Source organism: Myotis myotis, unplaced genomic scaffold (assembly GCF_014108235.1).
Source record: "Myotis myotis isolate mMyoMyo1 unplaced genomic scaffold, mMyoMyo1.p scaffold_m19_p_9, whole genome shotgun sequence".
NCBI classification, from domain to species: Eukaryota; Metazoa; Chordata; class Mammalia; order Chiroptera; family Vespertilionidae; genus Myotis; species Myotis myotis.
Genome location: NW_023416401.1, coordinates 16,257,933 through 16,330,021, shown reverse-complemented (window position 1 = coordinate 16,330,021; position 72,089 = coordinate 16,257,933).

The following is a 72,089-nucleotide window of genomic DNA, read 5'->3' as shown; positions in this document are numbered from 1 at the left end:
ACTTCTGAGGCAACAATACATTCCATTGTTAGTTTCATGTTTAAATACGTTTTAATAAAATCTTCATCTTTTTACATTCTACCCAGGTTTCTACACCTTCCTTCTGATGTAAAACAGAGTAAAGATTTCCATGAGTTGAGGCAGAATAAAAAATGGCTAATCTTCAGAATCATACTGTCATGAGCTGGATCTGGGTTCTACCACTTATCTATTATAAGCATGTTATATAAACAACTTTCTGACTCCCCACTTCAATTTGTTGTTGATTGATGGGTTTTCATATACAAGTTGGTGATAAAATATCAAGTTCAGAGGATCACAAGAGGTTGAGAAGTATGTGATAAGTTCTACAAAATGCATCAAAGTTCAGTTTACTAAGAAGTAAATGCTTCTTGCCAGCTGATGTTGCTCAGTGGTTGAGCATTAACTTATGAACCAGAAGGTCAGTTTGATCCCCTGTCAGGGCATACACCAGGGTTGTGGGCTCAATCACCAGTGTGGAGCATGCAGGAGGCAGCCAGCCAATGGATGATTCTCATCATTGATGTTTCTATCTCTCCCTCTCCTTTCCTTTCTGAAATCAATAAAGATATATTTTTTAGAAAGAAGTAAATGTGTCTTGATTCACTACCTCCCTGAGCTGACATCAAAGATTTCTGGCAGAAATGATCTGACATTTGGGAATCTCAGCTAAATGAATGATCATGTGTTTGTTTGCTTGTTTATTGTTCCTGAATTATATAATTAGCTACTTTTCTCTACTATTAAAATTCAAACTACTTAAATACAGAAACTATATATATAATACTAGAGGCCTGATGCATGAAATTCATGCAAGGGGCTTGGCCCTTGCAGCCCCAGCTCCCTTGGCCAGCCCTCGCAGCCCCAGCTTCATCCAGAACAGGGGTCCTCAAACTTTTTAAACAGGGGGCCAGTTCACCATCCCTCAGACCGTTGGAGGGCCAGACTATAGTTTAAAATAAAAACTATGAACAAATTCCTATGCACTCTGCACATATCTTATTTTGAAGTAAAAAAAAAAAACAAAATGGGAACAAATACAATATTTGTATTTGCATGTGGCCCACGGGCCGTAGTTTGAGGACCCCTGATCCTGAAGGTCATCTGGAAGGTCATTTGGCTGTGAGGTCTAATTAGCATATTAGCTCTTTATTATATAGGATTAATTTTCAAGCCTATTAGCAAAAAAAAACCAAAAACAAAAAACAAAAACAAAAAAAAATACACAACAAAAAACAAAAACAAAACAAACCAGTGTAGTGCAAATAATCAATGTTGAATCAATATTTATTGATGGAAATAGTGATAGGGATGATGAAGAGAAAAGTGCTTGAATTTTTTCAGCATAGGATAACAGGAGATAGCATATCTCAACTGCTAATAGATTTTTAAACTGTGTTTCTACCAACAGTGCCAAACAATGTGGTTACTTATTGTGACTGTTAAAAAAATATTTGCTAAATTGATCATGATAGAAAGAGTCAGAGAGATAAGAAAAGAAAGAATCATTCATGCTGTGGGTATTTTGTTTCTTAGGGGTATTTTCATTGCTTTGGATAGTTGCTTTTCAAAGGCAAAGCAACATTCAGTTCCCAAATTTTGTCAGATACTGAAGGAGATGTAAACAACTTAACTTTCGTTTACTTCAGAAGATTAAATAGGCACAGTGTTAGAATATTCATAGAGAAACTATGATAGATAAATTGTCAAAGAGACTTCAAAAACCACTCAATGATTAAAAAAAGATAAATATATAGCCTTATCTTCTGATGTGAAGACTCTTGTAAATTCACTTTTAATATATGTGACTAAAATCTTATTTCCTTATCCTAGTTTTTAAATTACAGGAAGGCAAACTTTTCTATAGAGGGCTTGTAAACCAGGGGACAGAGAATGGAAATTAAGTCAAAACTAATGATGTATGTGGGGGGAGAGATATGGGAAGCAAGATGGGGGTTTAAGGAAGGATAGTGAGCAAAAAACAGCCTCTCTTTCATGGGACAATTTGCATTGTCCTGTGTAGTTGTAATGAGTAGAATTCAGTTGCAAAATTCTTACTAGTCTGCAGTAGTCAAATAAAAACCAAAAACTGAAATCTAAGCATTTGTTAATGTCCAGGTACATGGAATTGCCTGGGGAGAGGGTTGTAAAAACTAGAAGGTTTAAGGGCCTTATTTGGATGTTTGACCTAAAGTAGACAAGCCAAGGACAACAGAGCTAACTAAAAATGAAAGGGTTAAAAATATCTCAACACATGTTGGTCCAGTGTCATTATATTCAGAGCCAATTTTAACTTTCTAAAGTGAGCAATTTAAGGAGCAGTTTAAGTGCAAAAATGATATTTTTCCCCTTCACAAAGTCTCTAAGCTGCAAAATTGAACATTTCTATGAAAATCACATTTTTCAGCATAGTGATGCAGTTGTGAAGGACAGGGCAATTGAGTGCACTGGGAAAAGTTAATGTGTTCTACTGACACGGCACTCTGAGGCCAAGTAGATCAAACTATTTACCCCCAAATTTAGTAACTCCTTTCTATAGACAGAGGGAAATTTCCTACCATGAGGAAGTTTTAGGATGCACAAGTGACCACCATGTCCTAATATGAGCTATTGTACATTTGGGGAAGAAATGCCTTTACCCTATCTTCACCTCTTAATCTAAACCAGTGATTCCCAATGTGGGGCAAATGCTCCTCAGGGGGGCAATTTGGTTTTTAAAGGGGGTAATTTGAGAATGAGTTATTAACAATGGTTTGGTTTTTTTGCATTTCTTATGGTTCTAGGGGCCTCATATATAGTATATAAATATATATTGTGATACATTTATGCATTTCAATTCTCTATTCTATGTTTTGAAACTTTATTTGCTATTTTTCATATCACTTAATATTATTACATTATTATTTTTAATAAATTCTTAGTGATTTCTTCCTCAGTACTTTAACTGTCCATTTATTCTTTTATTTTTATTTTTCATGATGCCATGTTCTTTGTAAGTTTATTTAGACCAAGTTAATGGCCTTTTAGGCTCCCTTCACATGAATAGTTCACTTTTTGAATAATAACAATTATATATCTGGAGTGGGGGGGCATCAGGATTTTAGAGATGCTTATGTAGGGCATGGCCAATAAAGGTTGGGAACCACTGATCTAAACCAAAGACCAGCTCACAGAGAATTTAGCTGCTCTGCACATGTAGGCAAAATAGTAGGATAAATTTTTTTTAATTAGTCTGACCTAATTGAGTCTTAGTAATCTGTCATTTAATGTTGACCTTCTCTTTTATACTTTCTTTATTGAATCTGATCTCCTTCCTTCTTTCATCTCCATTCAACCTATGGACAACCATTTTAATGCCCTAGCTCAGGATAGAAAGTTCTGATGCATTCAGCAAACGTTTAATGTATTATTATGGAGTACAAGGCAAAATATGGGGGAGCAGGACACAGAGTTTGCTTTTTAGGAGTTCCTCTTCTATTAATAACTAAAAGCGTTTATTGTCTGTAACATAATGTTTGCCCTTAATCATGTACTATATTTTCACATTAACAGTTTAAAGAAAGCAGACTTCATACATTTTATAAAGGAAATTGTATTGTGTGGTACTTTTTATTTTATTTTCCCATGAGATATAATAAAAAGTTTTAATTATATTCTGCTTAATTACCAAACCAGATTTTTAAATATCTTTTAATTTTTTTCTATATTAAACACTTGGATTAAGAAATCAAAAATGGAGTCTTTTTATGATGGTATAAAAAGTTTCCATATACAACAAATGCCAATTAAGGCTAGCTTATTTATTCTTTTTTTTAAATCCTCACCAGAAAAATAAAGGGAGAGAGAGAGAAACAAAGAGAAACATCAATGAGAGAGAAAAACATTGTTCGGTTGCCGCCTGTTTGCACCCTGGCCAGGAATAAAACCCTCAACCTTTATTTAGTGTATAGGATGATTCTCCAACCTACTGAACCACCTGGCCAGGGTTATTTATTCTTTCTTATATCAAAAATAATCCTCAGATAAAATGAAGCTTTAGAAAAAATGTGGGCCGATCTCTCCAGGGTAAAGCTTCAGGATGGAGAGAAGAATACGTGTAAAATACCATCTCAGAGATTTTAAAGTAAAATGAAATCGTATATTTTAATGAAAATACAAATATTAGGATAAATGGGTGAAATTTTAATTAAATGGTGCTTTTTAAAAACATGTTTTTCTAGTAAACATTAAGATGTGGCATATAAGACAAAAATGGATAATTTATTGCTTAATGTTGATGACACATTGTTTCATCAGGAGAGAGTAACATTACAGAGCTGGTCTATGAGCTACACCTTATAGCAACTTGTATTTCTGCCAGAAATTTTTGATGTCAGCTCAGAGATGTAGTGAATCAAGAAAAATTTACCTCTTTTTAATTTTTTTTATGTTTTACATATATTTTTATTGATTTCAGAGAGTAAAGGAGAGGGAGAGCGAGATAGAAACATCATTGATGAGATAGAATCAGAGACTGGCTGGCTGCCTCCTGCAGACCACACACTGGGGATCGAGCCCACAACCTAGGCATGTGCCCTGACTTGGAATGGAACTGTGACTTCCTGGTTCACAGGTTGATGCTCAACCACTGAGCAACACCGACCGGGCAAGAAGCATTTACTAATTAAACTTAACTTTTTTGTATTTTTAACTGAATGATGCCAGTGACCTTAGTAAAACCTTGACTTTTAGATATTTCCATCACCAAAACAAAAGTTATGGAAGATGATTAGTTATAGCCTAATATCCATTCTCTACTTAATGTATAACATTAACAACAGTGTTTTAGCCAGGCAGATGGCTATCCAACTGATATCATTTCCCAGCCTACTTTGCTGCAAGTTATGGCCATGTGACCAAGTTTTAGCAAATGAGATTAGGAGAAGTGATGTGTGTCACTTTTAGGTCTTGCCCTGAAAAAAAAAACAATGGCTGTGTGAGCTTCTGATTCCCCTTTCCTACCAGCTTCCCCCAAATTGTGGGAAACAGAGAACTTCCCCCATGTACAGAAAATACTTGTTAACCAAGACAGCATTTCTGCCAGCCCTGGACTTCTGGAATAAAACTTGATTACTATGCAATAGAGAAATAAACTTGTTTCAGACACTATTCCTATCTTCTTTTCCTTTCTTTCTTTTCTTCCTCACAAACCTTGGCTAGTAACCAAACTAACACCAACAGTTCATTCGCTTAATTTATCAGTTAATGTAATACAATAGAGATGCTCAAGTGTGCTAATAAGAGTACATTGTTATTCACTAAAGACTGAATGATAAATACACCTGCATATGGCACACAGGTACTGTACTATATCATACATTGAGTAGTAATATAATTGTATTTGAAAGTAAATAAAGTTAGTAAGGACTAACTAAACAAACATCAAAAAAGAAAAATCCAGAGGTCATGTGGAAGAGACTAGGATTATGCTAATAAAATTGACACCATTATCAAAAGCTCTGAGCTGTTTTGAGAAGTAATTTAGGCCATGAAAATGGTTGAAGAAAGCTTATGAATTGTGACTAGATGCTATTGTTCACTGTTTCTCATTGAATGGATAACAACAGTGTCTTCTTACCTTCTGCTGAGTCAGGAATCAGGTGGTATACTCCTACCTACTGTGGTCATCTTTAAAACTGGTGAGACTTTGGAAACATGATGTCTTTGAAATACCAGGTGGGGGTGGAGGATTGGGTTGGAGAAGCAGCAGATGGTCAAGAAAGATTGGCAGAAACTAAGCAGAGCCAGGTATCATCTCAGACCCCTGGAAGGTTAGGCCTGTTTAGATTATAAGTAGAAGTTAATCTGTTTGTCATATCTGTTGTCAGAATTTCTGTGGGAAGTCCAAAGAATGACTCTAAAATATTCTGTAGGAGAATAAACATCTAGCTTTTTGAAGCAGTTGAAAAAAGATAACACATTGTGATAGACAATGTAACGGTTCCACTTAGTTTTCTTTGGAAAAGAAACCATGGACATACTTGCACAAGAGGCTGTGAATATTTACTACTGTAAGTACTGAATTATGTTTGACCCTGAACAAATGCATGACAAAGTAGACATTTTCTGTGTCACCTTGGATGCAATATGTGGTAATGGCACCATCTCTGACCTGGCCATAATGAACAGCAGGTTTCTCCCGCAGCCTTCTCACCTCCTTCTGATTTTGACTAATATCTGTGGGCTCAGGGCCCATGAGCAGCTTTTGACTCAACTCACATGCCAACTTATTCAGAGCCATGGATCTAGTAATTCCACATAGATGAAATTAGATCCCAAGGATGAGCCTATATTCTTCCCCACTATATTAATACAAATATTCTCAAGTCCCCAAAAGGGTGTTTTCAATTAATTCAATTCCATAAAAAAATGTGTTTCTCAAAAAACTTAAAATATAGGACAGTGGGGAGTTATGATAGATAAATAACAATTTTATAAATATGATGTTCTTGTGTATATGGTATTCTATTTTAAAATATATTTTTATATTTTAAATGTGTTTTTAGGAAAGAGAATAATTAAACAAGAGAGAGCTTGGGGAAATTTTTTGACAATTGATTTTAACTGCTAAAGCCTCATTCATTGAAAACTTGGCTTATCTCTCATCAATGTCCTCAAACTTTTCAGTCACACAATCTATAACTTTTCTCTGTTCTGTGTATTTCTACAACAAACTCCTAGAAACTACTGACAGTTTTTGCACAGGACTATAGATATTTCTGTACTATTGTGTCCTCTCCTAGTACATTTAAGTATCATAATAAACGGAATCAAATATTCATTTTCTGTACATTTCACATACCTCCTTTCTCAGGTTGATACAATAAATAATGATAATTGTCTATCTAAATCTGCTTTCCCCTTCTTCCATAGTAACAGAGGTGAAGGCGGAACACTATAACTTGATATGGGGTTCTGATTCCTAGCCTCTCTTTTAGCTAGGTTTGCCCATGTGACAAAACTCTTATCAATAAAATTTCTATCGAGTTCATTTCCTTTAGATGACTTTTCATGTCCTGAATTTTCTTTCCCCCTGTGTTAGTAGTAGGTATGCCAATGAGGACATTGACTATGTTTAAGACACTAGAATTCCCATCATCTTGGGTCTCTCCTGGAGTTGAGTCACTGACATCCTGAAATCCTCAGCTTGGAGGTTAGGTTAGAGGAAAATAAACTTCTCTTTCCTATCAGCAATTTTGAGGTTTTTCTGTTAAAGTACTTTATCTAATGTATAATAAATACCTGTGGTTTGACTGGCTGGATAGATATTTTCATAGATGGATCCATGAACTAAAGTAGTTAGATTATGCCTAAAGGAACAAAAGGAAATGCTGAGTTTCCAGGGGGGCTTAAAAGGAACAGACAGACTCAGTACTAAATGATAAGAAGTAGGCTTATCAAACAGAATGAAAGAAGACAGTCTGAGCTAAAATATGGCTATCTTGATAAAATGCAAGAAATTAATCCACAGCTATTGAATTCTTCAAAATAGCATTATCCCACATGTAAAACAAACACCATTGCTCTAACCAGTTTGGCTCAGTGGATAAAGCGTCAGCCTGCGGATGCAAAAGTCCCAGGTTTGATTCTGGTCAAAGGCATGTACCTTGGTTGGGGGCACATAACCAGTGGGGTGTGTGCAGGAGGCAGCTGATTGATGTTTCTCTCTCATCGATGTTTCTAACTCTCTATCCCTCTCCCTTCCACTCTGGAAAAAATTAATAAAATATATTTAAAAAAACAACAACACCATGACAAAGGATATCTTATATAATAAAGAGGTGATATGCAAAATGACCCTCACTCTATCATGCCATCACAAGATGGCTAAGCCCACAGTGGAGGCAGGGTTCCCGTAACACAAGATGGCTGCACCCAAAGTGAAGGCGGGGTTCCCATAGAGCCATAATGAGTGATCAGGGACCTGAGGGTGTGTGGCACCAGGCCAGGGCAGGGACCTGAGTCTGCCCACTGCCTGATGGGACTTGAAAGGGGACTTCACAGGGGACTTCAGGTCATGCTCCCTGCCCAGCGGGGCTTTACAGGGGTGCGGCCAGCCGGGTCTGGATCTCGCCCAATGGGGGTGGGGCCGGCCAGATCTGGGTCTCACGCAATTTCGAGGTGCACACAGGTGGGTGGGGACTTGACTCTGGGTCCAATGGTGTGCCCCAGACTTTGACAGGAGAAAGATTTTCATATACATTTTACTAATTTTCTTTCATTTCTGATACTTCTATTATAGAGAAAGGGCAAATAGCAATATTAAAATAGTTCCTCTAATTCTCTTTTAATGTGCACAAATTTTGTGCACCAGGTCATGATATATATATATATATATATATATATATATATATATATATATATATATCTCCTGAAATTTCTCACTCATTAAGGTAAAGTCAATTTTTTGGTACTAAACCTAGATCCGTGGTCAGCAAACTGCGGTTCGCGAGCCACATATGACTTTTTGGCCCCTTGAGTGTGGCTCTTCCTAACCCTAATTAAGTTAATAACAATGTACCTACCTATATAGTTTAAGTTTAAAAAATTTGGCTTTCAAAAGAAATTTCAATCATTGTACTGTTGATATTTGGCTCTGTTGACTAATGAGTTTGCTGACCACTGACCTATATGACTCAAGTCTATGCTCATGATGCTAATTATATAATATTGTTGAATAAATAATGGGCCAGGACAAAGAACTCATTTTATGAAAACAAATCAAACACTTATGGTGTTAAAATAATAAACAAAAGGAAGAATAAAACTTATTTTCAGGTTGAGAAATTTTTACTGAAGTTTTGATTATATTATGAGTTAGAGTACAATTCAGGCAGGTAAGGAGATGGAAGGGGAGTTTTTGGATGATGTCCAAAGTTTTTGAAATAGAAGAGATACAATGGCTAACTGGTAAGGGAAGATTAGTGTGATTAACAGAAGACAAAGAATAGCAGGCAATGAAAATGGCAAGATGTTCAGAGGGCAGAGTTTGAATGATGGTTAAACTAAATTACATTTTACATTGAAAGCACATAACCATAACCATCTATATGTAGGTGCTAAAATCACTCTACATATGGATGGTGTTCATTGGAATTTTCTGTTTGTTTTTTCTATCCCTTTAAAAATATTACATTATTATTCACTAATGGGTTGATTTCCAAATATTTAAAATACTCTTTTAAATTGTGGTGAAAATTTGTAATTTCATTCTAAGAACAATGGAGATTAAGTGACGGTTGTACTGTGGGGTTGGAGTGAGAATTTGGCAGAATCAGATTTATTTTTAAAATAACCTCTCTATCTACACTGTCAGAATGAATTGGATGCAATCAATAAGAGATGCAGAAGGAACAATTTCAGATGTTTTGACAAGAGATGATGGTGGCCTGTAATAGGATGGAAGCTGAGATGACTCATGTGAAAGGATAAATGAGACAAAAAATAAAGTAAAAAGATAATTAAACTACTGGGCTATGTTTCAAATATTTCCTTGAAAGGCCTCTCTGTACCATATGGGTGAAAATAATAATATGTTTTTGCATGCATTCATTTATCCATTGATACATTCATTCTTTCTGTCAACAATGGCCAATCACTTCAAGGAATTAAGAGTTGAGGAGTGCAGATATACACTGAAACACTTGCTTGTGAATGAACATGATAATAGTAGATAAGACCCTTGCATTACACAAAAAGAGAGCACAATGGATAAAGAATGCTACATTTAAATATATAGCATATTCAAAATATATATATATATACTAGAGGCCCGGTGCACAAAAATTTGTACACTCAGGGGGGAAGGAGGGTTCCCTCAGCCCGGTTTGTGCCCTCTCGCAGTCTGGGACCCCGCGGGAGATAACGACCTGCTGGCTTAGGCCTGCTCCCGGGTGGCAGAGGGCAGGCCCAATCCCTAGGTGCAGCACCTGGTCAGGCTCAGAGCAGGGCGGATTGGGAGGTTGCTATGCTACCCTCAGTCACGCTCAGGGTAGGGCCGATTGGGGGGTTGGGGCACTGCCCCGTCACACTCAAGGCAGGGTTGATGGGGAGATTGCGGCACCAACCCCTGTCATGCACAGAGCAGGGCCAATCAGGGGGTTGGGGCGCTGCCCCCTGTCAGGCACAGAGCAGGGCCCATCAGGGGGTTGGTGAGCTCCCCCTGTCACGCACAGAGCAGGGCCGATCAGGTGGTTGAGGAGCTCTCCCCTGTCACTCACAGAGTAGGGCCCATAGGGGAGTTGGGGCACCGCCCCCTGTCACACACAGAGCAGGGTGGATCAGGGGGTTGGGGCACCGCCACTGTCACACTCAGGGCAGGGCTGATGGGGAGGTTATGGCTCTGCCCCATCACACACAGAGCAGGGCCCGTGGGGTGGGGGTGGGGCACTGCCCTCTATCACCCACAGAGCAGGGCCGATCAGGGGATTGGGGTGCCACCACTCTCACACTCAGGGCAGGGCCTATGGGGAGGTTATGGCTCTACCCCGCCACACACAAAGCAGGGCCGATCAGGGGGTTGGGGCACTGCCCCCTGTCACACACAGAGCCACAGGGCGATCAGGGGGTTGGGGAGCTCCCCTCTATCAGGCACAGAACAGGGCTGATCAGGGGGTTTGGACGCCTTCCCCTGTCACAAACAGAGCAGGGTGGATAGGGAGGTTGTGGCCCCACCCCCTGTCACACACAGAGTTGCAGGGCAATCAGGGGGTTTGGGCGCTGCCCCCTGTCACACTAATCCTGGTGCCGGGAGGCCTCGCGGCTCCGCTGATCCCAGTGCTGGGAGGCATATTACCCTTTTACTATATAGGATAGAGGCCTGGTGCACAGGTGGGTGCCAGCTGGTTTGCCCTTAAGGGTGTCCTGGATCAGGGTGGGGGACCCCACTGGGTGCCTGGCCAGCCTGGGTGAGGGTATGATGGCTGTTTGCAGCTGGTCACACACCCTTCCGGGTGGGGGTCCCCACTGGGGTGCCTGGCCAGTCTGGGTGAGGGGCTGAGGGCTGTTTTCAGGCTGGCGGGTGACTGAAGCTCCCAATCGCTCCTTTTTTTCTTTTTTTTTTATTCTGGGCCAGCTTTAGCTTTGAGGCTTGGCTCCAGCTCTTAGGCCTCCACTGCTGGAAGCAGGTTTCTGGTCTTTGTTTACCTTCTGTATTTGAAACAATGTTGTGATCCTGCTTGCTGAAGCCCAGCGGACTAAAGCAGGTTTCTGGGGTTTTGTTTAGCTTCTATATTTGTAACATAGTTGCTTAGAGTTGCAGCTCAGAGGCCTGCAGAGGCAGGCGGGGAACGTTGGAGTCCTCCGTCACTGAAGCAAGCAAGCCTCATATTAGTTTCAAGCTGCCTGGCTGCCGGCCGCCATCTTGGCTGATAGTTAATTTGCATATTGCCTTGATTAGCCTATGGGAAGGGTAGCGGTCGTACGCTAATTACCATGTTTCTCTTTTATTAGATAGGATATTTCAGAGAAGAAGGTAGAGGGAAAAAGAGATAGAAACATCAGTGATGAGAAAGAATCCTTGATCAACTGCCTCCTGCAGGATTGGGGATCCAGCCTGCAACCCAGGCATATGCCCTGACCGGAATCAAACTGTGATCTCCTGGTTCATAGTTCACCCTCAACCACTGAACCACTGTGGCCAGGCAAGAATACTACATTTTTAAATTGTGGATATGAGTCAAGTGGCTTATTTCTTTGCAATCCCTCAATTGTAGCCTTTGGAATACCAGCATTTAAGAAGTATGAAAGAAAGAGAACCCATAAAAAGCAATACACTATTGATTAGGAATATTAATAAAAATAAAAATAAAAATGTGGCCTAAGAGTTCTAAAGAGTTCCAGAATGGGAGATTATTGTGTAAATACTTTTGGGAAAGTAAGTATGTACACCATATGCCATTCAGGAAAATTCTCTCCTTAAATATGTGGCTAGTTCCTAATGAAAACAAGTATCTAAGCTTTTAAATTAATCTATTTAACATGATTTGGATGACTTTTTTTTTTCTTTTCCATCTCTTTAACCTGCACCAGTATTCCTTTTTTTAAAAAACTTTGATTCCATTTTCAGTTTTATCTATGCTCTGTGGAGTGGATGATAGATTTTCTTTCTCATATTTGAACCACAGAGGCTCTTAAGCACACATTCCATTGGTTCTCCAGCTCTTCCTCTAACCATCCAAAAAACCATCTTTCTCTGCCTTGTACCAGTACCTACAATCATATCTTGACAAGGCCTTCTCTGAGGAAAAAGAAGCAGAATCTTCAGAGTGCAACACACATTATCTACTTATATAAAAACCATGGGTGGTGTTCATCACGTCCAGAAGAACCACTGCGACCAAGCCAAAGGAAGTCAGTTCTGCAGGGGTTGTCTTGGCTATGGCTACGCCCTCCCCTGAGCTGTTTCCTGTAAGGGCGGGGTTTGAGACAGGAACCCACCCTCGGAGAATGGAGGCAGGTCTTTCTAAAGTGTGCCGCGTTACAGCATGGCCAGGGTGAAACTGAGTGGGGGCTGCTGAAAGGCTTAGAAAAGACAGACAAGCGAATGAATGCCGGGTCTCGGTGGGACTCTGCTTCTCTGAGAGACAGCGACCACGCCCACAGCCGTGTCTTTATTTTATAGCAGATGCTACTAGGCAAAGTAAGGGTGTGACCAAGATGTTTACAACATTCTCCTGTGTTTCAATCCTACTCAACTACATGCACCTGAACTCTATCAAGCCTACATCACTCAGGCACTTGGGGCCACGTGTTCAGACCATAGGTTCAAGCTTACAACTACAGCTATTGGCTATAATTCTGCTGGGCGGGCTCTGCCCTCCAAGCTGGGACTTGCACATGACAATGAGAGGACTGTGCCCTCTCATCAGTCCAAGGCTTGAACCTGTCCAAAACACTGTAGTGGCACCCCACAATAAAGTTTTGATTCTGTTTCTTTGTTACTAATGTTGTGGCCCCACCCCATAACAAAGAAACAATTTCCAGAGGATGAGGCCCAGGAATCAGGATTTTAAAAAGATTCCCAGGTGATTGTAATGTGCAGCCAAGGTTGAGGACCACTGCTATAGATAATATTAAAAATATATCTAATCATGCAATTCTTTGTCCAAAAAATGAGCAAGTTCAAAAATTAAATGAAGAAAATTTGGATATACTCGATGAAGATTTTCACACATATTTGAGTGATGATCCCATTGATTCCACAGATGATGCTGAAAAGGAAAATTTTCCCATCGAATTTCTTAATAGTATTACTCCTTCAGGAATGCCGTGTCATAAATTAAAATTGAAAGTGGGTGCAATCATCATGCTATTAAGAAATCTCAAAAGTAAATGGGGTCTTTGTAATGGTACCAGATTTATTATCAAAAGATTATGACCTAACATTATCAAAGCTGAAGTATTAACAGTATCTGCAGAGGGAGAGGATGTTCTGATTCCAAGAATTAATTTGTCCCCATCTGACACTGGCCTCCCATTTAAATTGATTCGACGATGGTTTCCCATGATGCCAGCATTTGTGATGACTGTTAATCAATCACAAGGATAAACTCTAGACAGAGTAGGCATATTCCTACCTGAACCCATTTTTGCACATTGTCAGTTATATGTTGCTTTCTCTCAAGTTTGAAGTGAAGGGACCAAGGCCGCTGAAACCTCCACTCCCCCTCCTTAACTAAATCTTCTAGCAAATACAAGGTTGAGAGGAAAGCCTTCCCCCCTCCTGTGTTCCAACTGACCTTCCCCGTAAACCCTGGTGCTCAGGTCTAGTCACAGCAAAGTTATGTTATCTCCTCCCGGGGTCGGATAATGCAAGACAGACCACCCGAGTCCCCCTCCCCAGAGAAGTGAGTCAACTATGAAAACAAGCCTAAGAGATAAGCTATATGTTAACTGATAACCCGGATTCCTGCTGTCCTTGGGAAATAAGTCGACTACAAACATAGGCTGTCCTTGTGAGAAATGAATTATGAGTTGATTGTTAGACTAAATTCCTGCTTTCCCGGCCACCTGCGTGTGGTTTTTGCCTTTATAAGCTCATGCTTTGCCCTTGCTCAGGACTCCAGTCAGCCAGCACTTCCCTCGGGTTGCTGCCTGGCTGCGAGTCCCTGCGCCGCGCTTGTAATAAAAGAAACCTCTTGCTCTTGCATCAAGTTCTGGTCTCCGCGCTTGATTTGGGGCCGTCGCCTCTTCCGTCGGATACACCGGGGGTCCTTAGGACCCTACAGAAGAGCATGTGATGTTACAGTTAAAGTTCTAAGTACTTCATCACAAGGGAAATTAGTCAAGCACTCTGAAAGTGTTTTCACTCTTAATGTGGTGTACAGGGAGATATTAGAATAAGTTTAATCACTTTATCAGTCATTGTTTGCATCACTGTTGTTTTCATATCATGTTTTTGTTGTTTTCATATCATGTTTTTGTCATTTTTATATCATGCCTCTGTTGTTGTTATATCCTTTTGTTACTGTTTATTTATTAATAAACTTATATATGATTTTCATATACATTTTACTAATTTCCTTTCTTCTCTCACACATCTATTATACAGAAAGGGCAAATAGCAATATTAAAATATCTCTGCTAATTAATTCCCTTTTTTAAAATATATTTTATTGATTTTTTCCAAAGAGGAAGGGAGAGGGATAGAGAGTTAGAAACATCAATGAGAGAGAAACATTGATCAGCTGCCTCCTGCACACTCCCCACTGGGAATGTGCCCACAACCAAGGTACATGCCCTTGACCGGAATCGAACCTGGTACCCTTGAGTCCGCAGGCCGATGCTCTATCCACTGAGCAAAACTGGTTAGGGCAATTAATTCCCTTTTAATGTGCACAAATTTTGTGCACCGGGCTACTAGTGTCACCATAATAGAGCACCCAAAGTGCATTCACAGAGAGGAGCGAGTATGTGAGGAAGAGGCAGAGTCAATGACTGAAGACGATTAATGAATTCAAGATTTAAGTCATTGCACACTAACAAAATTAAATGGGGAATGATTTAGTCCTGAACATTCTTGGTGTCTCTTTAATTTCTGTTGTTCTGCCTTCCTTATGCTCTAGCCTTTCATACTCAGAACAATTCCTCTATGATCCAGGTTTATATGGTAATTCTTCTACTACATGAATTCATGTTTCACTGTTTTGAAACTTGGGAGGATGCTCTCTGAAGTCCTCCCTAGCTAAGAAGGTCTTTCAGGGTCAGGTCCACCTTTACCTCTCAGGAAATCTCCTACAATCCTTTTCGACCATCATTGAGCTATCCTTTCTTAGAATAACTACTACATAAATCACAACATAGTATTTAATCCACAACTTCACAAATTGTCTACAGGTTCATTGTTTTTGCTAATAATGTAATATATATATATATATATATATATATATATATATATATATATATATATATATATATATATATATATTAATCTTCAAATAGGTTTGTTATCGTTCTGGGGTAGAGGGGATAGAGAGGAGAAATGAATGAATATGGAAGCTTAATTGAATTATTTTTACTAATAAAAAAGTGGGATTAAACCCAGAATGACTTATATAATATCACAAAACAATTTTAGAATTGGGTCAAAGCCCTGAACTCGTTTCTCCAGAGTGCCCAGGAGACTGCTAAACACATGATTAAACTCTCAATGTGTAACTATTCTGTTTTATTGTGTTTGGGGTTTTTTTTGGATGTAATAGGTCCAAAATAGTCAGACCGGTGTGGCTCAGTGATTGAGAATCAATCTATGAACCAGGAGGTCACAGTTTGATTCCCAGTCAGGGCATATGCCTGGTTTTCAGGCTCCTTCCCCAGAGTTGGGTGCGCAAGAAACAGTCAATCAATGATTCTCTCTCATCATTGATGTTTCTATCTCTCTCCAAAATCAATAAAATTATTTTTTAAAAAATAGGTCCAAAATAAAAATCATTTGCTTGTTTATTTTCCATGTGGCTTGGACATCTTGGCCTAAAGACATGGCATGAGAGATGACTGACTTGGGATGTGGGCACTGACCTTTGAGAGGAGAGTGGCTCTGAACCTCTGCCTGCCTAGTTCCCTCGTCATATAGTTGTTAGGCATGAAGCTTTAGCTGTGTGTGTGTGTGTGTGTGTGTGTGTGTGTGTGTGTGTGTGTGTGTCCTTTCTGTGTCTCTGCTCTGGTGCTCAGCAGGAAGCTACACTTCCTCCACTCTCACTGTTTTGTGGATTGATTATTCAGTTCCTTGAAATGCATTAACACCACTTCTTTCATTATTTATTAATACTATTGTTACAAATAGTGTTATTATTTGACTTGCTCTCAGGGAGATTTCAAGTTCTGGAGTCATAGCACACAAGTTTCTGTCTGCATATCCACTTGCCAGAATAATCCATATGCCTCCTTTTCTGAAAACTCCCAATAGGAATGTTGGAAACCTTACAAACTTTGATTGAGCTGCCCCAGGTCAAATTGAACATCTGGGAAAGCACTTCCTCATCAGCTGCAGTTGTGCATCCTTAAATACCCTAGTGACCAAGTTCTAGGAGGAGGATTGGTGTGGGGTTTCATTTTATGCAAAATGTATGGATATATTTAAACATTTCATTATATGGTCAAATTACACTGTCTCTACATGGGCACATAATAAAGTAAAATTTGGCAAATATCTTGTTCATGCCATCAAGTCAACAGCCAAAGGCAAATATCTAGCTTAGGAAAAAAGAGTTTTAGAAGAAAGAATGGGAGAAGAGTCAAACCTAAACAAATTTGATAAATATAATACCTACGTGTCAAATATAGATACTGAAATTATTTTACTTTTTTAAAATAGGATACTATATCATATTAAGTTCAGTGGCCTCATTTATATCTCCCACAATGCTATATATATTTCAAATAAATAAAATGCATATGATAAATTCTTTCATATTATTTCAATTACTCATCTGCTATGCTGTCCATACATTCCCAGTTAGAGGAGGGGAAACAGCCACCTGAAGACTAAAATCAGCTTTGTCTAAATCTTATATAAACAGATGGTTTAGATCTTATGAAAAGTGTCTTGTTTGAACCATCAGCATTATTAGCTCAGAAGGAAGGAAGAAAAGAAGGAAGGAAGGAAGGAAGGAAGGAAGGAAGGAAGGAAGGAAGGAAGGAAGGGAGGGAGGGAGGGAGGGAGGGAGGGAGGGAGGGAGGGAGGGAGGAAATGAATTATAAATGTAGGTGCCCTTGTTGTCCTTATGGGGACTGCTTAATGACATCTGCAAAAGCCACCCACTCAGTGTCCTTCTTCTCCATCCTTTTATCTCACCTCCCCCTTCTATTACTTGCCAGTTAAGTCCTATTAAGCTTTCCTTCCTTTCTGAAAAACTGTCTGTTTTTAGGCTCAGAATTCCATACAGGCAGCTGAAAAAGCAGATAAGAACCATGAAATAAAGAATACTGTGGGTATCAAGAGGGTTGAATTAATTACACAGCCCATCTCAAGGGTCCCCTATTATGTCTCTGAGGTTAAGAGTTGAATGAGCAATATAGATATCCAGAATCAATGGTTTTGCATTTAGATATGACACACTTGTTCTTCCTGCCTATCCATTTTTTAAGTAATATGTACGTGGAAATATACTGATCTTGTCCTAAATTAACGATGCAATAGTAAATCTGTCTGCTGCTAAGGCATCACCTATGTGTCAGGAAGGATTGATTTACAAAGAACCAAGTAAAATGCAATCTTCACAGCTCAAGGGAAGAGGAATATGATTATCATTTTCAAACATTTGAAAGGATTAAAGACCGGTGATGGGTGAATCTCATGGGGCCAGAGTTGGATGCTTACTCAGAAAACTTTGGAAACACATCTCAGAGTCTACAGAAATTGGTGGAAATCTGTTAAAGATGTGCTTACGACATTTTCTCTACTGTTTGTTTCCAGCCAGTCCGGAAGGCCCTGCCTTAAGGTCTTGACATTGAAGCATTAACACAATTCCTCCTAGGGAGTAGAAGAGGGTATGATAATTACAAGTGGCGGTGGCCTGCAGCAAAACTGTAAAATGGGTGAAGTTTCCTTTGGCAATTCTCCCCCTGCACTCCTCAGCTATTCTAACATCTACCAAGTTCGTAGCTTATAAAGGGACTTTGATGAATACACCTTCCAACTGCATTTGCATTTTAATGGGAGACTCTAGGAGACACAGGTAACAAAAGACTCAAAGAAATAAATATATAATATTAAGAAGCAGTAAGTACTGGAATTATTCATTTATTCATTTATTTATTTTTGCCTTGAGCCTTTCCTAAATCCCTCCATCACTCCCCTGATCCCTACATTGTTTTGCATGTTGGTCTGGACCACAATTCCTCTCCAGCCACTTGTCAGTTTTCTGAAACTGACATGTTCTGTTATCATTAAACTTTTCATATGCTGCCCAGCACCTGCAATGCTCTTCCTTTGTGATTCTCTGGGGATTTGCTCAGGTGAGAAGACACTTCCTCTTGGAAGACACCCTGGATCCTCCAAGCCTAGGAAGAGTAGTTGCAATGGGTTTCACAAACATTTCTCTTCCACCTGCCTCACTCACAGGGTAACCTTAAACTTGTATCACCTGTTAAGCTTTGTTTATGTTTCCTATGCTCACTTGAGGCAGGAATACTGCTCCCTTCCCATTTTTTTCTCTCAAGGCCTTACATAGTATCATATATAAAGCAGGTTACTCAGTATTCATTGCATATAGTAAAAAATACCCGTCTACCTGCCCCCTACTCAATGTTACGAAAGCTTGCCGATACTTTCATACTCTGAGGGAGCATATGTGATTTTGATACCACTGTAATGAACCCAGTTATTAATAACTGGAAAGAAGCAAAGGAAAAGCCAAATATTATAGGCATGCCCAGTAATGTCTGAGTGGCATTGGGAATAGGACATTCATTGGCCAGAATAGGCATGGCCGCTGCAAGCTTGGGAAGATTTCAGATATTTAAAATTCTAAACAAAGGAGTTCTCTCTCTCTCTCTCTCTCTCTCTCTCTCTCTCTCTCTCTCTCTCTCTCTCTCTCTCTCTCTCTCTTCCATGTGTGCTGTGCTCCTGTCTCTGGTTGCACGGGGCATGCTCCCCTGCATTCACTCACATGGCTCACAGCCACGTGGCCACGTGGACCCAACACACAATGGACTGATGGACTGGAACCAGCCTGATACTACCCAGGACCCAACTGCGCCCTGGATAAAAAGCTCTAGCCCAGTGATGGCGAACCTTTTGAGCTCGGTGTGTCAGCATTTTGAAAAACCCTAACTTAACTCTGGTGCCGTGTCACATATAGAATTTTTTTGATATTTGCAACCATAGTAAAACAAAGACTTATATTTTTGATATTTATTTTATATATTTAAATGCCATTTAACAAAGAAAAATCAACCGAGAAAATGAGTTTGTGTGTCATAGGTTCGCCATCACTGCTCTAGACACTGGCTCTGCTTCCTGTTCTGCTGAATCCCCAGCTGCACCTCTTCCAGGACTGGATTTAGGAAGATGGGACTTAGCAAACCCAGAGATGTAATTCCACACAAATAAAAATCATGCATCCTTTTGTAAGAGTCTTAGAAAATTATTTTTCTCAAGGTATTGTAAGCACTGACCCCCAGCACCCAGTGGGGAAAGGAGCCCCCACTTCCACTGGCGGATACCCCACTTTTACCAATAACTATTTTAGGTAAAGGTTTTAATGGAAACATTCTCTTTAACCCTCCTAAACTGTAAATATTGTAGGCAATTAAAACAGAGAGAACAAATTTGAATGAGGTAGGATGAAAATAGAGAAATAAATGTCAATTTTGTGTAGTTCTAAAAAGTCTTACTCATGGAAATCTCTCAGACTGTGAAATCGTGTTTTCAATGAAGACGTGAGGACATCAGTTCCTTTGGACAATTACACACTTGATTGGCCAAGACATTAAAGAGCATCACTCAGATACTAATGCTGCAGTAGGAAACCTAGGATCCAACACTCAATGCTGGAAATTGGGAATTAGGTGACCTGAGCTCCTTTCTTGTCTTTAGAAAATGGTTGTCCTGCCTCATTTTGCTTTCTGCCTAAAGTTTAGTCAGACACTAATATCTACAATTCCATGCCAATTAACCATAAAATTCCTATTATAGCCCTTGAAAATCTCAACATTTCTTAAAGTTTTATTTATACATGAAGGATAAGAGCCATTAATTACACAATGGCATACAACATATCCAAAAAATAGATTTTAAAAAATGTGTGATTTGTGACCAAAAATATCTTTTTCTAAGAGGCCACAACCTAATATAAATTCTAAATAGTTCATCTTTTGGCACTTTATATAATAGCACTGAGACTAATTTCCTCTTCTACAAAATCAGGATATTAATGTCTACTTCCCAGAATTATTGTGAAGGTTAGTGATAATAATTATCAAGTGTTTGGCATTTATAAACATATTTTAGTGCTCTTGTGATAGTGTTTATTATTCCATAATGCTCATGATTTCATATATTTTATTATACTAATAAAGGGATTCGTCCCTGTTATTTTGAAAGCAGCATTTATTTGACTTAGATCTATTTGGAGGTATTTAAGCGACATAAAATCATTTATTCCAATATATAATACATATTTTGTTCCAGTTACTATATTGATTGGTACCAGGAAGTAATAGTTATCTTTTAAAAACATGGGTATTTGTAAGAAAGAGACACATATCTGCCCAGTGTTACAAAGTGTGTAATAAACAATTCAAAGCAGTATTACTGTGTCAAGAGTCAAGGGAAGAGGTCACTGGACATGGAACTTCCATGAGTATCATGAAACTAGGAATAGCAATACAGGAATTCAGCCCACAGACTCTTGTTGCAGAGGCAAAATAGTAATTATATGATGGTTGGTGTGTTATGTGAGAGGAGGGAGGAAGGAAGCAGCAGAGAAGAAACCTCCCATATTCCTTAGTATCAAAGGAACAAATATTGCTGAAAACTGTGCTTGCCTTCTAAGGGAGAGGCAAGAATGCTCTCTAGGATAGATGACTCTTTGTTTAGATAAGTCCCTTGATTGACTGATTTGATTACAAAAGGGAAAAATCCAAGGGCAGTCTGTTGTTTTGAAATATGGATTTCTAGTATATGATATAAATTATTTTCTGTGCTTTACTGTGATATAATCGCTTCATTGTGACTTCCCAAAATTTTAATAAGATCCGTGACACACATATATCAAATATCAAGAAATAAAATCTACTCTTCAGTTTATTCTTAGGTAGCTTCTAGTTCTATGGATGGCTGATAGATAATTCAATAAGCTTAAGTCTGCTCAGACAGAAAATAAGAATGATAATGTAAGTATTATTTCACAAAGGTCTGAGGGCAATCAGGACAGTTTATCTATAAAAATTACTAATGTAAAATGACATATAAATACAAAATAAAAATGCATATACATGTTCTTTTCTGTAAAGTAAGTTTCCCAACTCTTTATTCACTAGGCTATGTCTCCAGGCCTTACTAGATGTTTTTTCCTCCCAAATCTGAGATTTGTTGAGTTGTGAAAGAAAAGAAAAAGCTTCAATTACCTACTCATTGTTATTGATTTACTTAATCACATTTTGAAGTAGGATCTAGTTGATTTGAAATTGGCTTCAAATTGCTGGGGTGGAACATGGGTCCTAGAGAAATCTAAAATGAATCACAGACAAATATGTCCCACCACTCAGATAAATAGAACCAGATTAGATATATCTGAGGCTTGAACCAGAAACATATTACCTGCTTCCAGGTTGTTTGAACACTGCTTCAACTCAGTTGATTGTAATTGCAACTAAAAGCTCCTTGATTTAAGGAGGCCAAAAGCTGAAAGGCTGTTGGGAAAGTGTTGATGAAATCACATCCTTTGATCTTCTTGTCTTATAGCTTTCCTCTCCGAATTGTTTCCACCTTGTCTTGGGCTTATAAAACTAGCCCATTAATATTTTACTATGTGCATCTAGTTCATTTATACTGAAGGATCTTAAAATAACAACTCTAAAGTGCAGTTATACCTCGACCTTACCAGTTCATCTCTATTGGTTCTAGGTGCATTCCAAAGTGATTCGGATAACAGATGAATGCTCTCACCTACTCTATAATTTGGGAATTATTTACCACTGACAAGAATATCTTGTAATTTCAAATCTCTGGCAAACTGTTTATTTATGTTTTATATTTTATTTATTTTATTCTTTGGAAAATATTTACTGTGCACTTACCAGGCACCTGGTATGATGCTCATGATAAAGATAAAGAGAATAGAACCCTTTACTTAAAGCTCTCATTTAATGAGGAGGGAATTCCAAGGAAAAGATTATACTAGTAGATAATACACTGTGCTACAATAGAGATAAGTCTGGGATGCTACCAAAATATAGAGGAAAGCAGGTCTGCTCTCACTGAGTGTGTCTGAGAGTTCCCCAAGAGGAGGCCACTCTAGTGAAGCAGTGAAGGATAAACAGAACTTGCTATTGAGTCCCTAACATTAACCTTCACAAAGTCCCTTTCGTAACCCTGCACCAGAGGGATTATGTAGAAACATACAGCAACTACACAATGCCAGTATCAGGCAATTTCTCCTGGCTGCACATCTTGTCTTCTACTTTGTCTCTGCCAAGAAAGATGGGACAATAAATGCCTTCTGCCTAGGGGGAGGTGACAGTTGAGATTGGAGAAATACAGTGGAAGATCAAGGGCAAGAAGGATGGGAAGCTGTAGAGTAGAAAGGGGAGATGCTGAAAACAGGCTGTTTCAACTTTACAAGTATGTGTAAAACTGGTCCTTTCTAGGTCATGATCCATAAGGCCTTAGAATTCATTCTTTCAAAAATTGTTTTGGGTCTTGGTATTTTAGATGCAATATAATAGTATGACAATCAATGTTCAGAGTGGAAACATCATGGATTCTGATCCTTAGCTCCAACCTTACAACTTGAACCTCTAGTTTCAGATTCCTACTGTCTAAAAGGAAGATAACAAATTCTGACTACTTCACAATTTAAATAAAAATCACAGGAATGCATGGGTATATGCAAGTTTTATAAACTATAACATAATAAAATATATTGTTATTATATTATTATTTATATTATTATAGCATTACTAAAATTTGTAAAATGGATAGATTTCTGACATTACCTGTCAGAATTACTCAGTCTGGCTAGTCACTTTCTAGATCAGGCACTTTATTTCTTTCCTTAAAAAATATTTTTTATTGCTTTCAGAGTTGAAGAGAGAGAGAGAAAGAGAGAGAAACATCAATGATGAGATAGAATCATTGATCAGCTGCCTCCTGCATGCCCCACTCCAGGGATTGAGCCTACAACCCAGGCATATTCCCTGACCAGGAGTCAAACAGTGACCTCCAGGTTCATAGGTCAATGCACAATCTCTGAGCCATGCCAGCCAGGCTAGATCAGGCAATTTTATTCAAAATCAGCTCTCTTTGCTAGAGGGCAAGAATAAAGCTTCTCTAATTAACAATGAATGAATCCTGTGGGAGCATCTCTCTGGCTTCAAGAGGTATATTGGAATATCATACTGAGACCAAAAGAAAAAAAAATCAGCCAAGCGGAAAATAAAGGGAAAAAAAACGAAATTATAAAAGTATACCAGAGTCCCATTTTTAATAACTTTAGTAATTCTTGTTTTGAGTATCAATTTGGTGCTTAGTAAATGTCATCTTATTTTTGGGAATGTGTACTACTGTCCTTCTCATCTTAATTTTAATCCCCTTGAGGGTAAAATGCTTGCTTGCATCTTTTTCATTATAGATTTGTGCACATAGTAAGGACCCAATAAAATTTTGTAACTGCAACTGATGATAGTCAAGAATTTATGAAAATTAGAAATTACCTTCAAAGGCAATAATGTCCAAGGAAGTACAACATATTGAATGTATATTATTTGGAGAAAGTACTGTTTTGCTTGAGTCTACACCAATGACAGAAATCATAAAATCCCCCTGCCATTCTGCTGATAGACTTATGAAAACAAGTGGAAAGCAGCTGATCACTGGCATCTGTTAACTGGCATTGATATTTTAATGTGTAGAGCAGCTGTCAAGCAATTCCACTTTCTTCTACTTTTTCTTTTCAGAATTAATTAGTACTGTGAGACACTCAAATAGTGACGTACTTGCCAAGCAAAACTTGGAGGTCAGCTCCTCAGAGAACAACACAGGAGATCCACCCTTCCACAACCCATCTTCGTCTAGCCCATCTCTATTGGCCCCACTGGCTTCATTGGCATCAGCTTTCCTTGGGATTGGAATGAAGATGATGTTTTGAGATAAAATAAAAAAATAAGATGGATAAGGTTAAACAAGGACTGAGAACCTTAGTGATAGAAATGGCAGCATGGCCTTGCATAGCATGAGTCGTGAGCTAACTCATGTGAACTAATATAAAATTATGTGGCCCCAGCTATCAAACAGTCCCAGTGCCTGTTTTATTCAGGTTTGCAGAAAAAAATCAAGTTAAATATGATGGATTTAAAAAATGAGAATGCTTTCTATATGTAAAGTGTTATATATACAGATAAAATATTAATCAAATACATCAAATCACTGCTATATGTGTTTGTGTATATTAAATGTGTATCCAGAATAAAGGAAGATATGTGCAAGAGAGTAACTTGAAATCACCATGTAGCAAAATATTAATCATAAACTATCAACTTGGAGTTCTCTCTTAATCAAGATAGCCTTAACATCCTCCCCTCAGTGTGAGTGAACTTGAGACAGGAGGTCCTCACTTTCCTAAAGCATTTACTTTAGAAAATTTGCAAGTTTAAATTCTTTCTCTGTCCTTTGAGATACAAATCCTCCAAAACCAAGAAATGTCTTTCTCAAGGATCTGCAATGAAATGCAATCATTGAATGAGATAGCATTTTCTAACTCCCAGTCAAGGTGGGAGGATGGGATCCTCACTTCAATAAAGAACAGTTGTCAAACACCCATGACCTAATTACACTGACCAATCCTTCTGGACCTTTCTATTAGCTCATTCCACCATTTAAAAAACCTCTCCCATATCTGTCCAATATTATCAACACCATTTATTGAATAGACTATTATTACCCCATTTTATGCTTGTGCCTCCTTTGTCAAGTATTAATTGACCATAAAGGTGTAGGTTTATTTCTGGGCTCTATTCTGTTTACTATGTTCATTATAGCATTACAATAGCCAAGGTTTGGAAGCCAAGTGCCCATAAATAGATGAGTGGATAAAAAAGCTGTGGTACATTTACACAATGGAATACTATGCAGCTGTAAAAAGGACATCTTATTCTTTGCTACAGCATGGATGGACCTGGAGAGCATTATACTGAGTGAAATAAGCCAGTCAGAGAAAGAGAGGTACCATATGATTTCACTCATATGTTCTAATGAACAAATGAACTAACATGCAAAATAGAAACAAACTCAGGGATAGATAATAGTCTGACAGCTGCCCGGTAGAGGGGGTGGCTGTGGCAGCCAGGGGCAGGGATTGAGCAAAAAAGAAAATAAAAAAGAAAGAACTCATGGATATGGATAATAGTGTGATGATTGCTTAGGGAAAGTATAGGTGGGAGGTAGAGGAGGATACATGGTGGGTAAATTGTGATGGATGGAGATCTGGCTTGGGATGGTGAACACACAATGCAGTATACAGATGATATGTTGTAGAATTGTGCACCTGAAACCTATATAATTTTTTAACCAGTTTCAAGCCAATAAATTTAATAAAAAGAAAACAAATAGCCTCTTCCTTTTCTTTTAGTGAATTGAGTTTAATCTCTCTCCCCTATTTACTTAGACTTAAGTAAAGCCTGTTTAACGCAATCGGATTTATTTTCTTTTAAAGGGTATGCAGGGTGATAAAAGGACTGATGATATGAAGATTATATTTGAGGGAAAGACCTGCCAATTATTTCTACCCAATAAAGGAATAAACTCAGTATACTCTCACAGTTCCAAGGGCAAAGTTAAGGTTTGAGATTCTTGGCCCCTAGTCTTTTTCCAGTCAATGATCAATCACCCCTAAAATGGCCTAAATGCTCAAAGTGATCAGTTTTGGCTTAGCTCACATTGTCAGGGTCATATCTTGAGAACTGGTAAATTTGAAAAGGTATTTTTTGATGCTGTTTCACTCCCCTTTTTATTTACTAATCCTTGAATTGTCCCTACCAAAATATCCTTGTCTCTAGTGTGCAGCTCTCTCCCATCCCCAACTTTTCATAGCCAAGTTGGAGATAATACTTTCTGTCTTCTGAATCAATAATTCTTTTATATATCCTGTTTTCTTGGATTTACTCTAGCTCTGTGTCAATGTTATAAGCCTTCCTAAAATTTAAATGACTATAAATGGCTTAATGTTCCATTACTTCTAGGTAAAGTATTTGCATTTTTACAGAGACATTTTAGAAATAATACCCGAAGGAATGATTCTTTCATATCAGCATGGTGGTTTAGGGGATATGCATACATTTGGGCAGAGAGATTACCTGTCACCCCTCAATCATACCAGCAGACAGGTGCTTACTCAATCCTTTCCTGTGGCTAATCCTACAGGGCATTTAAGTCCCATTCAAAAATCCATTCAGAACACAGCCTTGAATCTCTCTTTGCTATATTCTTCTCTGGCTCTCTCTGGGGTAAATAAATGATTCTGTTTTTTTTTTCCATAGGCAGTTACCTATGGAGCAGTGGGGATAGGGGAAGAAACAGGCTTGAGATTTGCTATATGAAACATCAAAATAGCCATACTTTACATTTGTAAACTAAAGACAAAATAAGTTTAAAATGGAAAAGTTTGATAATTTTGTTGAGGTAAAGTGACATTATTTCAACCTGCATAGCCAGGGCAGTGAATTTATATATCAGATCAGATGGTAAAATACATTAAAGGTAACCTCTTTTGATCAGCTGTATTGAAACAAATGATAAGCCTACCTTTAGACCCAGACAACAGGAGGCTAATGTCCTGCACACCACAGACAAATGGTCAAACATGGAAAAGGATTTTAAACAGAGAAAGTTCAACTTTATATTCCTTGAATATTGTAGATGTGGTCAAGTTTTTACAAAGCCTGACAGGCAAGTCTCACTAAAAGTATATTTTCTTGGAGCACTCACAAGGTTTAAGACACATGGCCTGTGAGAAACATGAGTAACCACTGTGTTCTTGGCAGTATACTGGATGGGGGACAATTTCGCCTTCAAGAAACAAGTCTGCATTTAAACTTGATGGGAGATAAAGGTCATAAGTGGAGGGTTATTGGCTACACGGTAGTAAAATGTCTCTCATATTTTCTTGTCTCTCAGCCTTCTTCTGGTCATGGTGAATCTGAAGAAGAGGAGGATATAACAAAGAGGAAATCATTTAAAATATACACTATTGGAGTTTATATGTGAAAAATGAAGACACACATCAGTTCCTCTCTGTAGCAGAAGGCACTTTTTTAAAAAAAAATGATTTTTATTGATTTTTAGAGAGAGAGGAAGAGAAAGGAAGAGAGAGAGAAACATTGATAAGCTGCCTCATGTCCCCTACAGGAAATTGAGCCCACAACCCAGCCGTGACCAGAAATCTAACCAGCAATCTTTCATTACATTGGATGACACCCAACTGAGTTTGGAGAGCAGAATTACTATAACAAACTCCGACTTGAGTTTGAACCAGATCATCTGAACGCATATAAGTCTGGGCCAACAGCCAAGTCCTAAGCTGCCAGCCAAAGGGAAGCAACCCACAGGTGCAAGTGATAACAATGACCAAGTACCTCTGAGAACATTGCCAAATATTTTGATTTGGACTTTGAGGGCTAATCTCAGAAGACCACAAGCTAATCTAATAAGTGCAGATGAAGTGAGACACCTCTACAAGAAGGATAAAAGTAAAATTAAGAACAGTGACACTTGCTATTCACCATCCTGCAAATGAGCGATGCTGACAGCTCATGTGTCTGGCTTGGTGGCACTTCATTATCCAGGGCCTTGCTATCTTGAGCTAGTTCAGCAGTCTTCCTTGCAATACATGGAACCTCTGGACACCAAGGCTTTAGTGACCAGAAACCACCACTCTGCAAGTAGCCTGGACCAGAGGATATTTGAGACTCTTGGATTTTTGGTTTGTTAACCTTCAATTCTTGTGTGTGTGTGTTCTGATGTGTTTGTATTTAGATTAAACCTGCAAGTAATAAAATCTAAGTTGACAGCAGAGTCATCTGTGTTGGCTCCATGTTGTTACTTGCTGTCGGGAGCCTAGAGGGCCAAGGGACCACCTAGGGGCCTAGCCTCAGTCAGGCACCCCTGACATCATCTGGGGTTCATGACTTTGAGTGACTTATATGAAAGACTATACTCACAGCCAGATTGCTCATGATATTGAGCCACACTGGTCTGAGTGCATAAAGCACTCTTGGTAGGAGAAGGGCATTTCTCTTCAATAGCCTTATAAAACCCTCTGGAATAGGAAGGAAAACACAGTGGCAATTTTTTAGTGGAAAATAAGATGGATTGGACAGAGATCAGGTTCTTTGGTAGAGAAACCTCCAGCTATGGCAAGAAAATTCCACCAGTTATTGTGGTAGCTTCTAGGGCACATGACCTCACCATTAGGAAAATAGTTGTTCTTTAAGAAAATGTTTTACAAACTCCTGGACAGCTAGCCTATGGGTCTAGTTACAGCTCCTTTGAACTTGATAAATAGGGATAAAGGGGCTCGTGTGCAAACCAGAGAGCTGTTTTCCTGGAAAGAGGGTGTGTGAGAGAGCAGATGAAGCTACCAAGTTACGACGACATTGCTACTACGAAAAAATGTTCATGCCACCTATGCTGGCTTGGCTAGAAATGATTCTTCCATTCTATACAGTTGAAGGAACTGAGTGTGCATACAGAGAAGCATGCTGAGACATATAATTATCTGAATAGTTTTAGTGATGTTTTATTAGAAAAGATTGATTTATCATATTATCCCTAAGGGTAAAAGTATCCCAATGAAAATTTACAGATGTATAAAACTGATAGATTTAGCCTTTCTACTTCCAAAAGTGTTGAAAGTCCAAATAAGAAAATAACTAAGAACATATTTGAACTAGAAGTTGCTCAAGAACAAATCCAAAAAGTGGATATCATTTATCCATTATTCTCTGCTAGACTACTTCACCAGAACCGTAGCCAACAAATAAATACCAAGTCCATTCTGAAGGAGAATATCATAAAAAATAAAATAAGTTTGGTACTTTTATAGAAGTATTAGAATCAGAAACAAATATAAAATAGCAGGACAAACTATATATATAGATAGATAGATAGATAGATAGATAGATAGATAGATAGATGATAGATAGATAGATAGATAGATAGATAGATAGATAGATAGATATACAGTTTTCCTCTTCCTCTTTCTCTTTCTCCTCTTCCTCTATCTTTTTCTACTCCTTTTTCTTCTTTAATGTAATGTCAGGAGAAGAATATCACTCATTTAAAGGGTAAGATGAGAGTTATAGTATGGTTTTACTGTTCATAATTTCATAATCATAATGAACATGAAATAAGCCTATATTAGATACCTAGATGCATAATTGAATAAATCAATTATTTTTATGGGATATTAAAGATATCCTAAATATATGTGCAATCAAATTAAGTATCCAGCCATCTGTTAGGGAATATAACTCCACATTCTAAAAACAATTAATTATATGTCCAAATATATAATTAAATATAGGCACAGAAAGCCACAAAGGGAAGTTCACCTTGACATGCATTCACTGATATATTTGACCAATTTTGAAGACTGCTTTTCCCTTTATTTTCTGGCCAAGATATTTTAGCAAACTAAGTTCATGAAAGGAAGAATTTTAACCTTTGTCTTAAGTACTAAGGATTTTTTCCTTCTGTTAGTGACCTTTCAACTTAATTTCCAATTTATAACACAATTTTACTGAACAACCTATGGTCTATAGGATGCATAATAAACATTATTATAAGTTTTATCTGCCTTGTAGAGAAAAGAAATATTTTAGCTGCCCAATGAGAAAGAACAACCCCCTTATAATCTATTCTTATACCATCTTAAAAGATTGAAATCTTTAAATATTGTATTTAAAAAGAAATTATTTGAGCCTGGCCAGTGTTGCTCAGTGAATAGAGTGCTGGCCCACACACTGAAGGGTCTCAGGTTTGATTCCCAATCAAGTGCATGTACCTCAGTTGCAGATTTGATCCTCACATGGATGTGTCTCCCTCACATAAATGTTTCTCTCTCTCTATTTGTCTTTCTTTCCCCTTCCCTGTCTCCCTTCCACTCTCTTTAAAATTCAATGGGAAAAAATATCTTCAAGTGAGGATTAACAACAAAAAAAGGAAAAGAAAAAAAAAGAGAAAGCATTTGAAAGCTTAGGAAACATACTGATTATATATTCAAGAATAGGAAGTCATGGCCACATGGGCAATAAAAGTTTATTTTATTAATATTCAGGGATAAAAATACAGCCACTATTTTGACTAATTAACTTGGAAAACTAGCCACAGAGTTGATCAGTTATTCTCACATGAAGTCATATGAAACATCGTTTTTCTTCCTGGTTAACACAAAAAGAAGAGATATTTTCACAAGTTGTTCTAAACATGAATCCACATTTTGTCCCAGAGACAATCATTTCCAAAAAACAACTAGTTCTAATTCTTTGTAAGAGTATTTCCATCATTGTGCAGCATTGATAAAATATGAAATAATTTTCTATTTATTTGGATTCTGTAAATTCCAGAAAACATTTACTTTGGGGTGCGGAAAACAACTTTGAGAAAGCACCGGTAGATGTAAGAGGGACAAAAATAAGTAAAAGGTCCCCCTGCATTCCTGCAATATTAATAGTAGTCATCCTGCTTAATTGCAGAAACAGGTCATCTCTGTTACTTCTGGACATCCCTTTAGAAAATGTGATTATATATATATATATATATATACACACACACACACACATACATACATACACACAGAGTGGCCAGATTATTATGACCACCTGACGTTTGTAGGCAAATTAGCTGTAATTTCATGCTGAAGTTGCTAGAGGGCCAGACCATTATAAATAGGGAAGCAGGTTGTTTACGACAGTAGAAGTGATTTTTTTCTGAAGATATGGGTAAACAACGCAATTTCACAGCCTTTGAATGTGGGATATACAGTATATATATAATATGTATGTATGTGTGTGTGTGTATATATATATATATATATATATATATATATAGTAACCTCCAAGCGTTCATTAATAACGGAACTCCTAATAAACTTCCAAGCATTCATTAATAACGGAACTCCTAATAAACTTTATTTTGAAGGGCTGGTGTTAGCTAATGATGTACTTCCTATATTCTTCAATCTCAGCCCCACTACTTTAAAATGTAAGTCCTCAACACAATCATGTCAGAAAAGGGAAAACACACAATCAACTATCTGTGACCCTCAGGATTTGAAAATGTCACAATTGCTGAGTTGCTGGTTTTAACTGCCCTTCACTTGTTCACTGCCTCTCCCACACCACCCTAGCCCCCTAAATGTATGGGTACTTGGTGTCACTTAGCTTCTGATTTTTTTTTTGTCTCTGCAATTTCTAAGCCTAATGAGGCTGAGCTGAGTTAATAATGGATGTAATAAGTAATGACTCATTGTTTTGGGGCCTGTGTCTGTGTATGCCTCAGAATGGGAGCCAAGACTCTGATGCTATTTGTTCTGCTATGTCACTTGCCACCAAGCAATGCTACTCATCAATAAAAGGCAAGATGACGGATGAGTTCATTTAATGGAATTCCTCTGAGTGAGCTACAGCCCAACTCCTCCGTAGGTCTGCTACCATGCTCTCTCCCTCCTCCTCCCCCTCTTGTGGCTCTTTTTTCCCTTCCTCCTAAATCCAAGACAGTTGGAAAGCACGCTTGGCCGAGAGGGCCACCATTTGTGCCAGCAGCTCCTTCTGCTCTTAACAACTGCTATCCTAAATCAAATCAGTAGCTCTGTGCCTGGAGATTAAATCCGAGCCACCCGATAGCGGTGGCACCCTGTGGCATCTGTCCACATGTACTCCCTGCCTGGGTTCATTTCTTGATTTTCTCAGAGGATGGGTTGTGGTGTAAGAGGAGGTTCATGTCCTGGGAGGTCAAGGTTTAAGTGTTCTATTTTGGTCTTTTGCAAGTTGGAAACCTAAACCAGGCTGCCCTCTGGGAAACACTATGGCGTAGTCTTTCTGCTGCTCATGTCGACCCTGGGTTTGCATAGCCCCGCTAGCTAAAGTATGCTGCTTCCTCCCATGATCTGGCTTTCACCCCCAGTGAGATCCACATTGATGACACCTTGCCAATAACAGGCAGACTTTTTCAGGCTGCAGGAATGGTGATGACATTTGGGAACCTGCATATCCTAAAACTGCAGAGTGTAAATAAATCAGACATCCAAAGAAACACAACAAGTGTTGATGTGAACACACTTTTTAAATGTCATTTATTTATGGAGAATAAAGTGCAAAAATACATGAAATAAAATATAACGCCTTGTAGGTTTAAGGAAACTGAGTTGAAACAGAAGAGCGGTTAACATATTTGAACAAGAGTTGGGATGATAGAATATAGCCTCAAGATTTCTTATTATGCAGAAGTGACAAAGTAGAAAATAGAATGACCGGAAGTTGCAGATTGCAAGGTTTATGGATGATAAGTAAAAAAGAGTATGACTAGATTGGGGGAAACACTGCTTAATGTTCTCTTTATTTCTATAATTGAAATGGAGAAATTCCATTCACAAGCTGATTGGAACATCGCTGACAAATAGCTAACAAAGCGTCGTCCGGGTTTAATATATATCTTGTCAAATTTAAACAAGTAGAGCCGAGATTGCAGGCATAAGAAGGTTTACAGTTTTGAGTACACAAAACACATAGTTTATCCTTGTATCATTTTTTAATTTTTGTATTATGTTCCATTACAAACAACTGAAAACCTACTTTTGCCCACCCCTGTATGTGTATTCATATTTAAATCTGAGGCATGGATATTTCAGGAATGAGAAATTTCTCTAAGTTACCCCAGAAACTCAGAAACTCTGCATGGCTTTGACTGTGGACTTTCCCAAGCCTCCACTGGGAATGGATAGATCTAATACGCCCTCCCCCTAGCTAACATTCTTTATTTCATATAAAGCAAAACACGTTGATTCTCTTGATGCTGACATTATATTTCATATTCAGGCCCTTGCAGAGTTGGTTGAATCTATTCACAATTAAAGTCAGTGTCAAAAATAGGAAAAGTGATGAGAAAGGAGGAAATATAGGTAAGGAACTAAATGAAGAACCAAAGTGGATTTTAAAAACCTACAGAGTAAGGGCAGCCAAGAAATAGATTAACAGAGCATTACATTTTATTGTGGAGCACAAATGTTCCATTCCTTCCTCTGAGCTCCTAATCAGCATTTTTTATTATTTTCCTTCCACTGTATCTGGCTCCTATGCATCAGCGCCCATAGCAACACCTCTCATAGACTGAAAACTTCCTCTCATACCACGGCTCTCTACACAATGAGCCTTGGCAGGGCTAACGTGCCCTCCTGTGAGATTTCCATTCCACTTGCGGTCATTGGTTAGGATAAGAATTCTCCCTTTTGATACTTAGGAATGATTGCCCCATTCGTATGTTTGATAATTTCTGACAGTCTAAGTTGGTATGATGTAAGGTTACATCTGATTAAGCTTCACTCTTTAGGAAGGAACTGCTCTCAAAGCACTGGGTCATGTGGCTCTTCTGGATGCTCTGGTGTGATTACAATCACCTCTACTCTACCAGGTGGTCACAGACTTCACAAGTCCCATGGTTCTGCATTGAAAACAATTCAATGCAGGTAAAAGTGTCAAATACCGTACCCCTGAAAGACAGTTTTTAATACTATTTGTGCTTAAATGTGTTAAATTTTAACTTAGTGGTTTCCATGTCCTCATACAGCTCTAGCTCAGTGAGCACTACATTCATGTTTCTGAGATCACACAGATGGAGGGATAACAGAAATCTTAGTCACCATAACTGTGCATAATCATTTTCATACCACCACAGCACCTAACATGACACTTCCACAGACTAGATACTCATTGATATATGTTGAATTAAAATGGATTGAGTAAAATCTAGTCTTTGTCCTCTGTGCATATTTCTCATCTCCTGTACCAAATATTCTGTAAATGTGTTTTTCCCTTGGTTTTATAAATTTGGCAGGTGACACTTTAATTTAACATTTTCTGAAATATTCTGACTCCAACGTAAATTAAGGCCATATGTGTACCACAGCAGGCTGAGACCTGCAGACATGAACCCAATTTGATTTTGAAAGTGTTTATTGATCACCAACTATGTGTTTAGTATCCTCCACAGCATAGTCATGATGAAAATACTATCCATAAACAGAAGACAATAACAAATTATTTCACACCCCTATAGTTCAAGAAGTTAAAACGTTGATGTTTAAAAGCTGATTTAACATAGTTCCAGAATTAGAGCTGCAAGAGAATTGATTTATTTTGCATTATAAAATCTGAGTTAGAAGGAGTCTAAGAAATTCTTTAGTTACAATTCAAGATCTCTCCCACGCAATCCTCTTACATGGCAACCTTCACAAAGGGTATTTTTCCTGCTTGAACACACCGGAATTAGGAACTAGACTAGCTTGCAGGAAACATAAGTTTCATAGGTCAATATTTTTCCTCTCTCATCTGTAGGATACCCAATCATTCTGTTCCACAAAGCTGTGTTTAACAGGAGAAGCAGGGTTACTATTTTCTTCTCTTCCATCCTTAGAATGGAGGCATGAGCAATAAGTGCACAAGACAAATTATAATTTTAGAAATATAGTGCAAAAGATGCAACTGCTATCACAGGTACTGCCACAGAGTTCAGGTCACAGTGAAGAACTTCCTTCTGCCATCCATTTAAAGTGATTGTATTCAATTTATCAGGAAACTTCTGTACTTTACAGATTGAACATCAGCACAGAAAAGGGATAGGGACTTGGAGGTGAGACAACAAAGGGGATAAAAAAAGTCATCTCCAATGGGTGACCATGGTCTGGTCAATGTTTTTGACCTTTTCTACCATGAGCCGTTTCTTTATTCCACTTACTCCCATGGCCACAGCCCAAACTTTATCAGTACCAGAAACCACATTTTACAATCAGTATCTCAACCTTGCACTCTCCTGGAGCCATTCCTATCCTTCCAACTTCCACTTGATCAAGGATTGGGTCCTTGTTTTTGACTGGTTAAGAGCTTCATTTCAAATGCAGAGGAACCAAGATGGCGGCATAGGTAAACACCAGAGTTTGCTGCCTCGCACTACCACTTCAAAAATACAACTAAAAGACGGAATGGACATCATCCAGAACCACAGGAAGGCTGGCTGAGTGGAAATTCTACAACTAGACGGAAAGAGAAAAGCATACCGAGGCTCAGAGGAGGCGAAGTACGGGAGTAAATTACTAAGGTGTGGAGTGCATGTGGAGCGGGCTGGCGGCTGAGGGCGCGGTTGTCGTTTTCAATTGGGAGGGAGTCTCAGGCTCTGGTATTCAAAGAGGACCACACCAAGACACATCATAATTAAAATGCCAAGAGCAAAAGACAAAGAGAGAATCCTAAAAGCAGCAAGAGAAAGAAAATCAGTTACCTACAAGGGAGTACCCATACAAATGTTAGCTGATTTCTCAACAGAAACTTTGCAGGCCAGAAGAGAGTGGCAAGAAATATTCAAAGTGATGAATACCAAGAACCTACAACCAAGACTACTTTATCCAGCAAAGCTATCATTCAAAAGTGAAGGCCAGATAAAGAGCTTCACAGATGAGAAAAAGCTAAAGGAGTTCATCACCACCAAACCAGTATTATATGAAATGCTGAAAGGTATCCTTTAAGAAGAGGAAGGAGAAGAAAAAAGTAATGATACAAGTTATGAACAACAAATACACATCTATCAACAAGTGAATCTAAAAATCAAGTGAATAAATAATCTGATGAACAGTATGAACTGGTGATTGTAATAGAATCAGGGACATAGAAAGGGAATGGACTATTTTTTTTGGGGGGGGGAAATGGGGTGTGGGGGTTGCGGGAAGAGACTGGACAATAATCGTGCACCTATAGATGAGGATAGTGGGTGGGGAGTGAGGGCGGAGTGTGGGGTAGGAACTGGGTGGAGGGGAGTTATGGTGGGAAAAAAGAGGAACCAATGTAATAAAGATTTAATTTTAAAAAAAGAATAAAATTTTTAAAAAAGCTTCATTTCACCCCCCTTTTATATGTGTTGCCTTCCTAACACCCTATTTTTATCTGTCCTACTGTGTTCTCATATCCATACTCAATATATACATTCAAATTCAGTGACCCTTTTTCCATTCACTCTACTTAACAGATAAAACACCTTCTGATATAAAACCAACTACCCAACTTTTTTGGTCTCTACACACATGCTCAATGGAGCACTACTTGAAATTATTGCTCATTCAGGAAGATAGGTTTCATTCAGTAAATAATCCTATATAATAAAAACACAGCGACCAAAATGGCAGAACAAAAAGAATGACCAGAGACCAGAACGACCCCAGCCCCTCACCCTGGCTGGCCCCGCCCCGACCAGGGACCCCCACCCAGATCCAGGGCCCCCATCTGGGCAGGCCAGCCAGTCCCCACCCATGCACTGGGCCTCTATCCTATATAATAAAAGGGTAATATGCAAATTGACCCTAAGGGCGAAATGACCTCTCAACCAGTCACTATGAGGTGCACAGACAACCTCTCAGTCCCTTTCCCTGGTCAGCAGGCTCTGATAGCCCAATGGCGAACGGGGAACTGGGGGTGGGTGGCAGGGGATGTGGGTGGTGCCAGGCTAAGGCCCCTGCCCTGCCAGTTGCCCCACACACAGAAGGTGACCCATGGCAGGGGAAGGGTTAGCGATTGGGCGGCAATGGCTGACCTCTAGGTCCCTTTCCCCAGCCATCAGGCTCCAATTGCCCAATGGAAAATGGGTTACTGGGGGTGGATGGCAGTGGGGATCAGGGCCAGCTGCATTAAGCCAGGGAAGATGGCCCTGATTGCAGGCCAGTGCTGGGGGCCATACTCATGCACAAATTTTGTGCACCAGGCCTCTAGTTCATTATAATCAACCTCAAATGGGCACACGGCTCTACATAGCAATACTATACTACTATATTTATTTTCTAAATATATTATCTCAGAATCAGTAATGCTTTTGTATCTTTCTACTTTCTCCAACCTGAACACATTGGATAATGAATGAAGGGCTTTACTGACAAAATAGAAACCATGTTTATTCTACTAGTACCACCTGTATCCAATTTCTCCTTTTTTCTCCTCTTTAGAACATAAAAAGTGACCCTACTATCATCAGAGGTCAGTTTCCCCAAATGTGGACCTTGCTTTCTCAACACATTTGTTCTTCAGTTATTCTCACTGTAGCATCTTTACCTCTCTCTGTCAAGTGGAAAATCCCCACTGACAAATAAATAAGCTGTAGTAGCTCATACCTTTAAAAGGAATACACATTTCCTGAAATTGCTGTCTACACCAATATCTCCAATTATTTACTCCATTACCTACCATTGTCAACCCTTTTCAGTCTGCCTACTGCTCCTCACACTCTCCTCACATACCTCTTGCTGAGGTTCTAACAGGAATATTTGGTCCTTATATTTTCAACATTTCAACATCATTCAGCAGTGTTGACCATTCACTCCATTTTGAAACACCCTCTCTTATATACCATGTTTCACATTCTTCTTCCTCAAAAGTCTTTGTCAGTCACTATTTTTTCACCAGAACTCTAAAATTTGTAGCCCCATTCCTCTCTGTACCCTTAGAAAATCTAAACAATCCAATTACCCTATATCTCTCCTTGTGTTCTCTTAGAAAAATTAATTAATTTCACCGAAACCGGTTTGGCTCAGTGGATGGAGCGTCGGCCTGCGGACTGAGGGGTCCCAGGTTCGATTCCGGTCAGGGGCATGTACCTGGGTTGCGGGCACATCCCCAGTGGGGGGTGTGCAGGAGGCAGCTGATCGATGTTTCTCTCTCATCGATGTTTCTGACTCTCTATCTCTCTCCCTTCCTCTCTGTAAAAAAATCAATAAAATATATTTTTTAAAAAAAAGAAAAAAAAAGAAAAATTAATTAATTTCTATATATTAGAGTATGGTAAGTACACTGATATCTCTAGACATTTATTTCTTGCCTCAGACTTAAATATCCAAATGTCTTCCTGTCATCACTTTGTGAATGTCTCAAGGTAATCACAAATTTAACATGTGTCAAAGTAATAAAACCTTTCTCATCTTGCCAACACCCATCCCAGAACTTTTGCCACTCTTCCCTATCACATAAAATTCTATATCTCTCCATCAAAGGCAAAGAACTAAGAGTTATTACTGGAATAATTATCTCCTTCACCCCTCATGTTCATTCAAAACAAATTCTATATGATCTATTTCTAAATATATCTAAAATAAGTCATTTTTTCTACTGCCACTTTTGTTTTCCTATTGCCATCCTTTTTCCAATTATCAACCGTCTGTCATCTAGACCATTCTAATAACAGCCTAAAGTGTTTTTAGGGTATCCTGTCTTGACAGCTCAAACCCATTCCCCATAATTGCTTTTATTTATTTAATTAAGCACCTTAACTCATGTTGCTCTCTTGATTAAAATTTTTAATAATTTTCAGGGCACATGCCCAGGTTGTGGGCTTGATCCCCAGTGTGGGACTTGCAAGAGGCAGCCAATCAATGATTCTCTCTCATCATTGATGTTCTCTCTCTCTCTCTCTTTCTCTCTCTCTCCCCCTTTCTCTCTGAAATAAAAATATATTAAGTATATTTCATGAGATAGTATACTTCAATGAACCCTCCATCATCCCAAGCAGTTAAGCAGCAGCCTTTTCAAAACCTCATAGTAGACAAGAGGTTTATTTTCTATAAAAGTCAAGCTATATTGCTTCCAGTCTCTTGGGTACACCAAGCAAAGGAAATCTGGGGTCAGGATGGAGTCTATACTGAAACAGAGACATTATATGAAAATTTGGAATGAACAGTGAAACCCTCAGCTCTTTCTCTGCTCAGCAGCAGTAGTTCCTTCTGCCATGCTGGGTGCTAGAGGGCTCTCCTTCAGAGAAGTAAAATGTCCCTGGAACATCCTAAGGGCACTGATGCTTGGAGCTCTCCAGATGAGTGTCTGCGTCCCTTCCTGACCACACAGTGGTGATATCCACCAGTCAACAAGATCTGACCACAGAAAACAGTTTCCAATTAGTGATTTAGTGCCACTCTCAAAAAGGAATAGACATCCAAGGACCCCCTGATATATTTTTTTATCCTCAAATATTTTCCCATATTGCAAATTTTTAAATTATCTAAGATTTAGTAACATTCTCAAGTAAGTCATGGTATCTGTATCAATCTACAGTTAATTCTCACTCATGATCCTAAGCATCCTTGAGATAGAGCAATAGCTTTGGAAAAAGAAAACCATTTGTTTGAATATTAATTTGGACATGCGATAGATGAGTAAACTTCTTAAATTATTTAGCTGGTGCTTTAGCCCACGTTTCACAGACAGTAAAGCCTAAGATAGAGGGGCTTATATTCTACTAGAGGCCCGGTGCATGAAATGCATGCATTTGGGTGGGTCCCTCAGCCCGGCCTGTGCCCTTTTGCAGTCCAACTGACTGCGGAAGGGAGATGTCCAACTGACAGATTAGGCCCGCTCCCCTAAGCATCAGTCAGACATCCTTAGCGCTGTCACAGAGGTGGGAGAGGCTCCCACCAACACCGCTGCGCTCACCAGCCTGTGAGCCTGGCTTCTGGCTGAATGGTGCTCCCCCTGTGAGAGTTCACTGACCACCAGGGAGCAGCTCCTGCATTGAGCACCTGCTCCCTGGTGGTCAGTGCACATCATAGCGACCAGTCGTTCCACTGTTTGGTCAATTTGCATATTAGCCTTTTATTATATAGGATTACCTCATTGTGGATTGCTATCCCAGATGACAGGAGTGATGGATGAAGACAGTGATTCAGGAAAGAAAAGCCACAGATACATTATTAAGGTGGTTTCCATTAAGTGAAACCAGTTATCAAGTCATATGGAAATGCCCGCCAGGTGGCAAAGTGAATGGCATCTCAAGGGGGAAATTTTCTGTTTTATAAATCTTATTAGCCAAAAGTTACCCCTGACTTTCCTGATTATAAATGCATGGGCTCTAGTTAAGGTTTGAAAAGGCATCAATATTGAAGCTTGGGAAAGAGATAAAAGGTATGAGACTTGGACATGAGGTGAGTCAAGTGTCACCTGTGTGAAAGCCCAAACATAGCTGAGACAGAGCAGAGGCAACAGCTTTAACAAAGACCTCTAAATCTAAGAGGGCCTTAAGCAACACACAAGCTTCTAAACTGTAAAATGACAAGAGTATTCGCTGTTTCTGGACTGCTATAAATGCTAAATAGCATTCAGAGTTATAGACTGGCAAAGCACATTCTTGATAAACATATTTAATATGTCCCTTACTGAACTCCATCATCAATAAAAGCATTTCCCAACTTTATATAAGGGTTTAGATGAAATAAAATTGGCCAGGTGTAGATTATTATTGAATTTGGAATATAAGTAAACATGTGTCTAATGTATCCTAATCATTACTTTGGCATACATGTCTGAAATATGTTGTAAAAGATTTTAAATAATAGCCACAAAATCTAAAAAGTAAAAACAATCCTGCTTTGCTAGGTCCACCAGTATACTTTTAGTTATTTCAGAGTATCAGTGTCTATCGCATCCCCTTTCTTGTGGTCAGAAATAGAATCAGTCCATTCAGTTCCAAGTCTTCACTTCCTATAATTCTAGACTCTGTTTATCCTTTTCTGAACCTATCTGTTTCCTTCATAAAATGTTATTGAGATGAAATTTATATCTTATATTTTGACTGTGTTTACATGCATTTATTTTTTCCCCACTAGGTTGCAAAGAAATGCATTCAAAGTCTATCTTCATTTTTTCTTTACGCAACAAGTAGTGTGTATTCATCATGTAATAGATCAATACTTTGCACTCAAAGACTGAGACACACAGTACTAACTTCTGATATTAAACAATTATATTTGTTTACCTTAATAGCAGGAAGCAGATATAGCCAACAGACAATTTTGTCATATTTGCCAATTTGTTCTATTAAACTGATATTCAAGTCGAACTTTGTAGCAGCCTGACTACTAAACTTCGATATTCTTACTGATCATAATGTAGGAAAATGAATCGTTGCACATTGTGAGCCACACTTTTCTAGAAAGAATAATTTGAGACTTTTTCATTGTGATTGACAAAACTGCCAAAGTCCCATATTTTTTCATAAAAGGAATAATTTTTCAGACAAATAACCTTTTTCCAGTATAGTCTTTTCCAGATTGCATAAATCATCCTTTATCCCTTTTAGTATTTTCTTTACTGAAGTTAAGCATTAATGCTTAAATTTAAATGACCTGAGCATCTTAAGTCTATATACTAGTCTGCCATCCTGAATCATTCTTAGAATTTTCTACTGATTTTATATGTAGAAAAAATAATAAGTAATCTGCTTCTTGCATGCTAAAGTATCAAATAAAATCTAATGATGAATTTAGTTCTTTTCTTCTTAAAAACCATTCCTCCAGGTGGTATAGTGTGTGACCTAATTTACTCCTTTATGATTTCCATATTTCCTATTTCCAAATAATTACTTATGACCCACTTCCTTTTTTAAATTCTAAGCCAGAAATATAGTTGCTTAGGAAGAAAATCACACTGATATCATTATTCACTTTAAGAATCTAATTTAGAAAGAGAATATTTGAGAGTAATTTTATAAATTATCACAGAAAAATTGAGTCTATAACTTAACATTGAGTTTATCTCTAAAATAGATCATTCAGGAGGCTAGGGAAAATTATGTCTATTTTTATTTACTAGTGTATCTTCCCCTATGATTGGTTTATAGTAGAAATTCAATAGTTACTTCAATGAATGTCCAGATGGATAAATTTTAATATGCCTTTACTACAATCTCCATGAAGACTAAGAGCATTCAGACCAGAACTGTACTTTGGGCTCTGTTGGCCCACATTAACTATTGCAATTAAATAGTAATTAAATAATATTTTGTTTACTTTATTCAAGTATTTAAAACCAAAATTAATAACTTTAGTCATTCACCATTGATTTTCTGTTTGTAGTCCTTGAACAATTTATTTTACTTGTTATTCAAATGGACCCCAGAATGGACATAAATCTCAACTAAACAGTCAATACAATTTCCTAAGAGCATACCTTACAAGATGACTATTTCATATTATTTTTTTCTCTTCAAACATTTAATCTTTCTTCTTCAGCTGATCTGTTAACCTCATCTCATACTGCATTCAGAAATTAGATGTAGTTAATTGAGAAGTAACTCATTTTTTCACTAGAAAACACATCGATATATAAATCTAGGTCTTTATAATTTGTGTTTTTTCTGTAATGAAAAACTTGGCTCTCTTCTACCTAATTGTGACTCCTTATGCAAACTATCTCATCCACTCTCATCTGATCCATAATGCCTCTCAAAAATCAGCATTTTATTTGTTCCATTGTAGGATTATTATTGGTATATAAATATTTCTTAAACTCAGTTATTATATATAGATTTCTTTCCTACTCTACCTTTCTGACTACAACCTCATTTACTAGTATTACCCAACTACCTTCATAGTAAACCTGCTTGTAAGGCTTGTTTATTCTCAGTATCTAATTTCTCACCTCTACTTCCTTCCTCAATTCTATCTAATCAGTGTCAATCCCTATAGCAACCTGGGAAGGGCGTTTAGCAATTCCAAAAGTTAATTTTCTAACTCGTTGGTATTATTTGACAGAGTTGACCTCCATTTCTTTATCAAAATATATTCTTCTCTAGATTTTATGATATTGCATATCATTTAGTCTTCAGGTTTCTTTTCAATACTTTAGGGAGTCATTTCTCAACAACCATAGCTAAAGAATTCCCTTTCCCTATTGTTCTATTGTTTATTGCCTTATTTTTTTTTTTTATGACATTTACCACTACCTAATACCATGTTGTCATTTATTTATCCCCAACAATTACAGGAGCACCATTGGATCAGGGTATTTGTATATCTTTTGCTCAGCATTAACTGTTGGAGTCATTAATGCTCATTTATATTTCCAGTTCTCTTTTTCTCTGTCCCATGTTAGTGTTTCACACTGCCCCACCCCATAACCACCAAACTTCAAGTTGTAAATAAATTATCTTTGAGAAAGAAGTATTTAAATGTCTGCTTGTACTTTGTCATGTTTCCTTCCCCTGCCACAGAAACAGGTTGTACAGACTCTGTCAAAGCTATTTCCCTAAGAAGGACCCACTTGAACAGAATAACTAGAATGATCATGTAGCTTGGAAAAAAGTAAATATGTGGTGCTGGTGTTTTAAGGTAGTGTGGTTTTATGTTTAGTTGTCACAGCAGCATAGCCTAGCCTGCCCTGACTTGCATACTATAATATTTAACAAATACTTATAGTATAAATTCAACTTTATCATAATATATACAAGAGTATCTCAGTTAAGAATCAATTTTAATGCACCAGATGACTGGCATTTATTATGAAACTAGAGGCCGGTGCACGGAATTCGTGCATGGGGGTGTGTGTCCCTCAGCCTAGCCTGCACCCTCTCCAATCTGGGACCCCTCGAGGGATGTCCAACCCCTGCCCGGTGGGATTGTGCCTAAATGGGCAGTCAGACATACCTCTCACAATCCAGGACTGCTGGCTCCCAACCGCTTACCTGCCTGCCAGCCTGATCACCCCCTAATCACTCCCTGCCAGCCTGATCAATGCCTAACTGCTCCCCTGCTGGTCTAATTGCCCCTAACTGCCCTCCCCTGCCGTCCTGGTCACCCCCAACTGCCCTCCCCTGAACATCTGTTTTCCTCCAACTGCCTCCTCTGCAGAGCTGATCCCCTCAACTTCCATCCCCTGCAGGCCTGGTTCCACCCAACTGCCCTCCCCTGCAGGCCTGGGTCCCCCCAAACTGTCCTCTCCTGCCAGCCCAGTCACCCCTAACTGCCCTCCCCTTCCAGCCATCTTATGACGGCCATCTTGTGTCCACATGGGGTGGCCATCTTGTGCTGGAGTGATGGTCAATTTGCATATTACTCTTTTATTAGATAGGATAGGGAAGCAGTGATCTCTAAAATAAGTCTTGAGCCCTAACTGGTTTGGCTCAGTGGATAGAGCATCAGCCTGCGGACTCAAGGGTCCCAGGTTCGATTCCAGTAAAGGGCATGTACCTTGGTTGCGGGCACATACCCAGTGGGGAGTGTGCAGGATGCAGCTGATTGATGTTTCTCTTTCATTGATGTTTCTAACTTTCTATCCCTCTCCTTCCTCTCTGTAAAAAAATCAATAAAATATATTTAGAAAAATAAAATAATTCTTGATATGCTGAACATGTACTTTCATAACATGTCTTTATTTGTTTCTGTTTGTTTTTGTTAGAACAACTCCTCAGCAAAATGAAATTCCCGTTTATTGTTGGACAACATTGTTTCACACATACATCAAACAGGAAAAAAAAACAAAACACACAAAAAGACAAAACACAAACACACAAAATAAAACAGCAACCCAGCAACTTCATAGATAGATGAAAAAGGAAAAAAAAAATAAACCTTTTTATCTTTGGCCTTTTTAACTATCTCATACAAAAATAACTACTTATAGTACAGCTAAGTACATACACAAAAAGTTACTGTAATACTCAGAATAAGATTTTTGTTGTTGTTCTTTTACAATTACTTTTTCTCCTTTGATATTATCATGAAGTTGATCACCCCACAAGTAAAGTCAGAAGTAGGACAGGGAATGCTCCAAACTTTGGGTTGCGACCCCTGAAAATACATCCTGCATATCAGATATTTACATTAGGATTCATAACAGTAGCAAAATTACAGTTATGAAGTAGCAACCAAAATAATTTTATGGTTGGGGGTCACCACAACATGAGGAACTGTATTAAAGGGTCACGGGATTAGGAAGGTTGAGAACCACTGCTCCAAAGGCTGTGTTGGTCATCCCATGATCATTAAAAATGTATAAAAATATAAAATGTCAATAAAAAGTACAAATAAAATTTCCTTTTTAAAGAACTTTTAATAAAAAAAAAAAAAAAAGCAAGGCCTTGAAAGTTTTGGTTTGTTTTTCCTCCCCTGTTGCACATTTCCTTGTGGTTTTGACTGGGTGGTGGGGTGCGTGCCATCCACAGGTGGCGCTACCCCAGGTTGGGAGGTGGGTGGGTGGGTGGGCAGGTGGGCAGGAGTCTCTACTTGAAGGTGACCACATTTAGATTATGAGATGGGAAGTGGAGGGTGAATAGGTCACAGAGGCCTTTTCTCTTTAAATTTAACTTTTCCTTTTTTTTAAATATATTTTTATTAATTTCAGAGAGGACGGCAGAGGGAGAGACAGAAACATCAATGATGAGAGAAAATTACTGATCATCTGCCTTCTGCATGTCCCACACTGGAGATCGAGACGGCAACGCTGGCACGTGCCTTGACCAGAATTGAAACCCGGACCTTTCAGTCCACAGGTCAATGCTCAATCCACTGAGCCAAATCCCCTTTATTCCCTCACCCCCCTGGTGTCTGTGTCCATTGGTTATGCTTATATGCATGCATACAAGTCCTTTGGTTGATCCCCCCCTTTACTCCTCCCCTCCCCTACTTTCCCTCTGAGGTTTGAGCATCTGATTGATGCTTCTCTGTCTCTGGATCTGTTTTTGTTCATCAGTTTATATAGTTCATTATATTCCACAAATTAGTGAGATCATGTGATATTTATCTTCCTCTGACTTATGTTGCTTAGCATAATACTCTCCAGGTCCATCCATGCTGTTGCAAATGGTAGGAATTCCTTCCTTTTTGTATCAGCTAGTATTCCATTGTATAGATGTACCACAGTTTTTAATGTACTCATGGGGAGAAAAAGGAACCCTTGTATAGCAGATTTTTTTAAAAGTGAGAATTGGAATATTCTGGGGAAGAAGCTGCCTGAGTCCAAGGCATAGGTGGCTGCAGTGAGCAGAGAGACAGCCACAGGAATAATACAAAGATGGCTTCCCATCGCAGCCAGTCCATAACATGCCCGGTATTAGCATTGTGCTAAATGTCATTACATGGAAACAAATAATCAAGATCTACGACCAGCACAGCTCTGTACATCGATATTTAGGATGTTACTTACATCTTCTAATTTTCCTTTCTTAACATACTTGCAGGGTTTTCATGGTCAAAAATAAAATGGATCCCTATGTCCTTCTCTACCTCTCATTTTCGTATTCGAATTCTTCTAGAATATAGGGGAGCTATCAAAAGTTCAAAGAAGGACCATCATGCTTTAAAAAGTACTTCAGCATATGAACCTGTTGTCCAACTTTAAATAAGCAGTGTCTATTTAAAATATCCCTCAATGGAGATGTGAGTCCCTCTTTTAATCACTTAAACTATTCTTGAACTACACAAAATATGCATGTTCTATTTCCAAACACTACATTTTGGTCCACCTAGTCCTATTTCCCTTAAGTAGTATAATGCAGTAATAATTCAAAACTATGACCACCCAAATCTAAAAGCATTTTCTTATCCACTATACAATGCAGTCATTTTTATTCCACTGTCATGAATTTCTTTGTGCTATTCTCTCCTCTGGAATTGCCTTCCCCTGTGTTTCCACATTCCAATGGCCATCCATTTTACAAGAAACACTTCATCTTTCCTGCTTATGCTGGATCCCATGATAATTCTAGTTCCCACTGATCTTTCCCTGTGAGTTGCAGTAGCACTCAAAATTCACAGACTATTCTGTGCATTTTGGCAGATTTATGTTTTGTCTGGTAATGGTTTGTAATTGCTTCATATATGCTAACCTGGCCTCCAAAACTAGTTTTTGAAAATTAATGAGACTTGAGCTTGTCTTTTCTGTGTAATTCCCATGGCAACAAAAAAAATATACTAGGCACACACAGTAGGTATTCAAGAAAAATGTGTTCATTTGAATGAAACTGATTTAAATTTAACAAGATTTATATGAAATTGTGAATCTTGTGACGAGTGGCAACTTACACCTACTAAAAACATTAAAGGAGATTATGCGTTCTTGCCTAAGTTTTATGTCCAATTTGTTCCAGTTCCAAACCCCTTGACAAAAACAAAACCTTTTAATCTGTTTGCAAAATATTCCCTCCTTGCTCCCATCTTGCCACTGTAACCCTGTGATATACTGCTCTTGCCTATTACCCCTTTATGGCTGTTTTGTTAAAGTTCATACCGCAAAGACCTGTAAAAGAAATTTATGGCTCGAGGGACTTCAGCAAATTTTAAATAACCATAACATGAACATGAAGCATTAATTAAAGACACTAGAGTCTAAGTTATAACAGGAATCCTGACATTTAAGGCCCCGGAACCATGTAAATTTAAAAGAGTATGACAAACAGAGAGTAATTTGATGGTCAGGAGGTGATAATGGATACCTTAATACCTTTATCAAGAGAAAGTGCCTGTCCTTGCTCTAACCCCTACCCAAGGACTTCAGGAGCTTCCTTCATAAAACAGGGTGATGCCTAAATATTTTTGCAATAAGTCAGACATAAGCCAGTCTTTAAGTACACCGAAGATGAAACACCACCACCCCAGCTTTCACACACCGATTTTGAAATAAAACACTTTAATATTTAACATGTTTGTTGCCAATTGTCCATTTTTTTAGTTTACTATGGGCTAAATTTAAAGCCAGGGCATCAAGGCACATGCCACAATACATAGGAACAATTTTACCCCAGGGACTATGCTCCTTCTTGTCTACAGGCAGAAGCTGCTAGTCCCGACTCACACTTTCAAACCAAGCAGTGGAAAATGCTGCACCTAATTTGAATGAATAGCAATGCAATAGGAGAGACTCAAATTGTTTTCTGTGCTGCTTAGCTACCACCTTTCTGAGAGTGAAAGAAATACATAGTATACATATTTATTAAATGCATGTTCAAAAATAAAAGGAAACACAAATCGATCCTCAAGATCAAATGTGAAGCAAATATCTGTGTCTGTCTCATATCCACCTGTAGGTAAGCTAATTCTTCCCTAGAAGGGTAGACTGTTTTCTCTCTCTAAAATTCTATGGCATATATTACCATTCATTTGTGATGTGTCAGATTTGGTTGTATTGCTAGGTTTTGCATATAGAGTCTTACTTGTCAAGTAAATTGGAAGATAAGTACTATAATTTATACTTGCATCCTCTACAACACTTGGCACTGACTTTGAATATATTAGACTCTTAATAAATATTTGTTGGTTGATTAATCGATTTACCACACCTGCTAATTGCAAAGTGCCATCATTTGTCATTAACGGCTCATAAATGGATTACCAAAAATCATGCGAATTTGAATATAATCCGATTAAGCCCAAAATCAACATCAGAGAAGCCAACCACCCGCTTCTTAAGGCCCGCCTCACACTTTGTACCTACCCATTCCTCACTTACAATTCAGCTACTCGCTTGCCTTCTTTCCCTGTTCAGTTTTGTGCTGTTATTTAATATCTCACCAGTTGTGTAATTTCAGCTCTCAAATTGAATAAGACGTTCCCTCTAGTGGAACCCTCACCTTGAAAAATAGCCAAATAGTAATTATTATTCCTTTCAGAGGTTGAGCTATGGAATCATGCCTGCAATATCCCAATCTTCAGTGCCTAGAAATTTATGCCATACTTCTCTGTGTCGGAGTTTCCATCTGAGATCATCTTTCAAGTCCTCTCATTTTTTTTCCAATATGATTAAGATAATTTCTTTATGAAGTTGGAGGCTCAGAAAGAAACTTGATGTTTCATATTTTTGCAAACTTGCTCTCACCATTTCCTTTCCTACCATTTTAGCCACACTGAGAGAGGGGAGTTAATTTTGCAGTGGTCTCTAATTTTTTTCTAAACGTGTGGCCTCCATATTAATAGGAGCCAGAGGATTCATTCATCATATCTGGTCACTGTGAAACTGACATTTACTGGGTGGAATGTTTCTCGCTCAGGATAAATGGGCATCATTTGTAAAACATGCCGCACCCAATCACAGGCTCCCATGGCTCTCAAACTACATTTTTAAGCAACAATATAAACCATTCCCCAAACTGAAGGGTGTTTTCAAAATTTACTGCCTACCTCTGGAATTTTTATTCTGCTGGCTGCTGCCATCAATAATTCTGGAAGCTCTAAGCTAAGTGTTGTGTGTGACCTCCAAAGAAAGTCTCAGCGCTACCTAGTGAGAGAGGTTGGTTCAGCATCCTACATCCCTCCTTCTGCCACTTTCAAGGGTCTATTAAAGTGAAAATACATCTTGCAGAAGACTTACTTTTAGGTTTGTTAGGAAAGCCCTCTACCTTCACATTTCCAAGTAAGCTCAATGTTTTTAAGTTTTTTCCATATAAAATGGAATATTCCACTTAGACTTTGGGAATGTCTACTTAGACGTTAGGCCTTTCAATAGTCCACTTGAATTTTGGATTACCCAGCTCACCATGACCTTTCAATCAGCATTTTGCATTTATTTTTCTAAAACCCAGCTTTGAATTCACAATCCCTTGTCACTTAGGCATCTTGGTGATCTTAGCCGGCTCTCAATTCCATTGTTGGTACCAGACCAAATCCCGCCCCAGGATCCCTGCAAATTGGAACTCTTGCTTTCTTGTGATATACTCTGTCTCATGCTTCAATATCAATGTGCTGTGTTGCCCATATCAACACAGGCACATATCTCTGCTCTTCAAATGGTTTCCACTACAATTTAGTTTCCACACTAAGAATTTTGGGAGCTTCAGTTACTTTATTAAAAGGTCTCTCCACCTCCTTTCCCTCCCCCCTCCTTTTTTCCCTCCTATATCTCCTCTTCATTCTTTTCTCCATCTTCTCAAAAACAAACAATAATTTGTATTGCCTCTTATAGAATATTTTATTCCTTTTCTCAAAAGCTGCACCCAAGCTGAAGTTCAAAGTTCTACATGGACTTACCTATTCTTATTTGAATTTCATATATATATATATATATATATATATATCTGTACTACCTGAGAGTAATTTATGACATGGTGAGAGAGTAAAACTGCATTCATCTAGGCCATCCCCAGAATCCTTTTTTCCTCCATTAAAGTATAATTTCAGTGTCTTGAACAAACAAATGGTGAGCCTGGGTAGGTAGTTGACTCATGTCTGTCCCTGGTTATATGCTAACACTGAGGTCAGAATTTAAACATGTGTATCCAGGTACTGGACTTGATAGGAAACAAAATAAATGGATCTTGCTCCTCACAGAATTTATACTCTGAATGAATGGGTCATAATTGTAGAGACATTTTGTAATAATAGTACCTATCTGAAAGAATAAACGTGAGGATGGCAAGAGAACACATGCAAAGTGCTTTGGACACTGTTTGGTAATCACAAATGTTCAATAACTGTTAGCTACAGCATTTCCATGTGTAGCTATGCATCTTGAATCCTCATAACAACAATGCAAATAGATGTTATCACCATTTCACAGAATAAGATGCTTAAGCATTAGGGCTGATTAAGCAATTGTCTAAGGCAAACAGGAAAATGTTTAAGAGTTGGAATTATACATGACTCATTCTGAACTTAAAGCCCCCTGCTTTTTGGCTTTTTGCACACAAACTTTATAATTCATAGTAGAATGAAAAAATACATATATATGGAAAAGTTTATAAAACATTAATGCAGAGCTTGATTGTTTGAACAAGTTACCTCTTGTTTCATTTGGACAAAAATACACCATTTTTTTGTGCCCAGAACTTCCCTAATGCCTTCCCCATTTATAACACTTTCCATCTGCAGAAAGTAGCCATTATAAAGCACGATATTGATCAGAATGAATGAACAGAAATAGAATATTGGGAACCAGCTATAATTGTAAGATATATTAATCATGCTCTGTTAGCCAGGATTGTTTTGTTTTGATTAAAGAAGGCACATTCTAATCTGGCTGGGAGTTTCACTCAGAACCTGGGAGCTCATCTGGAAATGCAACCATCCTTCACATCCAGGAGCTGTCTATTATCTTAGAAATATTAACAACCTTGTTGCAGACATCAGAACCCCCAGCCTTTGCATATCACCGGCCTTTTGAAGAGCCCCAACCCTTTGCATACCCGCAGGCCTTTGCAAATCCCCAGCCCGCATTACCTGCAAACTGCCCATTTGGCTGTTTTTGCCTACTTCCCCTTGTACTCTTAGTCCTTCTACCCAATATAAGCAGCTGGTTTATGGTGGGGGGAGAGTAGATTTTTGTGGATGACTTGCTGCTCTCCCATACAGCAGGCACTATTGAAATAAATGTTCATTTATGATTTAACCCTGTCTCTGCTTAATTGGCTCAAGTAGTGACAGGCAGCATGGACCAATTGATTGTCTGGTTACAATATCAAATACTCTGCTTTTACTGACATTTTCATCATATAATTCCATATTTATAAATAATACAAGTTTTTAATTATTGTTATAAATATTATATAACTGAAATCATAGTCAAAGATCTTCACTGTTACCTTTGTCATAAATCCAGTGTCAAGTGTTACAATAGAAGAGTCACTCTGAGCTATTTTATTCTATTGGTTTTTGTAGTTACCTTTGATGCAATAAGCATACTCACTTAATTACTTGAAATTTATATAAAATTCATTTTCTGGTCCTATAAGACTAACCACCTGCTGTGTCCTCTTTAAGAGTGCCTTGGCTATTCTTCACACTTGGCCTTCTCATACACATATTAAATTCAGCCTATTAAGTGTCATCAAATAGTAATAATAAAAATAGAGTAAAATATTTGAATAGGCACAACTACAAAGAAACTATATGAATGGCAAATTATGCATTGAGATATATTTAACATCATTAGCCCTTAGGAAAGTACAAATTAAAACCATAAGAATGACCTATTTAAAAAAAAGAAAAAAAGGACAGAAAATACCAAGATACCAAGTATTTTTTAAGATGTGGAACAACTGGAACTCCATTCTGTTTTAGTGGTAGGAATGCCAAATTATAAATCATTTTAGAAAACTGCTTGGCAATTTCTCACAAAATGAAAAACTTCATGTGCTCCAACAATCCCACTCCTAGGTGTTTTCCAAGAGAAACAAAAATATATTTCCATACAATGATGTATACTAAGTTGTCATAACAGTTTTATTCATAGTAGCCAAAACTTGGAAAAAATTCAATGTTCATCAACTGTTGAGTGAATTATCAAAATGTGGCACCTGTTAAATAAAATGCTACTTAGCAGTGAAAAGGAGCAGACTGTTGATACATGGCGGTTAATGCCTTTAATATCTGCTCTCCTTGGCTCTTATACAGAACTATGTCAAAATTGAGGTGTGTGCCTCTTATGAGCAAATCCTATTAACAGTTTTCTTCTAAGTATGAGTTTAAGTGAAAAAATTTCAGAAACATGATTTCAATTTTACTGGACATAATCTTCAACCCCACATATAGCAACTATGGTAGCTGAATCACATCAAACTTGTTTTGTTGGAATTAGATCTCCCAGAAACCCTTCCCTGCATGTCAGATGAGAGTTGACCAAAAAGGAAATTGCATGAGATATGGAAGGTGGAAGTGAAAAAGAAGCCTTACTTTCAGCATTACTCTCTGAAGGACATCATGGTTGGGTCTGGAGAGAAGATGGCAGATTCTAACTGTCCTATTCTTTCCTTTTGTGTCTAGCTCTTCTCGCTCACTATAGACCCTATTATGTCATCCACCGGTGCTTCAGAGCTGACCTATGGAAGTATTAGCACAGTGGCTTGGCTTTTCAGAATAGTTGCCTTGTGGCTCATCTGATACTCTGTGGTCCCTCCTGAACCTTCAGTTTTCCAGCTCTTCCTACAAGTCAATATATTATTCGTGTAATAAACACTTACCCTATATCTTATAGGAGTTCTGCTTTCTTGATTGACCTTGACAGGTCTGAGGACTTTACTCACCTAATACCAGTAATATCACTACTGCTTTGTAAAACACAGCCATTTATTTTTTTAGGAATCCCATTTTTTTGGTCACTTGCAGATATCATCTGAAGGGGTATAGATTATCAAACTCCATGAGTAAACTCCATGAACTCTCCTATATTATTAACTTATTCTCTTTACACCCTTCCAGATTTAATCAGTTTCCAGGTTTGCAGGGACTAGTTGGTCTAGAGAAGACCACAGGTGTGAGATTTTAAATCTGTTCTGCCTGGTCTCTCATCTCCCAATAGGTTGGCCCAAAATGTTCACAGTGGTAGCAAGCTCCAAGAAGGGAGCATACAAATCTTGAAGCTCAGGATCCAAATCAGACATTTTTTTTTTCAGTTTCATTCCATTGGCCAAAGCAATTCAGAAAGGTTGTCTAGATTTAAGACTGAGCTGCTTAATGGAAGGAGTTTAAAAGTATCATGGCATCTTTTTAAATCTTCACCCAAGGATATTTTTCCCATTGATTTTTTAGAGAGAGTGGAAGAGAGGTGGGGAAGAGAGAGAGAGCAGGAGATAGAGAGAGGAGAGAGGGGGAGAGAGGGGGAGAGAGGGGGAGAGAGTGGAAGAGAGAGGGAGAGAGAGGGAGAGAGGGGGAGAGAGGGGGAGAGAGGGGAGAGAGGGGAGAGAGAGGGGGAGAGAGGGAGAGAGAGGGAGAGAGAGGGAAAGAGAGAGAGAAATACTGATGTGAGAGAGTCACATCTATTGGTTGCCCCCAACAATGCCCTGACCAGGACCAGGGATCAAACATGCGAGGTACATACCCTTGAACAGGAATTGAACCCTTGACCCTTTGGTCCAAGGGACAATGCTCTAACCACTGAGAAAACTGGCCAGAGTATATTATGGTCATTTAGAAAAAAAAAAAAAAGTTGTTTTGTTTTGTTTTGTTTTGTTTTTTGCAAATTGCCATAGTACTTTTCATGAAATAGGAAAACATATATTGTCTTTAAAATTTATTTTTAGTAGATGCATGGTTCCCTGACATTAACCTTTCTTCACACTGGGAGAAAAAAGTCCACCCTACTTCTCTCTCACAGTGTTATACACCACCACATTCTCAACCTCCCATCCTCACACACTGTCTATACACAGTAATCCGAATAGGTGTAAGAGAATCTTTTGGGAGAAAACAAAGCAAAATGGATGTCTTTTCTCACATAATTCCTTGACTATGATTGAACTTGAGATTATGTCCACTCAGAGCTATAAAGACAAAGTCTGAATTTTATGTCCTTCATTCCAATCTGTGTCTGCAGCAGTGACTCTAAAACAAGGTTTCTAAACCTTGCTGATTATCAGGTGCATCTAGGGAATTTGATAACATCAAGTTGTTGATCCATAATCCCATATACACTGAACTAAAAGCCTGTGAATAGTCAAGACACCCATATTTTTAGGGCCATTGAGAAATAAAGAAACTATGTTTCAGATAGTTCCAGAATCTATATTGCAGACAGCTGTCCAAAATCAACAACCATCACTGAGAGAATTAGCAATAAAATCCAAAGATTTGTACTCCTGGTTAGATGCTCATTCCGAATACACTCCATTCATTCAGTACACATGAGTCAAATCCACTTTATTCACATCAGGAACTTTTAATACAACTCCGAATAATTCTGACACCCTTTCTTTGATTAGACATCATTAATTTAATATGATCCATGAGAATTCCAGAATGTGTTATCTGGAAGTAATCTGCTTTCCATGTACATTGATTTTGCAATTTTCAATCTTTGCCATGGCACTCTATCTAAATCTACTTAAGAAATGTACTATGATCTGAAAAATGTAATAGCCCTATGATATGGCATGTTATATTAATCATTTATATGACATCTTTTAAATAGAAAAGACAAACTATTATAATTTAGGTTACTTTGGACCATTGTCAATATTGTCAGTGTCTGACAGAGCATTGTTCTCATTCTTTTTCACTCTCTTTCCCTGTCCTTCAAGTAAAATTGCCTTTTTGTTCATTTTTGTTCTACCTAAGACTGGCAGCAGATTTTAAAGTGTCAGACCATTATTTGTTTTTTTGTGGTTTTTTTTTTTTTTTTTTTTTTTTTTGGATGTTACCATTTATTGCAAGGAGGATAAAATCAATGTGACATTTTCAGAACAAAGATAGATGACGATAGTGAATGGTCTTTAAATGCGGAAAACTAATTTTTAAAAATGTCACCAGTGTACTATTTCAGACTTTGTCAAAGATAAAGCAGTAAAACTTACAGACGTAAAAACTAATAATATTTCACCATGTTACTTGCAGATAAAGATGCTATACTTACATTGCTATAGGTTTATCTATATACTGCCTTACCACTAGCTAGAATAACTACAGCTAGGATACGCTAGAACTCTACTGATGTGGGCCATTCAAAACAAAGTGAAAAATGCTTTGAATGAATGTGCATGTATGTGTGTGCACATGTACACATGAGGTCTCTGATTGTGACCAGATGGACTTTAAATCTGTAAGCATGGATATATGCTCTATGGAACATTCTTATTTATTTCTGTCTGTGTGACCCAGGAAAGCTACCCACCCTCTCTTGTGTTTCACTCTCCCCATCTTTCAAGTAAAAATATTACTGGAAGTTAACTCATAGGATAAATAAAAAAGATAGACAAAAATATTAGAACAGTGGCTAGCATCTAGTAAGCACTCAAAAAATGCTCGATACCATTACTACTATAGTACACATTTCTAGTTGTTTTAAAATGACACAACATCAGTGCTTAATTATTCATACTAGCAGAGATTTTTACAGAACCATTTTGTTATTTTTGCTGTTCATGCTTTTTAATTGGTCTTTAAATTCATTGCACACAGGGCCTCCTTTCCAGTTGACTTTGTGTCTCAAGGAGTCTAAAATAAAATTGTGTGCTTTCTGGGAAATCCCAGCCTGATGGTCAAGAAGCAGCTGAACAGGAGGCCAGGAAGGAATTGCTGGCTTTCCACTGATGAGCCATTTTTAAAAATCGGGTTTGATTTGTGGTTTGTGTGAACTAAGGGTAAGTCATAAGGTGAGATGTGCTCTTTATAGATCCTTCACCTTTTGGAAGGGCCAGATAATTTAGCAGGGATTTAAAACATACTTGTCACAGAAGAGTTTTATCTGCAAGACAGAAGTCTAAGAAGAAAAAAGGACACAAGAGTAGAAGAATGAGGGAATCCCCTGCTGCTCTCCACCTGGGCAGGTAATGGGCACCTTATGGACACACAGCTACCACCTCATCAATGGAGGATACCCTGCAGCTGGAGGTTTCCTTTCCCTTAATTATACCTGCTGTATAGAACCCAACTTGTTTTCTAGAACTCTACTTTTTGTGTAGTAAAGCATAAGTTCTAAGTAACAACTGGGAATTTCTCAACATTCATAAAGTGGTTGACCCATAAAATTTGATTTCTGTGAAAGACCTACCGGGGTTCAACTTTCAACCCTAAAACCTATGAATTTTGTGATCTTGGGCAAATTATTTTATATCTCTTCATCTCCCTTTACCTCACCTATTCAGTGGGGATAACAGTGCTTGGCAGCACTAGTGTCTTGAGATATCATGAGGTTTATATTGCTACACACATATACAATGCTCCAGATAACTCCCAGGAACCAAAGGTCCTCAAATTACCTGTTCCTTTTCCATTCCCTTTTTCTCCTCTCCAAATCTTTCAGTACTATGCATAGTATTATTTATTTATTTATTTTCATTTACAAATCTGCCTTACAGGTCGTCAATATTAATGGTATTCAAGATGAATAGAGATGGTGAGACAGCAAGGAAATGGGGTCCTAGATCCCGATAGCCTTGATTGCAACTACCATCAGTCCACACCCATCCTTGGCCTCCCTCCTGACCCCCAATTATGAAGCTTCAGAAGAGGGATGTCTTCAGAATAAGGCCAGAAAAACAATAATGTATTTCTAGCCAGAGTTTGTGCTCCAAAATGAAATGAGAGCTCCTCAGCTGGAGCCTATGATGTAATCTTTCGCTCAAAACAACCAACAACCACCAAACAAACAAAAAAAACAAATCACCACCACAGACCTCTTTCCTCTTTTCATGTAGTTCCACCTAAGAATCTCTGCTCACTTTTCTCACTAGTGTAATCACCAAGGAAAATCTGTGGGTCCAAAGAAAAGTGTTTTAAATAGGCTTGCTATAACATCTGCAGCAACAAGTGGGAAGTCTGGACATTATTTTACCTATTTCAGTCCCAGGCACAGAAAAGCCAAATAGTCCCCTTGTAACCCCAGCCCTTTGATATTTTAATTAAAGTTCCACTCTGACATTGTGACAAAATAAAACATACAACCCTTGTCCTGCCTCCCTGTGAGGGGAGGAGAAATGAGCTGAGGGGTTGGGAAGGTAAAAAGGTGTGGGAAGCAGAGACGATCTTTGAGCTCCTTCTGGAGGCCAAGTAGCATTTTAATCACTTTGTAGAGATGATAACCTCAAATGAGGACTCACCTTTGCTTCAGGTTCCAGGAAGGGTTGAGCACAGAGGACAGGTTAGAAATGAAAGTCTTTTATTTTCTCACTCGGAAAAGTGTGGTCTTTGCGCCATCATCGGAGTCCTCTGGGAGTTCATGAGGAATGTAGAATCACAGTCTGTTGGCCACAATCTCAGGAACTCCCCAGGTGTGATTCAGAACTGGTCCTGTACGTACTTGGAGGACAACAAGGCTTGCCTTGGCCACTACAAGCCAGTAGATCCCAAAACCTGCCCACCAGAAGTTTAAGAGGTTATTTATAAGCTTGAATAGTTCTTAGACCCGTGAAACATCCAGATGATCTCAATAACACACTGCTCTCTCAGGTTGCATCCTTAAAGTGGCTTCAGCTGTGGGCCTCATGGGCTGCAGGTACAGTCAAAAAGAGGAGCTTCCAATTGCCTGGGGTCAGCTCTTGGGTCAAATCACAATCACCGGCTCTCTCTCCATGACCTAGTGCAGTACAGGCTGACCTCAGACCTAGTAAATCAGAAACTCAGAGCACCCAGCAGGATTCTAGGTTTTAACAAAATTTTCAGATGTTTGATTTACTCATTAAATTTTTTAAAAGCCACTGTTTTTATTCTTATGAGATTTACATTATAAAGTTTCAATTCTTCACCAGTGAAAACAGATAAATAATACCCAGCCAGGATTCCTTGCAAAAGCTAAAAATAGGTCGAAAGCCTGTGGGAAACCGCTTATTGTCTTCACTAGCTGATAAGCATAGACAGAGACCCCACCCCCACCCCAAGGCTGGGTGCCTTTGAAGCCCTAGCAAAGGTCGGAGCTAGGTGCCACCTCTGTCCAGACAGTGGTAGCTGAAGCAACTTCTCCCTTTATTACTATGTAAATCCTCCTGATGGGCTAGTCTGCCTGTTGCCAGGGCCATCTGCCTAAGGGCTATGCTATAGGTGTATAACAGATCAATAAAAGTTTGGTGAGGCCTGAGCACCAGTGGAAGTCTTTCCTCTTGAGTTGGACTTGCCCGCCTGGCTCCCCAATATTTCCAATTATCTCTTGTCTTTTCTCTTTCATTTGTGCGCGGCTCCACTTCCAGGTCCTGAACCCTGAACCACACGGGACATGGAGGGAAACACACTCAGCAAAAGCCTGGTCATGTAAAGCCAGTTCTCAAAGTATGGGTCCTGGGCCAGCAGAACCAGCAGCACCTAGAAGCAGATTTCTTGTCCTACACTAGAGCTGCTAAATCAGAAAGGCTGGGAGTAGAGTCTAGCAACATAGGTTTATCAAGCCTGCATGTGAATTGGATGTGTGCTCAGGTCTGAGAACCACCTACCTAGAATTATAAAACAGTTAATAGACCACACTAACCTATAACAAAATTTTTCTGCCTTTTTTGATTTACCACACTCTAATAAAAACAAAGCCAGGCCATGAGGATCAGTCACAATGCCCATAGAAAGCCAAACCAAACAACCTTAGGTAAGGATTCTCAAGTAGCAGTAACCCTCCTTTCTTTCTTTTTTGGAAAAAACTTTCCCCCAGATGGACTATATCCAGAAAGTTCTGAAGCTTACCTCCTTTAATTCTCCTACCACTACCCAAATTCTATGCTTTTTTAAAATTATTATTATTTTGGCACATGTATGATGATGGGAAAAAAGAAAAAGCCATTTTATGGCTTCAATTTTAGAAATGGCTCTACCCCACTTCTATGATTCTGTTGCCCAATCTCACCTCCAGACGTGGCCAACTATTCATAGGTGCAAACATCAGCTACCTACTTTAGCTGTCTATTGTAGGTTGAATGGTAGTCTCCCAAATGTTCATGTCCTGATCCCTGGAACCTGAGAATGTTTCCATAATTGGGGGGAGGGGAGGAATGAAAGATCTTTGAAAATGTAATTTAATTAGAGATCTTGAATTAAGATCATCCTGGATAATCTGGGTAGGACCTAAATCCAATAACTATCCTTGTAGGAAAAAGACAGGATATTTGAGATAGAATATGGGAAGATATCAAGAGGGGAAGGCATGTGACCATGGAAACAAAGATTGGAATAACATAACCATAAGCCAAGGGATGCTTGGAATCATCAAAAGATGGAAGAGGTAAAGAACAATCTCCCCTAGAACCTTCAGAGGAGGTATATCTTGATTTTGGATTTCTGGCTCCAAGAGTTGCAAAATAATAATCTATATATATAAAAGTATAAAAGGCTAATATGCAAAATGTTCCCTTGGGAGTTCGACTGGGAGACTGGGAGTTTGCTTGTTCGCTATGAGATGTGCTGACCACAAGGAAGCAGTGCGGAATGAAGGAAGGCCTCAGCTGGCAGCCAGAAGGAAGGCTCCGGATGGCAGCCGGAAGGCCCTGATCAGCCCTGATTGCTGGCCAGGACCAGGGGCTCTACCCATGCACAAATTTTGACACCGGGCCTCTAGTAATAATAATAATTATATATATATATATATATATATATATATATATATATATATATATGTATCTAATAAAAGAGAAACATGGTAATTAGCTGTACCTCCGCTACCCTTCCCATTGGCTAATCAGGGCGATATGCAAATTAACTGCCAGCCAAGATGGCGGCCGGCAGCCAGGCAGCTTGAAGTGAACATGAGGCTTGCTTGCTTCAGTGATGGAGAACTCCAATGTTCCCCGCCTGCCGCTGCCAACCTCTGAGCTTGCAGTTTGAAACATTGTTATAAATATAGAAGCTAAACAAAACCCCAGAAACCTGCTTTCAGCCAACTCAGAGCTGGAGTTGAAACGGTGTTTCGATTATAGAACCCAAACAAACCAGATACCTGCTTTCAGCAGCCAAGGCCTAAGAGCTGGAGCCAAGCCTCAGAGCTAAAGCTGGCCCAGAATAAAAAAAAAGAAAAAAAAGTAGCAGTTGGGAGCTTCAGTCACCCGCCAGCCTGAAAACAGCCCTCAGCCCCTCACCCAGACTGGCCAGGCACCCCAGTGGGGACCCCTACCCTGAAGGGTGTGTGACAAGCTGCAACAGCCATCAGCACCTCATCCAGGCTGGCTAGGAACCCCAGTGGGGACCCCTACCCTGATCCTGGACACCCTTCAGGGCAAACCAGCCGGCCCCCACCCGTGCACCAGGCCTCTATTTTATATAGTAAAAGGGTAATATGCCTCCCAGCACTGGGATCAGCATGAAAGGGGGCAGCGCCCAAACCCCTGATCGCCCTGCGGCTCTGTGTGTGACAGGGGGCGGATCAGGCTTGGCTCCAGCTCTGAGGCCTCAGCTGCTGAAGTAGGTATCTGGTTTGTTTTGGTTCTATAATTGAAACACTGTATCAACTCCAGCTCTGAGATCCCGGGCTCGCTGAAAGCAGGTTTTTGGGGTTTTGTTTTGCTTCTATATTTGTTACAATGTTCAAACTGCAGGCTCAGAGGCTGACACGGCAGGCAGGGAACGTTGCAGTCCTCCGTCACTGAAGCAAGCAAGCCTCATGTTCATTTTAAGCTGCCTGGCTGCCGGCCACCATCTTGGCTGGCAGTTAATTTGCATATTACCCTGATTAGCCAATAGGAAGGCTAGCAGTCATACGCCAATTACCATGTTTCCCTTTTATTAGATTGGATATATATATATCTAAGTGACCATTCGACCAGTAGCTATGATGTGCACTGACTACCAGGGGAAAGGCATGGAAACATGGAACAGACTGATGAATCTCAGAGGGAAGGGGAAACGGGGGATGGCAGGAAGAGATTAACCAAAGATCTTATATGCATACTAGAAGCACAGTGGTGGTCCCTCAGCCTGGCCTTCAGGGACCAGGCCAAAACCAGCAGTCTGACATCCCCTGAGGGTTCCTGGATTGTGAGAGGGTGCAGGCCAGGCCAAGGGACCCCATAGCTGCACAAATCTATGTACCAGACCTCTAGTTTGTAAATAAATAATAAAAACCCATAGGATTAGAACCACAGTAGCCTATGGATTTTTATGAGTCTATCTGGTGCAGATTTTAAGTTTCTGCTTTGGAAGCACTATTTTTTTTAATGTGTTAATCCTCATGCCCCATTTTTATAACCTAGTGGCCTTCACATATTTGGCTTTCCTACTCATTAAAATAATTGAATACAATACAAATATTTGCATTGCCTTCTTCCACATTTTTGCATTGACATCTAAAATGTTTTGCCATAGTTGCAATACATGTTGTTTTTAACCTATTGTCAATTTTGACATTTTCAAATAATACATTCTATTTTTCTTTAAATGTTTTCAGTGGAGTCTAGATATCATTACTATGCCCACTGTCACATTTAAAAATACATCAGCCAGCACCGGTTTGGCTCAGTGGATAGAGAGTCAGCCTGCGGACTGAAGGGTCCCGGGCTCGATTCCGGTCAAGGGCATGTACCTTGGTTGCAGGCACATCCCCAGTGGGGGGTGTGCAGGAGGCAGCTGATAGATGTTTCTCTCTCATTGATGTTTCTAACTCTCTATTCCTCTCCCTTCCTCTCTGTAAAAAATCAATAAAATATATTTTAAAAAAATACATCAAAAACTCAACAAGATTTCGAAATTTTACATATTTTCATTTTTCTATTTCCATATTCTATACTCACCATATTCTATACTATATATGTGTAATTTATGTTGGGAAGTCTATTACTGGTCACCCTATCACATTCCTTACAAATTATAAACAGTATATAAATGGGAATTTAATTTTAAATTTTTGGGGGACTCTAAGTGCTATAAAATGGATTTCAAATGAGTTATCAGAATATTAATATATAATTGTTCACAATATGAACATATGCCCAAATTTTCAATTAATTAATATTGCACTTTAAAGTTAAGAGTTCTTTTTTTTTTAATATATCTTACTGATTTTTTACAGAGAGGAAGGAAGAAGGATAGAGAATTAGAAACATCAATGAGCGAGAAACATCGATCAGCTGCCTCCTGCACACCCCCCACTGGGATGTGCCCGCAACCAAGGCACATGCCCTTGACTGGAATCGAACCCTGGACCCTTTGGTCCACAGGCTGACGCTCTATCCACTGAGCCAAACCGGTCAGGGCAAAGTTAAGAGTTCATTAAACATCCTAAAGATATGGATGCAGCTGCCTGCCATAACTGGTATTTATTCATCCTCAATTCTATCATTTCTATGTCTGTTGGGTTTTATACCTGTAATATGCAGAAACCCAGTATCAGTCAGGAAGGACCAGGCTCTCTCAAGAGGTAATTACCAACCTCAAAACTTCAGTGGTAAAAGGAATCAAGCAAACAAATTAAACTGTCTTTATCTCTCACTCTCTATGTACTCAGTGTATGTCAAGTGTGGGCTCTGGCCCCTGCCTACTGAATCCAGGCCTCAGGCCATTAGGGTAGCCTCCATCTTGAAAGTACCTAATCACACTAGCAGAGGAAAGGATACTACAGCGGTTAAATACTCCAGCCCAGAAATGAGATATGCCACTTTGACTCCCACATCATTGGCAAGACATGCAGTCATACTCTGTGCTTGAAAGGTGGGACTCCAGCAATTCTTGGTGAGTTGCTATACTGATTACCACAGTTTATCATTTTGAACACTAAATATTTGGTTCATTCACCCTTTTATAAGCAAAGTACTCTCATATTCTTCTAAAGCAGACAATCCAGAATTATAATTATAAGGTGTGGGATGAATAAGAAGTGTGGCTTTCTTTTAGAAATTGGAAAAGGTTTGAATGTGAAAGGAAAATGAAATCAGGAAAGTAAAACTAAATGAGTCTTGAATTGTAGCAGCTGAGGAGTAAGAAGGGAAAAGTTTGCAATTTGAGGATCTGGCAGTTGATTCCCTTAAAATTCCCGAGGCCCAGGCACCTTCAGATAGTCTTCACAGATCCCTCAGACACTCATAACAAATGTGATGAACATTGCTTCTAGCCCAACAGCCAAGAAACAATGGTCTGTTAGTTTAGGAAGACCAGATGATATTATATGTTTTTATCATTGAAAAAAACAAATTTTAGAAGAATTAAATAATTTTTGCAAAAACTCACGATTAGTGACCTACAAAATTGGCATAGCTGAAACATGATATTAACATAATTGTTATCCTCTGTGCTTTTGAGAGACAGAACGAAAAAAACACCACATTGGCCCAAAGCCCCTCCCCACAGCCAGCCCCCCCCAATCGCCCCCCCCTTCAATCAGGGGAAGGACCGGCCAGCCAACCACCCATAGCCCCTCCCCCAGGCCACTGGCCCCCTGATCAGCCCCCCACCCCATTTGGGAGAGGGCCAAGACAGCGCACCACCCACAGACCCTTCCCATGGCTGGCCCCACCCCCAATCATCCCCCACCACCCCAATGGGCCCATGGCCCTTCCCCCAGTTACCTCCACCCCTAATCAGCCCTCCCACACCAATCGGGAGTGGGGCTGGCTGGCCAACCTTCCACATCCCCTCCCCCAGCCGTTGACACCCGATCAGCCTCCCCACCCCATTTGGGGGCAGGACCAGCAGGCCCATTGCCCACAGCTCCTCCCAAGGCTGGCCCCACCCCCAATCACCACCCAACCCCAATCAGAGGCAGGGTCTGCTGGCCCATTGTCCGAGGCTCCTCCCCACAGCTGGCCTGGCCCTGATGGAGCCCCAGTCAGGGCGGGCTGGCCAGCCAACCGCCTGCCATCTCCTCCACCCAATAGGCCCCGTCCGATCCACCAATTGTGACCAGGCCGGCCAGACCCAACCCATGCATGAATTCATGCACTGGGCCTCTATTGTATATATAATTTTGGTTGTTTATCTCATAATTCCAGATCCATTCCTTAGTAAAATGACTTTCTTTAACAACTGCATCATGTGTGGCTGACCACAAAAAATAGTCAGCAATCCCAAGGCAAGTAACTGTATTAAGATGCTGCAACTCTATCGCTATAATACAAACCAAACTTTCTCCCCAGATCTATTTTGGTATAGAAAGACAAGTGAAAAAACGGTAGCATTTAAAAACAAAACAAAAACAAAAAAAGAACTTCTCTTTAATTATCTGTGTTTTCATTAGTATGGATTATGAGTAACACATACATGCTTGTCAGTTCCTCCATTTTCTCCTTGCATTATTGGGAAAACAACACATGCTTACAGACTAAGCTTTAGGGCAGGCGTGGGCAAACTACGGCCCGCGGGCCGGATCCGGCCCATTTGAAATGAATAAAACTATTGAAAAAAAAGACCGTACCCTTTTATGTAATGATGTTTACTTTGAATTTATATTAGTCACACAAACACTCAATCCATGCTTTTGTTCCGGCCCTCTGGTCCAGTTTAAGAACCCATTGTGGCCCTCGAGTCAAAAAGTTTGCCCACCCCTGCTAGGGCAATGACTTACTGCTGTGATATAAGGCATTCACAACTGTTTCCTTGATAGTTTCAAGACCTTGGCTCCCAAGGTCATCTATTATCTGCTCTTTGCCATCTGACCATTTATCTAGCACATTAGGATCGCCATTTCAAAGAACTGACCTTGCATGTTGATGATACAACTGCATATGAAAAAGCGGAATATTTGTTAAGGATTAGTAAGTCACAGTAGAAATGTAGAAAAATAGTAATAACTATTTCTAAAGAAGTGATTGTTTATTTGCTTGTAAGTTTCTATAGTTCAAGTTTTAGAATAAACTGACAAGATTTGACAGATGCAAAACTGCTAGAAACTTTTATTACTAGGTAAAGAGGAATCATTTTTCTTTTTGTTCCAGAAAAACACGTTCCACATAGGGGGAAAAATGAGTTCATTTCAACCTAAAAAATCAATGGTCAAAAAAAAAAGAAGTAAGAAAAATTCAATGGGCCATATTTCATATAGGAAAATGATACCACTGATATATTGTCAATAAGACATGCTCTTTGAACTTCTTTCTACAGGAGAGAAAGTTTGCACTAAATTACCTACAGTTACTCATTTGGATTTGGTTTCTTTTTCTTTGGACTAAAGACACTCTGAACCGACAACCATCTTTTCTCTATGAAAACTAATTCATTTAGCTTCATTAAATCTAATCTCTAACCCATTGATTTTCAAATAGCGTGCCACGACACTCTGGTTTGCAGCGAGAGGCACACTAGTGTGATGCAAGAATTTGTAAAACATTCAATACCTGACTATTTAGTCAGGGACACTGACCTCTTTTCCCTGAGAGTGTCAAATAGAAAATGACAACAGCCAACACAACAATAGTTGTCTGGTGTGAATGAATCAAAACTATACCTATATTTTTGTCATATTTGTACAAAGAAATGATAGTTTTTGGCATGATGCAGAATTTTAGTAATTCATTTGTGTATGCCATCAGATGAAAAAGGTTGAAAATTGCTGCTCTAATCTGTTGCTTCTCTAAGACTCGTTAAATGCCCTACCATTTCCATGTTACCTTTCATGGATATAAAGTCTACTCATATCTTATGAATTCATTTCCTTGTGGTGGTAGGACTGAGGTGCCCCTTTCATTCATATCTGTTGGTTAGTGATCATTCTCTGCTTCTAGAAGCTGTCCTTCCCTTTTCCCTATGCCCATTTATCTGGTTCACAACTTACACCTTCAAAGCCATTGGTGGTGGGTGGAATTCTTTTCACACTGTATTGTTTTTATCTCCACTGTGCCTTCTCTTTTATATCTACAGCTGGGAAAAGCTCTTTTCTTTAATGGATTCATATAATTACTTTAGATCTACCCTTAATCACATTTGCCAAGTCCCTTTGCTACCTAACAACATATCCTCAGGTTCTAGTGGTTAGAGTGTAAACATCTTAGATGGGTCATTCTGTCTACCAAAGTCCTTAAAATCGAAAACCATAGAGCCTCACCCCAAAACTTATAACCATGTAACTAAAATAAAACCATATAACTAAAAACAATTCCTGCATGTATCCTATAATTATAATATTTCAATGAGTTAACCAATTACAAACATCCACAAAATCTAGAAGCCAAGATCAATTATGAGTATTCTGATAGGCTCTGTCAATTCTCTTAAATAATATAATTTTCAAAATAAAATCATTGTTCCTCTAACTCAAGACATCACAAAAGGTAGATCAATATTGCTGGTATTAGCCATACAATAGAAAAACATAATGTTACCTTGTGGAAAGAGTTGGAAAAATAAAAGAGAGAGAAATGACAAGAGAATTGCTTGTGAAAAGTTTCTATCAACTTAAAAATCAAATAGGGCAAAACTCTCATCAAGAGGTCATATTTAATATTTCAGTTAAGATTTTGGACATTTTTCATGGAATTGTTAACAAATTGCTATTATATAAAGACATTGCTTTTACTTCATGAAGAAACAATTTATCACTTTATTTGTTCCAATGAATGTTTTGGTTTTCTTGAGATTTTTCAGGTATTATATTATATATTTTGAAATAATAATTTGCACAAACTCTTCACTATTTATGTATTCTTTTATGATGTAATCACTCCGAGTGCCTTCAAATGTTATATGAAAGTTTTAGATATTTTCTTGTTCTTATTTTTAATGGTAGAAAGTATAATATTTCCTCATTAAATATATTGGTTGGGTAGACATATTATTCTTGGAGTTTTCATTAGGAATCTGTAAATTTTATCAAATGAATTTTGGAACTTCTTGAGAAGATACTATGTTTTTTCCCCTTAGGCAGATTAAAATGATAAATTATATTAATAGAGTTCCCTTATGCTAATTGAAATTAAAATCTCCTTGGTCATGGTATATTATCTAGAGTGATTAATTCATTTGACAATATTTTATTTACTATTTTTGCATGTATCTTTCAGACTTCATTTTTTTAACGTCTATCTTAGCAGAATTTGGGATTATTTTATCCAGCTCATTTACTATCTACATTTTACTTAAATATTTTTAGAAACGAAGACTACTTCTTACTTTTTCTAAGGTCTGAAGAAGTTTGATCACATTAAAATTATTTATTATTTTTAAGATAATCCTAGCCCTGGCTGGGTAGCTCAGTTGGTTGGAGCATCATCCCATATATTTATTGTCCATGTAGTGAAATAGCTTTTTTATACTCATTTAATGTAGATGTTTGTCATATACCTTCTGTGAATATACAAATTATAATCTTCTTTTCATGATACTGAATTATTACATGGTTACTTGAGAGAGAACTCTAAAACTTGTATGGCTTTAGGTGAGTTATTAATGTTTCATGATTCCCAGGTAAATTTGATAATAATCATTCTTAAAGGATTGAATCAAATAATGTATGTAAAACATGCAGCATGCTGTCTGATGCATAGGAATTGCTCAATAAATAACAGCAATTGTTATTTCGTGGGTTTACCATATGTAAATGACATTCATCTCTGTTTTCTTGCTCTTGGTATTTTTGTTTATTTCATTTTTTTTTTGATAATTTGAATGGGAATATAAGAGGGAGAAAGTTAAAATTTATGGTCTAGCTAGCCATTTAGAAATAGAAAACGTGACTCTATACATTTTGAACACATAAATCTATATTTATTAATTATTATTCTAGTCATATTCCTTTTTCTCTCCTCAAACTGCATATAAGAAGTTAACATCAAATATCACATATTCTTTACTTGTTAGCCTCCACTGTACTTGGCAGAGAGCTAGGGAGATAACAGGAATTCCATGAATGTGTATTGAAGTAAGCCACAACCAAAGCAGTTAAAACATTGTACTTCAAGTATTCATATTCAGGTTCAGTCTCAAACTAGATGAATAGTACAGTAGAATCATTACCTTCCTAGGCCTGTTTCTGGAAGGCATGTGAAACATGTCAGAGTTTCAATTCTGTTCCCAATAGACAAGTGTACAGATCACAAAACACATTCACTTGTCCTTCTAGTTGTTAGTCTATGCAGAGCATGTAAGGATGGAATAGGCCCCAAAGGCAAAACTATCTCCTCATTTTCAGTGGCAACTAGGGCCAAGGTTGAGGCAGATTAACGAAGGTGGTGCAGGGCTAGTACAATTGTCCCCTGGAGAAAAAGAAATATATTTCCTAGACTTGTCACTCACACTCATGGAAGCTATATCTGTTCCTTTTAAAAACAGAAAAATCAACCATATATAATTTTGTAATATTTGGTCTCAGAATGACCAATTTTCTGTAAGTTTTAATGTGTGTACTTCAACACAATAAAGTAGCAATAGTCTTAGGTAAGGTGTTGTTATGTGTAACATCTTATTTTTATTTTATTTATACTTAGAGAAAACTTTAAAAAATAGACTACTTAAACATCTTTCTAACCAAGCTTTCAGCTACTAATTTTAGCAACCCTTGAAGAATGTCTAACTTTATAATTCCTTTATTTGTTAGCTGGTATTTCACTGTATGAAAGAAATTTCAATTATCCCATATTAATTAAGTCTTGCATTAATTTTGTTCATTTATATTAATATGAATTTATAAATTTCTATTTTTATTCAATGGATTATATTGTATTTTCATTATTATATCTTTTTATGATCAAATTGCTCTAGATTTGATCTAGAGCATGCCTCTTCAATCTGTTTTCTGTTTTCTTTGGACATGTCTCTAATCTTCTTGAGTTTTCTTTAAAACGGGGTTCATTATCATCTTACCATTTTCCATTATTTCTTGATACCTTCTTAAACAATGTTAAATATGGTTCCCATTAACTTTGATATTTTTATTTATTTTCTTAAGACCAGAGTAAACCTAAAGTAGTTTTAAATTTGCTAACACATGCCATCATTTCACTAAAAAAAGCAATCCTACAAACTAGAGAGAGTTCAGTTCTTCTATTTTAGTTCTTCTATTTTGTTATTTTTTATTAATTATTTTTGGTATTTATCCTTTATGTCTTATTTTGGGCTCAAAAAGTATTGTTTTCATATTCTACTTTAATTTGTTCATTGGATTTTAGCTAAAACTCATTGCATTCTTTAGTAGTTGCTCTGAAAATTCTGGTGTATTTTTACAAAATAAAATACAATTTAAAGTAAATATTTTAGAACTTTATGTATGCAAGAAAGTTGCAATGGTATTTATTGTTGCATTGATCACTACTTCCACTGCTTGTGCTATTGTCACATGCTTTGCAGCTAGTTTGGAAAAATCTTCACTTAGAAAAGAATAATATACTTTTTTCTTTTTAAAAAAACTTCCTTTAAAAAAATAATTCTTTAGATTAAAAATAAATGTTATCAGATGAAAGCTTAAATCTACAAAAATGCAGAAAAAACACTAACAAAGGCAACTGTGCACAAAAATATGAAATATATTTGTTAATAATTTAATTTCTTCATATTATCTTCTTTTTATTGATTTCTCTATAAAAATTTACTTGGTATTTTCTTCTGCTAATGAGTATGTAATGTACATCTGAGAAAATATTCCCAGACATTTTACTTTTCAGTTCTGGGCATATTCATTCGGTTCCTCTTTTTTATAGTTTGCATCTCTCTCTCTCTCTCTCTCTCTCTCTCTCTCTCTCTCTCTCTCTCTCTCTCTCTCTCTGAAATTCCCCATCTTATTCACTATAGATAGATAGATAGATAGATAGATAGATAGATAGATAGATAGATAGATAGATATTTAAGTTCTTGAGCATGTTTAAAATAGCAGCTTGAAAATACTGGCTCACTAATTTCAATATCAGGATTATCTCAGTATAAATTTTAATAATTGCTTTTATTTTCTTGACAGTTAGTCATATTTTACTGTTTTTTTCATATGTTTAGAAATTTTGATCCAATATTGAAAATTTTGGTCTTTGTTTTAGAGATTCTGGATTCTGATTTCTTTTTCTGAAAAATGCTTATTTTTATCCTAGCAGATGTTTAACTCCAAATTCTGTCATCCTTGTGATGTGCAGTAACTGAAGTCCTTTCTCAGTTATTTAACTGTTATTTTCTGCTGTGCCCTTGGTTTCTCCTCTGTAGATATGTAAATAAAAAGTCACTTATTAAATCAAACAGATATTTATACAAATGTTGGGACACACCTCTTTGCAGCTACTTCCATTCTTGGATTTCCCCCTTAATTTTCAGCTGCTCTGGCAAACCTGAATTTTATCTTTTAATGCCTTATACCTTTAAGAGTATGGCTTTCTGATTAAGTTCCAGTAAACCAATATGACATACAATTTTATTCTCAAGTACATTGATGTATTCTAAATTAATGACTACATAATCATGATCAAGAAAATACAGAAGATCAGATCAGGCTATTCTAGTGAATTTCGATATTCATATAGCTATGTCAACAGGACTAAACATCTTAAAAGACTTCCTCCAGTCTTCCTATATGGCTTCACTTTAATATGTGTAAAAATTTGTAATAAAATCGATTTTTAAGTCTTATCAAAAAACAAAAGCCGACTCATAAATTTTAATAAAATTGTTTTTGTTAATCTGAAAGAGAACAGAAGACTTAAATAATATGTCAATTAAGAAATTGAAAGGTTGCAGAATAATGTCTGATAAAAAATCATGTTGCTCTGAAAACCTGCAATATAGTGTCATCATTGAGAGAAAATTGCTAGATTACTTTATTTCACAGGATGCCAATAACAAGGTAATTTACTCTGTGGATATGCTCTAATTGCCATGTAATTAGAATAATTGCATTTTGGGGGCAGAATATGCACTTTTGCTAAGTTGTAATTTCACTGAATAGTTAGCCTGTATAATTTATTTTTCAGGTCTTGAAAATTTAAGATTAGGTCAAAACAATTTTTTTTTTTTATCTTTAACTACAGACATCTTATTGTGAAATTGACGCTGTTTTGAAAACCTTACTGAACTGCCCCATTCTAGTGTCCTTTCTCTATAGCAGTATTCCCCTTTGGTGGTGAATGCCCTGTTTCTATTTTCAGTGTTTTTTTCTAAGTTCTGTTTATGTTTCTTACTCCCAAATGTATGTATTTCTAACTCAATCTCTTCCCTGAGTTCCAAACTTAAAAATTCCAATATTTTCTCATTGTTTTCCATGTAAACAACTAATAGACATATCAAAATTAACATATCAAAAATTCTGCAGTATTCCTAACCCACCTCAACCTGTTCTTGTCTTTCCCATCTTAGTAAATATACTAATCTGGTACTTAGACAAAAATTCTACAAGTTATGTGTGATTCCTCCACCAGTTATTCCCTCATTCTCACATAAAATACATGTTCAAATATGTTCCAAATCGGGGAACTTGAAAAATGTAAAACGCAGGAGAACTGGAAGTAAAAATATTACTTACAATCTCTGATTCTGGAGAATTACTTAAAACATTGCCATAAATGCCCTGTGTTTTCAGTCATTTTGATGCATTTATTCATTAAAAATTATCTGGCTCTGTACACAGAGGTGTTCTTTTTTGTG